Here is a 72,089-nt window from a genome sequence, read left to right as displayed (position 1 = left end):
GCCAAGACACTTTAGCCAAGACACATAAGCCAAGAAACATTAGCCAAGACACATTAGCCAAGACACCTTAGCCAAGACACATTTGCCAAGACACCTTAGCCAAGACACCTTAGCCAAGACACCTTAGCCAAGACACCTTAGCCAAGACACCTTAGCCAAGACACATTAACCAAGACACCTTAGTCAAGACACATTAGCCAAGACACATTAGCCGAGGCACATTAGCCAAGACACCTTAGCCAAGACACATTAGCCAAGACACATTAGCCAAGACACCTTAGCCAAGACACATTAGCCAAGACACATTAGCCAAGACACCTTAGCCAAGACACCTTAGCCAAGACACCTTAGCCAAGACACATTAGCCAAGACACTTTAGCCAAGACACATTAGCCAAGACACCTTAGCCAAGACACATTAGCCAAGACACCTTAGCCAAGACACATTAGCCAAGACACATTAGCCAAGACACATTAGCCAAGACACCTTAGCCAAGATACCTTAGCCAAGACACCTTAGCCAAGACACATTAGCCGAGACACTTTAGCCAAGACACATTAGACGAGACACATTAGCCAAGACACCTTAGCCAAGACACCTTAGCCAAGACACCTTAGCCGAGACACATTAGCCAAGACACCTTAGCCAAGACACCTTAGCCAAGACACATTAGCCAAGACACATTAGCCAAGACACATTAGCCAAGACACCTTAGCCAAGACACCTTAGCCAAGACTTCTTAGCCAAGACACATTAGCCAAGACACATTAGACGAGACACATTAGCCAAGACACCTTAGCCATGACACCTTAGCCAAGACACCTTATCCAAGACACATTAGCCAAGACACATTAGCCAAGACACATTAGCCAAGACACATTAGCCAAGACACATTATCCAAGACACATTAGCCAAGACACCTTTGCCAAGACACCTTAGCCGAGACACCCTAGCCAAGACACCTTAGCCAAGACACCTTAGCCAAGACACATTAGCCGAGACACATTAGCCAAGATACCTTAGCCAAGACACATTAGCCAAGACACATTAGCCAAGACACATTAGCCAAGACACATTACCCTAGACACATTACCCTAGACACCTTAGCCAAGACACCTTAGCCAAGACACCTTAGCCAAGACACATTAGCCAAGACACCTTAGCCAAGACACATTAGCCAAGACACATTAGCCAAGACACATTATCCAAGACACATTAGCCAAGACACCTTAGTCAAGACACATTAGCCAAGACACATTAGCCAAGACACATTAGCCATGACACCTTAGCCAAGACACCTTAGCCAAGACACATTAGCCAAGACACATAAGCCAAGACACATTAGCCAAGACACCTTAGCCAAGACACCTTAGCCAAGACACCTTAGCCAAGACACCTTAGCCAAGACACCTTAGCCAAGACACATTAGCCAAGACACATTAGCCAAGACACCTTAGCCAAGACACCTTAGCCAAGACACATTAGCCGAGACACATTAGCCAAGACACATTAGACGAGTCACATTAGCCAAGACACCTTAGCCAAGACACCTTAGCATAGACACATTAGCCAAGACACATTAGCCAAGACACCTTAGCCAAGACACCTTAGCCAAGACACCTTAGCCAAGACACCTTAGCCAAGACACCTTAGCCAAGACACATTAGCCAAGACACATCAGCCAAGACACATTAGCCAAGACACATTAGCCAAGACACCTGAACCAAGACACCTTAGCCAAGACACCTTAGCCAAGACACATTAGCCAAGACACATTAGCCATGACACATAAACCAAGACACCTTAGCCAAGACACCTTAGCCAAGACACCTTAGCCAAGACACATTAGCCAAGACACATTAGCCAAGACACATTAGCCAAGACACATTAGCCAAGACACATTATCCAAGACACATTAGCCAAGACACATTAGCCGAGACACATTAGCCAAGACACTTTAGCCAAGACACATAAGCCAAGAAACATTAGCCAAGACACATTAGCCAAGACACCTTAGCCAAGACACATTTGCCAAGACACCTTAGCCAAGACACCTTAGCCAAGACACCTTAGCCAAGACACCTTAGCCAAGACACCTTAGCCAAGACACCTTAGCCAAGACACATTAACCAAGACACCTTAGTCAAGACACATTAGCCAAGACACATTAGCCAAGACACCTTAGCCAAGACACATTAGCCAAGACACATTAGCCAAGACACATTAGCCAAGACACCTTAGCCAAGACACCTTAGCCAAGACACATTAGCCAAGACACATTAGCCAAGACACATTAGCCAAGACACCTTAGCCAAGACACCTTAGCCAAGACACATTAGCCGATACACATTAGCCAAGACACATTAGACGAGACACATTAGCCAAGACACCTTAGCCATGACACATTAGCCGAGACACATTAGCCAAGACACATTAGACGAGACACATTAGCCAAGACACAATAGCCAAGACACATTAGCCAAGACACATTATCCAAGACACATTAGCCAAGACACCTTAGCCAAGACACCTTAGCCGAGACACATTAGCCAAGACACCTTAGCCAAGACACATTAGCCAAGACACATTAGCCAAGACACATTAGCCAAGACACATTAGCCAAGACACCTTAGCCAAGACAACTTAGCCAAGACACATTAGCCAAGACACATTAGCCAAGACACATTAGCCAAGACACATTAGCCAAGACACATTAGCCAAGACACCTTAGCCAAGACACCTTAGCCAAGACACATTAGCCAAGACACATTAGCCGAGACACCTTAGCCAAGACACATTAGACGAGACACATTAGCCAAGACACCTTAGCCATGACACCTTAGCCAAGACACCTTATCCAAGACACATTAGCCAAGACACATTAGCCGAGACACATTAGCCAAGACACATTAGCCAAGACACATTATCCAAGACACATTAGCCAAGACACCTTAGCCAAGACCACTTAGCCGAGACACATTAGCCAAGACACCTTAGCCAAGACACATTAGCCAAGACACATTAGCCAAGACACATTAGCCAAGACACATTAGCCAAGACACCTTAGCCAAGACACCTTAGCCAAGACACCTTAGCCAAGACACATTAGCCAAGACACCCTAGCCAAGACACATTAGCCAAGACACCTTAGCCAAGACACATTAGCCGAGACACCTTAGCCAAGACACATTAGACGAGACACATTAGCCAAGACACCTTAGCCATGACACCTTAGCCAAGACACCTTAGCCAAGACACATTAGCTAAGACACCTTAGCCAAGACACATTAGTCAAGACACATTAGCCAAGACACATTATCCATGACACATTAGCCAAGACACCTTAGCCAAGACACATTAGCCAAGACACATTATCCAAGACACATTAGCCAAGACACCTTAGCCAAGACACCTTAGCCAAGACACATTAGCCAAGACACATTAGCCAAGACACATTAGCCAAGACACCTTAGCCAAGACACCTTAGCCAAGACACCTTAGCCAAGACACATTAGCCAAGACACCTTAGCCAAGACACATTAGCCAAGACACATTAGCCAAGACACATTAGCCAAGACACCTTAGCCAAGACACCTTAGCCAAGACACATTAGCCAAGACACATTAGCCAAGACACATTAGCCAAGACACCTTAGCCAAGACACATTAGCCAAGACACATTAGCCGAGACACATAAGCCAAGACACATTAGACGAGACACATTAGCCAAGACACCTTAGCCATGACACCTTAGCCATGACACATTAGCCAAGACACATTAGACGAGACACATTAGCCAAGACACATTAGCCAAGACACATTAGCCAAGACACATTATTCAAGACACATTAGCTAAGACACCTTAGCCAAGACACCTTAGCCGAGACACATTAGCCAAGACACCTTAGCCAAGACACATTAGCCAAGACACATTAGCCAAGACACATTAGCCAAGACACCTTAGCCAAGACACCTTAGCCAAGACACATTAGCCAAGACACATTATCCAAGACACATTAGCCAAGACACATTAGCCAAGACACATTAGCCGAGACACATTAGCCAAGACACATTAGCCAAGACACATTAGCCAAGACACTTTAGCCAAGACACATTAGCCAAGACACATTAGCCAAGACACATTAGCCAAGACACCTTAGCCAAGACACCTTAGCCAAGACACATTATCCAAGACACATTAGCCAAGACACATTAGCCAAGACACCTTAGCCAAGACACCTTAGCCATGACACCTTAGCCAAGACACATTAGCCGAGACTTATTAGCCAAGACACATTAGACGAGACACATTAGCCAAGACACCTTAGCCATGACACCTTAGCCAAGACACCTTAGCCAAGACACATTAGCCAAGACACCTTAGCCAAGACACATTAGCCAAGACACATTAGCCAAGACACATTAGCCAAGACACATTAGCCAAGACACCTTAGCCAAGACACCTTAGCCAAGACACATTAGCCAAGACACATTAGCCAAGACACATTAGCCAAGACACTTTAGCCAAGGCACATTAGCCAAGACACATTAGCCAAGACACCTTAGCCAAGACACATTAGCCAAGACACATTAGCCAAGACACCTTAGCCAAGACACTTTAGCCAAGACACATTAGCCAAGACACATTAGCCAAGACACCTTAGCCAAGACACCTTAGCCAAGACACATTTGCCAAGACACATTATCCAAGACACATTAGCCAAGACACCTTAGCCAAGACACCTTAGCCGAGACACATTAGCCAAGACACCTTAGCCAAGACACATTAGCCAAGACACTTTAGCCAAGACACATTAGCCAAGACACATTAGCCAAGACACATTAGCCAAGACACATTAGCCAAGACACTTTAGCCAAGGCACATTAGCCAAGACACATTAGCCAAGACACCTTAGCCAAGACACATTAGCCGAGACACATTAGCCAAGACACCTTAGCCAAGACACATTAGCCAAGACACCTTAGCAAAGACACATTAGCCAAGACACATTAGCCGAGACACATTAGCCAAGACACCTTAGCCAAGACACATTAGCCAAGACACCTTAGCCAAGACACCTTAGCCAAGACACATTAGCCAAGACACATTAGCCAAGACACCTTTGCCAAGACACCTTAGCCAAGACACCTTAGCCAAGACACATAAGCCGAGACACATTAGCCAAGACACATTAGACGAGACACATTAGCCAAGACACCTTAGCCATGACACCTTAGCCAAGACACCTTAGCCAAGACACATTAGCCAAGACACATAAGCCGAGACACATTAGCCAAGACACATTAGCCAAGACACATTATCCAAGACACATTAGCCAAGACACCTTTGCCAAGACACCTTAGCCGAGACACATTAGCCAAGACACCTTAGCCAAGACACATTAGCCAAGACACATAAGCCAAGACACATTAGCCAAGACACATTAGCCAAGACACCTTAGCCAAGATACATTAGCCAAGACACATTAGCCAAGACACATTAGCCAAGACACCTTAGCCAAGACACCTTAGCCAAGACACCTTAGCCAAGACACATTAGCCGAGACACATTAGCCAAGACACATTAGACGAGACACATTAGCCAAGACACCTTAGCCATGACACCTTAGCCAAGACACCTTAGCCAAGACACATTAGCCAAGACACCTTAGCCAAGACACATTAGCCAAGACACATTATCCAACACATTAGCCAAGACACCTTAGCCAAGACACCTTAGCCGAGACACATTAGCCAAGACACCTTAGCCAAGACGCATTAGCCAAGACACATTAGCCAAGACACCTTAGCCAAGACACCTTAGCCAAGACACATTAGCCGAGACACATTAGCCAAGACACATTAGACGAGACACATTAGCCAAGACACCTTAGCCATGACACCTTAGCCAAGACACCTTAGCCAAGACACCTTAGCCAAGACACCTTAGCCAAGACACATTAGCCAAGACACATTAGCCAAGACACCTTAGCCAAGACACCTTAGCCAAGACACCTTAGCCAAGACACATTAGCCAAGACACCTTAGCCAAGACACATTAGCCAAGACACATTAGCCGAGACACATTAGCCAAGACACCTTAGCCAAGACACATTAGCCGAGACACATTAGCCAAGACACATTAGCCAAGACACCTTAGCCAAGACACCTTAGCCAAGACACATTAGCCGAGACACATTAGCCAAGACACATTAGACGAGACACATAAGCCAAGACACCTTAGCCATGACACCTTAGCCATGACACATAAGCCAAGACACATTAGACGAGACACATTAGCCAAGACACATTAGCCAAGACACATTAGCCAAGACACATTATCCAAGACACATTAGCCAAGACACCTTAGCCAAGACACCTTAGCCGAAACACATTAGCCAAGACACCTTAGCCAAGACACATTAGCCAAGACACATTAGCCAAGACACATTAGCCAAGACACCTTAGCCAAGACACCTTAGCCAAGACACATTAGCCAAGACACATTATCCAAGACACATTAGCCAAGACACCTTAGCCAAGACACATTAGCCGAGACACATTAACCAAGACACCTTAGCCAAGACACATTAGCCAAGACACATTAGCCAAGACACATTAGCCAAGACACATTAGCCAAGACACATTAGCCAAGACACCTTAGCCAAGACACATTATCCAAGACACATTAGCCAAGACACATTAGCCAAGACACCTTAGCCAAGACACCTTAGCCAAGACACCTTAGCAAAGACACCTTAGCCAAGACACATTAGCCAAGACACATTAGCCAAGACACATTAGACGAGACACATTAGCCAAGACACCCTAGCCATGACACCTTAGCCAAGACACATTAGCCAAGACACATTAGCCAAGACACCTTAGCCAAGACACATTAGCCAAGACACACTAGCCAAGACACATTATCCAAGACACATTAGCCAAGACACCTTAGCCAAGACACCTTAGCCGAGACACATTAGCCAAGACACATTAGCCAAGACACATTAGCCAAGACACTTTAGCCAAGGCACATTAGCCAAGACACATTAGCCAAGACACCTTAGCCAAGACACATTAGCCAAGACACATTAGCCAAGACACCTTAGCCAAGACACATTAGCCAAGACACATTAGCCAAGACACATTAGCCAAGACACCTTAGCCAAGACACTTTAGCCAAGACACATTAGCCGAGACACATTATCCAAGACACATTAGCCAAGACACCTTAGCCAAGACACCTTAGCCGAGACACATTAGCCAAGACACCTTAGCCAAGACACATTACCCAAGACACTTTAGCCAAGACACATTAGCCAAGACACATTAGCCAAGACACATTAGCCAAGACACATTAGCCAAGACACTTTACCCAAGGCACATTAGCCAAGACACATTAGCCAAGATACCTTAGCCAAGACACATTAGCCGAGACACATTAGCCAAGACACCTTAGCCAAGACACATTAGCCAAGACACCTTAGCCAAGACACATTAGCCAAGACACATTAGCCGAGACACATTAGCGAAGACACCTTAGCCAAGACACATTAGCCAAGACACCTTAGCCAAGACACCTTAGCCAAGACACATTAGCCAAGACACATTAGCCAAGACACCTTTGCCAAGACACCTTAGCCAAGACACCTTAGCCAAGACACATAAGCCGAGACACATTAGCCAAGACACATTAGACGAGACACATTAGCCAAGACACCTTAGCCATGACACCTTAGCCAAGACACCTTAGCCAAGACACATTAGCCAAGACACATAAGCCGAGACACATTAGCCAAGACACATTAGCCAAGACACATTATCCAAGACACATTAGCCAAGACACCTTTGCCAAGACACCTTAGCCGAGACACATTAGCCAAGACACCTTAGCCAAGACACATTAGCCAAGACACATAAGCCAAGACACATTAGCCAAGACACATTAGCCAAGACACCTTAGCCAAGACACATTAGCCAAGACACATTAGCCAAGACACATTAGCCAAGACACCTTAGCCAAGACACCTTAGCCAAGACACCTTAGCCAAGACACATTAGCCGAAACACATTAGCCAAGACACATTAGACGAGACACATTAGCCAAGACACCTTAGCCATGACACCTTAGCCAAGACACCTTAGCCAAGACACATTAGTCAAGACACCTTAGCCAAGACACATTAGCCAAGACACATTAGCCAAGACACATTATCCAACACATTAGCCAAGACACCTTAGCCAAGACACCTTAGCCGAGACACATTAGCCAAGACACCTTAGCCAAGACACATTAGCCAAGACACATTAGCCAAGACACATTAGCCACGACACATTAGGCAAGACACATTAGCCAAGACACATTATCCAAGACACATTAGCCAAGACACCTTAGCCAAGACACCTTAGCCGAGACACATTAGCCAAGACACCTTAGCCAAGACACATTAGCCAAGACACCTTAGCCAAGACACATTAGCCAAGACACATTAGCCAAGACACATTAGCCAAGACACCTTAGCCAAGACACATAAACCAAGACACATTAGCCAAGACACATTAGCCAAGACACATTAGCCAAGACACCTTAGCCAAGACACATTAGCCAAGACACATTAGCCAAGACACATTAGCCAAGACACATTAGCCAAGACAACTTAGCCAAGACACCTTAGCCAAGACACATTAGCCAAGACACATTAGCCAAGACACATTATCCAAGACACATTAACCAAGACACATTAGCCGAGACACATTAGCCAAGACACCTTAGCCAAGACACATTAGCCAAGACACATTAGCCAAGACACATAAGCCAAGAAACATTAGCCAAGACACATTAGCCAAGACACCTTAGCCAAGACACATTTGCCAAGACACCTTAGCCAAGACACCTTAGCCAAGACACATTAGCCAAGACACCTTAGCCAAGACACATTAGCCAAGACACCTTAGCCAAGACACATTAGCCAAGACACCTTAGCCAAGACACCTTAGCCAAGACACCTTAGCCAAGACACATTAGCCAAGACACATTAGCCAAGACACATTAGCCAAGACACCTTAGCCAAGACACCTTAGCCAAGACACATTAGCCAAGACACATTAGCCAAGACACATTAGCCAAGACACCTTAGCCAAGACACTTTAGCCAAGACACATTAGTCGAGACTCATTAGCCAAGACACATTAGACGAGACACATTAGCCAAGACACCTTAGCCATGACACATTAGCCGAGACACATTAGCCAAGACACATTAGACGAGACACATTAGCCAAGACACATTAGCCAAGACACATTAGCCAAGACACATTATCCAAGACACATTTGCCAAGGCACCTTAGCCAAGACACCTTAGCCGAGACACATTAGCCAAGACACCTTAGCCAAGACACATTAGCCAAGACACATTAGCCAAGACACCTTAGCCAAGACACATTAGCCAAGACACCTTAGCCAAGACACCTTAGCCAAGACACATTAGCCAAGACACATTAGCCAAGACACATTAGCCAAGACACATTAGCCAAGACACCTTAGCCAAGACACCTTAGCCAAGACACCTTAGCCAAGACACATTAGCCAAGACACATTAGCCAAGACACATTAGACGAGACACATTAGCCAAGACACCTTAGCCATGACACCTTAGCCAAGATACCTTATCCAAGACACATTAGCCAAGACACATTAGCCAAGACACATGAGCCGAGACACATTAGCCAAGACACATTAGCCAAGACACATTATCCAAGACTTATTAGCCAAGACACCTTTGCCAAGACACCTTAGCCGAGACACATTAGCCAAGACACCTTAGCCAAGACACATTAGCCAAGACACATTAGCCAAGACACATTAGCCAAGACACCTTAGCCAATACACCTTAGCCAAGACACCTTAGCCAAGACACATTAGCCAAGACACCTTAGCCAAGACACATTAGCCAAGACACATTAGCTAAGACACATTAGCCGAGACACATTAGCCAAGACACATTAGACAAGACACATTAGCCAAGACACCTTAGCCATGACACCTTAGACAAGACACCTTAGCCAAGACACATTAGCCAAGACACATTAGTCAAGACACATTATCCAAGACACATTAGCCAAGACACCTTAGCCAAGACACATTAGTTAAGACACATTAGTCAAGACACCTTAGCCAAGACACATTAGCCAAGACACATTAGTCAAGACACATTAGCCAAGACACATTAGCCAAGACACCTTAGCCAAGACACCTTAGCCAAGACACATTAGCCAAGACACATTAGCCAAGACACCTTAGCCAAGACACCTTAGCCAAGACACATTAGCCAAGACACATTAGCCGAGACACATTAGCCAAGACACATTAGACAAGACACATTAGCCAAGACACCTTAGCCATGACACCTTAGACAAGACACATCAGCCAAGACACATTAGCCGAGACACATTAGCCAAGACACATTAGACAAGACACATTAGCCAAGACACCTTAGCCATGACACCTTAGCCAAGACACCTTAGCCAAGAAACATTAGCCAAGACACATTAGCCAAGACACATTAGCCGAGACACATTAGCCAAGACACATTAGCCAAGACACATTATCCAAGACACATTAGCCAAGACACCTTAGTCAAGACACCTTAGCCGAGACACATTAGCCAAGACACCTTAGCCAAGACACATTAGCCAAGACACTTTAGCCAAGACACATTAGCCAAGACACTTTAGCCAAGACACATAAGCCAAGAAACATTAGCCAAGACACATAAGCCAAGACACCTTAGCCAAGACACATTAGCCAAGACACCTTAGCCAAGACACCTTAGCCAAGACACCTTAGCCAAGACACATTAGCCAAGACACATTAGCCAAGACACCTTAGCCAAGACACCTTAGCCAAGACACATTAGCCAAGACACATTAGCCGAGACACATTAGCCAAGACACCTTAGCCAAGACACATTAGCCAAGACACCTTAGCCAAGACACCTCGGCCAAGACACATTAGCCAAGACACATTAGCCAAGACACATTAGCCAAGACACCTTAGCCAAGACACCTTAGCCAAGACACCTTAGCCAAGACACATTAGCCGAGACACATTAGCCAAGACACATTAGACGAGACACATTAGCCAAGACACCTTAGCCATGACACCTTAGCCAAGACACCTTAGCCAAGACACCTTAGCCAAGACACATTAGCCGAGACACATTAGCCAAGACACATTAGCCAAGACACATTAGCCAAGACACATTAGCCAAGACACATAAGCCAAGACACCTTAGCCGAGACACATTAGCCAAGACACCTTAGCCAAGACACATTAGCCAAGACACCTTAGACAAGACATCTTAGCCAAGACACCTTAGCCAAGACACCTTAGCCAAGACACATTAGCCGAGACACATTAGCCAAGACACATTAGACGAGACACATTAGCCAAGACACCTTAGCCATGACACCTTAGCCAAGACACCTTAGCCAAGACACCTTAGCCAAGACACATTAGCCAAGACACCTTAGCCACGACACATTAGCCAAGACACATTAGCCAAGACACATCATCCAAGACACATTAGCCAAGACACCTTAGCCAAGACACCTTAGCCAAGACACCTTAGCCGAGACACATTATCCAAGACACCTTAGCCAAGACACATTAGCCAAGACACATTAGCCAAGACACATTAGCCAAGACACCTTAGCCAAGACACCTTGGCCAAGACACCTTAGCCAAGACACATTAGCCAAGACACTTTAGTCAAGACACATAAGCCAAGAAACATTAGCCAAGACACATTAGCCAAGACACCTTAGTCAAGACACATTAGCCAAGACACATTAGCCAAGACACATTAGCCAAGACACATTAGCCAAGACACATAAGCCAAGACACCTTAGCCAAGACACATTAGCCAAGACACCTTAGCCAAGACACTTTAGCCAAGACACATAAGCCAAGAAACATTAGCCAAGACACATTAGCCAAGACACCTTAGCCAAGACACATTAGCCAAGACACCTTAGCCAAGACACCTCAGCCAAGACACATTAGCCAAGACACATTGGCCAAGACTCCTTAGCCAAGACACCTTAGCCAAGACACCTTAGCCAAGACACATTAGCCGAGACACATTAGCCAAGACACATTAGACGAGACACATTAGCCAAGACACCTTAGCCAAGACACATTAGCCAAGACACATTAGCCAAGACACCTTAGCCATGACACCTTAGCCAAGACACCTTAGCCAAGACACATTAGCCAAGACACATTAGCCAAGACACCTTAGCCAAGACACATTAGCCAAGACACCTTAGCCAAGACACCTTAGCCAAGACACCTTAGCCAAGACACATTAGCCAAGACACATTAGCCAAGACACTTTAGCCAAGGCACATTAGCCAAGACACATTAGCCAAGACATCTAAGCCAAGACACATTAGCCAAGACACATTAGCCAAGACACATTAGCCAAGACACATTAGCCAAGACACATTAGCCAAGACACCTTAGCCAAGACACCTTAGCCAAGACACATTAGCCAAGACACTTTAGTCAAGACACATAAGCCAAGAAACATTAGCCAAGACACATTAGCCAAGACACCTTAGTCAAGACACATTAGCCAAGACACATTAGCCAAGACACATTAGCCAAGACACATTAGCCAAGACACATAAGCCAAGACACCTTAGCCAAGACACATTAGCCAAGACACATTAGCCAAGACACTTTAGCCAAGACACATAAGCCAAGAAACATTAGCCAAGACACATTAGCCAAGACACCTTAGCCAAGACACATTAGCCAAGACACCTTAGCCAAGACACCTCAGCCAAGACACATTAGCCAAGACACATTGGCCAAGACACCTTAGCCAAGACACCTTAGCCAAGACACCTTAGCCAAGACACATTAGCCGAGACACATTAGCCAAGACACATTAGACGAGACACATTAGCCAAGACACCTTAGCCATGACACCTTAGCCAAGACACCTTAGCCAAGACACATTAGCCAAGACACATAAGCCGAGACACATTAGCCAAGACACATTAGCCAAGACACATTAGCCAAGACACATTAGCCAAGACACCTTAGCCAAGACACCTTAGCCAAGACACTTTAGCCAAGACACCTAAGCCAAGACACATAAGCCAAGAAACATTAGCCAAGACACATTAGCCAAGACACCTTAGCCAAAACACATTAGCCAAGACACATTAGCCAAGAATCCTTAGCCATGACACCTTAGCCAAGACACCTTAGCCAAGACACATTAGCCAAGACACATTAGCCAAGACACATTAGCCAAGACACCTTAGCCAAGACACCTTAGCCAAGACACATTAGCCAAGACACATTAGCCAAGACACATTAGCCGAAACACCTTAGCCAAGACACCTTAGCCAAGACACATTAGCCAAGACACATTAGCCAAGACACCTTAGTCAAGAAACCTTAGCCAAGACACATTAGCCAAGACACCTTAGCCAAGACACATTAGCCGAGACACATTAGCCAAGACACATTAGACGAGACACATTAGCCAAGACACATTAGCCAAGACACCTTAGCCAAGACACATTAGCCAAGACACCTTAGCCAAGACACATTAGCCGAGACACATTAGCCAAGACACATTAGACGAGACACATTAGCCAAGACACATTAGCCAAGACGCCTTAGCCGAGACACATTAGCCAAGACACATTAGCCAAGACACATTATCCAAGACACATTAGCCAAGACACCTTAGCCAAGACACCTTAGCCGAGACACATTAGCCAAGACACATTAGCCAAGACACATTAGCCAAGACACCTTAGCCAAGACACATTAGCCAAGACACATTAGCCGAGACACATTAGCCAAGACACATTAGCCAAGACACATTAGCCAAGACACCTTAGCCAAGACACCTAAGCCAAGACACATTAGCCGAGACACATTAGCCAAGACACATTAGCCAAGACACATTAGCCAAGACACCTTAGCCAAGACACATTAGCCAAGACACATTAGCCGAGACACATTAGCCAAGACACCTTAGCCAAGACACATTAGCCGAGACACATTAGCCAAGACACATTAGCCAAGACACCTTAGCCAAGACATATTAGCCAAGACACATTAGCCGAGACACATTAGCCAAGACACATTAGCCAAGACACATTAGACGAGACACATTAGCCAAGACACCTTAGCCATGACACCTTAGCCAAGACACCTTAGCCAAGACACATTAGCCATGACACATTAGCCGAGACACATTAGCCAAGACACATTATCCAAGACACATTACCCAAGACACATTAGCCAAGACACCTTTGCCAAGACACCTTAGCCGAGACACATTAACCAAGACACCTTAGCCAAGACACATTAGCCAAGACACATTAGCCAAGACACATTAGCCAAGACACCTTAGCCAAGACACCTTAGCCAAGACACCTTAGCCAAGACACATTAGCCGAGACACATTAGCCAAGACACATTAGACGAGACACATTAGCCAAGACACATTAGCCAAGACACCTTAGCCAAGACACCTAAGCCAAGACACATTAGCCAAGACGCCTTAGCCGAGACACATTAGCCAAGACACATTAGCCAAGACACATTATCCAAGACACATTAGCCAAGACACCTTAGCCAAGACACCTTAGCCGAGACACATTAGCCAAGACACATTAGCCAAGACACATTAGCCAAGACACCTTAGCCAAGACACTTTAGCCAAGGCACATTAGCCAAGACACATTAGCCAAGACACCTTAGCCAAGACACATTAGCCAAGACGCATTATCCAAGACATATTAGCCAAGACACATTAGCCAAGACACCTTAGCCAAGACACATTAGCCAAGACACATTAGCCGAGACACATTAGCCAAGACACCTTAGCCAAGACACATTAGCCAAGACACCTTAGCCAAGACACCTCAGCCAAGACACATTAGCCAAGACACATTAGCCAAGACACATTAGCCAAGACACCTTAGCCAAGACACCTTAGCCAAGACACCTTAGCCAAGACACATTAGCCGAGACACATTAGCCAAGACACATTAGACGAGACACATTAGCCAAGACACCTTAGCCATGACACCTTAGCCAAGACACCTTAGCCAAGACACATTAGCCAAGACACATTAGCCGAGACACATTAGCCAAGACACATTATCCAAGACACATTATCCAAGACACATTAGCCAAGACACCTTTGCCAAGACACCTTAGCCGAGACACATTAGCCAAGACACCTTAGCCAAGACACATTAGCCAAGACACATTAGCCAAGACACATTAGCCAAGACACCTTAGCCAAGACACCTTAGCCAAGACACATTAGCCAAGACACATTAGCCAAGACACCTTAGCCAAGACATCTTAGCCAAGACACCTTAGCCAAGACACCTTAGCCAAGACACATTAGCCGAGACACATTAGCCAAGACACATTAGACGAGACACATTAGCCAAGACACCTTAGCCATGACACCTTAGCCAAGACACCTTAGCCAAGACACCTTAGCCAAGACACCTTAGCCACGACACATTAGCCAAGAAACATTAGCCAAGACACATTATCCAAGACACATTAGCCAAGACACCTTAGCCAAGACACCTTAGCCAAGACACCTTAGCCGAGACACATTAGCCAAGACACCTTAGCCAAGACACATTAGCCAAGACACATTAGCCAAGACACATTAGCCAAGACACCTTAGCCAAGACACCTTGGCCAAGACACCTTAGCCAAGACACATTAGCCAAGACACATTAGCCAAGACACCTTAGCCAAGACCCATTAGCCAAGACACCTTAGCCAAGACACATTAGCCAAGACACATTAGCCAAGACACCTTAGCCAAGACACCTTAGCCAAGACACCTTAGCCAAGACACCTTAGCCAAGACACCTTAGCCAAGACACATTAGCCAAGACACATTAGCCAAGACACATTAGCCAAGACACTTTAGCCAAGGCACATTAGCCAAGACACATTAGCCAAGACATCTAAGCCAAGACACATTAGCCAAGACACATTAGCCAAGACACATTAGCCAAAACACCTTAGCCAAGACACCTTAGCCAAGACACATTAGCCAAGACACTTTAGTCAAGACACATAAGCCAAGAAACATTAGCCAAGACACATTAGCCAAGACACCTTAGTCAAGACACATTAGCCAAGACACATTAGCCAAGACACATTAGCCAAGACACATTAGCCAAGACACATTAGCCAAGACACATTAGCCAAGACACCTTAGCCAAGACACATTAGCCAAGACACCTTAGCCTCGACACATAAGCCAAGAAACATTAGCCAAGACACATTAGCCAAGACACATTAGCCAAGACACATTAGCCAAGACACCTTAGCCAAGACACCTCAGCCAAGACACATTAGCCAAGACACATTGGCCAAGACACATTAGCCAAGACACCTTAGCCAAGACACCTTAGCCAAGACACATTAGCCGAGACACATTAGCCAAGACACATTAGACGAGACACATTAGCCAAGACACCTTAGCCATGACACCTTAGCCAAGACACCTTAGCCAAGACACATTAGCCAAGACACATAAGCCGAGACACATTAGCCAAGACACATTAGCCAAGACACATTATCCAAGACACCTTAGTCAAGACACCTTAGCCATGACACCTTAGCCAAGACACTTTAGCCAAGACACTTAAGCCAAGACACATAAGCCAAGAAACATTAGCCAAGACACATTAGCCAAGACACCTTAGCCAAGACACATTAGCCAAGACACCTTAGCCAAGAATCCTTAGCCATGACACCTTAGCCAAAACACCTTAGCCAAGACACATTAGCCAAGACACATTAGCCAAGACACATTAGCCAAGACACCTTAGCCAAGACACCTTAGCCAAGACACATTAGCCAAGACACATTAGCCAAGACACATTAGCCAAGACACCTTAGCCAAGACACCTTAGCCAAGACACATTAGCCAAGACACCTTAGCCAAGACACCTTAGTCAAGAAACCTTAGCCAAGACACATTAGCCGAGACACATTAGCCGAGACACATTAGACGAGACACATTAGCCAAGACACCTTAGTCATGACACCTTAGCCAAGACACCTTAGCCAAGACACATTAGCCAAGACGCCTTAGCCGAGACACATTAGCCAAGACACCTTAGCCAAGACACCTTAGCCAAGACACATTAGCCAAGACACCTTAGCCAAGACACCTTAGCCGAGACACATTAGCCAAGACAGCTTAGCCAAGACACATTAGCCAAGACACCTTAGCCAAGACACATTAGCCAAGACACATTAGCCAAGACACATTAGCCAAGACACATTAGCCAAGACACTTTAGCCAAGGCACATTAGCCAAGACACATTAGCCAAGACACATTAGCCAAGACACATTAGACGAGACACATTAGCCAAGACACATTAGCCAAGACACATTAGCCAAGACACCTTAGCCAAGACACATTAGCCAAGACACATTAGACGAGACACCTTAGCCAAGACACCTTAGCCAAGACACATTAGCCAAGACACCTAAGCCAAGACACCTTAGCCAAGACACGTTAGCCGAGACACATTAGCCAAGACACATTAGCCAAGACACCTTAGCCAAGACACCTTAGCCAAGACACATTAGCCGAGACACATTAGCCAAGACACATTAGACGAGACACATTAGCCAAGACACCTTAGCCAAGACACCTTAGCCAAGACACCTTAGCCAAGACACATTAGCTAAGACACATTAGCCGAGACACATTAGCCAAGACACATTAGCCAAGACACATTATCCAAGACACATTAGCCAAGACACATTAGCCAAGACACCTTAGCCAAGACACCTTAGCCAAGACACCTTAGCCAAGACACATTAGCCAAGACACATTAGCCAAGACACCTTAGCCAAGACACATAAGCCGAGACACATAAGCCGAGACACATTAGCCAAGACACCTTAGCCAAGACACACTAGCCAAGACACCTTAGGCAAGACACCTTAGCCAAGACACATTAGCCAAGACACATTAGCCAAGACACCTTAGCCAAGACACCTTAGCCAAGACACCTTAGCCAAGACACATTAGCCGAGACACTTTAGCCAAGACACATTAGACGAGACACATTAGCCAAGACACCTTTGCCAAGACACCTTAGCCGAGACACATTAGCCAAGAAACCTTAGCCAAGACACATTAGCCAAGACACATTAGCCAAGACACATTAGCCAAGACACATTAGCCAAGACACCTTAGCCAAGACACCTTAGCCAAGACACCTTAGCCAAGACACATTAGCCAAGACACATTAGCCAAGACACATTAGCCAAGACACCTTAGCCAAGACACATAAGCCGAGACACATAAGCCGAGACACATTAGCCAAGACACCTTAGCCAAGACACACTAGCCAAGACACCTTAGGCAAGACACCTTAGCCAAGACACATTAGCCAAGACACATTAGCCAAGACACCTTAGCCAAGACACATTAGCCAAGACACATTAGCCGAGACACATTAGCCAAGACACATTAGCCAAGACACATTATCCAAGACACATTAGCCAAGACACCTTTGCCAAGACACCTTAGCCGAGACACATTAGCCAAGAAACCTTAGCCAAGACACATTAGCCAAGACACATTAGCCAAGACACATTAGCCAAGACACATTAGCCAAGACACCTTAGCCAAGACACCTTAGCCAAGACACCTTAGCCAAGACACATTAGCCAAGACACATTAGCCAAGACACATAAGCCAAGAAACATTAGCCAAGACACATTAGCCAAGACACCTTAGCCAAGACACATTTGCCAAGACACCTTAGCCAAGACACCTTAGCCAAGACACATTAGCCGAGACACATTAGCCAAGACACATTAGCCAAGACACATTAGCCAAGACACCTTAGCCAAGACACCTTAGCCAAGACACCTTAGCCAAGACACATTAGCCGAGACACATTAGCCAAGACACATTAGACGAGACACATAAGCCAAGACACCTTAGCCATGACACCTTAGCCAAGACACCTTAGCCAAGACACATTAGCCAAGACACATTAGCCGAGACACATTAGCCAAGACACATTAGCCAAGACACATTATCCAAGACACATTAGCCAAGACACCTTTGCCAAGACACCTTAGCCGAGACACATTAGCCAAGACACCTTAGCCAAGACACATTAGCCAAGACACATTAGCCAAGACACATTAGCCAAGACACATTAGCCAAGACACATTAGCCGAGACACCTTAGCCAAGACACATTAGCCAAGACACATTAGCCAAGACACATTAGCCAAGACACCTTAGCCAAGACACTTTAGCCAAGACACATTAGCCGAGACACATTAGCAAAAACACATTAGACGAGACACATTAGCCAAGACACATTAGCCATGACACCTTAGCCAAGACACCTTAGCCAAGACACATTAGCCAAGACACATTAGCCAAGACACCTTAGCCAAGACACCTTAGCCAAGACACCTTAGCCAAGACACATTAGCCGAGACACATTAGCCAAGACACATTAGACGAGACACATAAGCCAAGACACCTTAGCCATGACACCTTAGCCAAGACACCTTAGCCAAGACACATTAGCCAAGACACATTAGCCGAGACACATTAGCCAAGACACATTAGCCAAGACACCTTAGCCAAGACACATTAGCCAAGACACCTTTGCCAAGACTCCTTAGCCGAGACACATTAGCCAAGACACCTTAGAAAAGACACATTAGCCAAGACACATTAGCCAAGACACATTAGCCAAGACACATTAGCCAAGACACCTTAGCCAAGACACCTTAGCCAAGACACATTAGCCAAGACACATTAGCCAAGACACCTTAGCCAAGACACATTAGCCAAGACACCTTAGCCAAGACACCTTAGCCAAGACACCTTAGCCAAGACACATTAGCCGAGACACATTAGCCAAGACACATTAGACGAGACACATTAGCCAAGACACCTTAGCCATGACACCTTAGCCAAGACACCTTAGCCAAGACACATTAGCCAAGACACCTTAGCCACGACACATTAGCCAAGACACATTAGCCAAGACACATTATCCAAGACACATTAGCCAAGACACCTTAGCCAAGACACCTTAGCCGAGACACATTAGCCAAGACACCTTAGCCAAGACACATTAGCCAAGACACCTTAGCCAAGACACATTAGCCAAGACACATTAGCCAAGACACCTTAGCCAAGACATCTTAGCCAAGACACATTAGCCAAGACACATTAGCCAAGACACCTTAGCCAAGACACCTTAGCCAAGACACATTAGCCAAGACACTTTAGCCAAGACACATTAGCCAAGACACATTAGCCATGACACCTTAGCCAAGACACCTTAGCCAAGACACTTTAGCCAAGACACCTTAGCCAAGACACCTTAGCCAAGACACCTTAGCCAAGACACCTTAGCCAAGACACATTAGCCGAGACACATTAGCCAAGACACATTAGACGAGACACATGAGCCAAGACACCTTAGCCAAGACACCTTAGCCAAGACACCTTAGCCAAGACACATTAGCCAAGACACATTAGCCGAGACACATTAGCCAAGACACATTAGCCAAGACACATTATCCAAGACACATTAGCCAAGACACCTTTGCCAAGACACCTTAGCCAAGACACATTAGCCAAGACACCTTAGCCAAGACACATTAGCCAAGACACATTAGCCAAGACACATTAGCCAAGACACATTAGCCAAGACACCTTAGCCAAGACACCTTAGACGAGACACATTAGCCAAGACACATTAGCCAAGACACATTAGCCAAGACACCTTAGCCAAGACACCTTAGCCAAGACACCTTAGCCAAGACACATTAGCCGAGACACCTTAGCCAAGACACATTAGACGAGACACATTAGCCAAGACACCTTAGCCATGACACCTTAGCCAAGACACCTTGGCCATGACACATTAGCCAAGACACCTTAGCCAAGACACATCAGCCAAGACACATTAGCCGAGACACATTAGCCAAGACACATTAGCCAAGACACATTATCCAAGACACATTAGCCAAGACACCTTTGCCAAGACACCTTAGCCGAGACACATTAGCCAAGACACCTTAGCCAAGACACATTAGCCAAGACACATTAGCCAAGACACCTTAGCCAAGACTCCTTAGCCAAGACACATTAGCCAAGACACATTAGCCAAGACACATTAGCCAAGACACCTTAGCCAAGACACCTTAGCCAAGACACCTTAGCCAAGACACATTAGCCGAGACACATTAGCCAAGACACATTAGACGAGACACATTAGCCAAGACACCTTAGCCATGACACCTTAGCCAAGACACCTTAGCCAAGACACATTAGCCAAGACACATTAGCCAAGACACCTTAGCCAAGACACCTTAGCCAAGACACCTTAGCCAAGACACATTAGCCAAGACACCTTAGCCAAGACACCTTAGCCAAGACACATTAGCCAAGACACATTAGCCAAGACACCTTAGCCAAGACACCTTAGCCAAGACACATTAGCCAAGACACATAAGCCAAGAAACATTAGCCAAGACACATTAGCCAAGACACATTAGCCAAGACACATTTGCCAAGACACCTTAGCCAAGACACCTTAGCCAAGACACATTAGCCAAGACACCTTAGCCAAGACACATTAGCCAAGACACCTTAGCCAAGACACATTAGCCAAGACACATTAGCCGAGACACATTAGACGAGACACATTAGCCAAGACACCTTAGCCATGACACCTTAGCCAAGACACCTTAGCCAAGACACATTAGCCAAGACACCTTAGCCACGACACATTAGCCAAGACACATTAGCCAAGACACATTATCCAAGACACATTAGCCAAGACACCTTAGCCAAGACACCTTAGCCAAGACACATTAGCCGAGACACATTAGCCAAGACACATTAGACGAGACACATTAGCCAAGACACCTTAGCCATGACACCTTAGCCAAGACACCTTATCCAAGACACATTAGCCAAGACACATTAGCCAAGACACATTAGCCGAGACACCTTAGCCAAGACACATTAGCCAAGACACATTATCCAAGACACATTAGCCAAGACACCTTTGCCAAGACACCTTAGCCGAGACACATTAGCCAAGACACCTTAGCCAAGACACATTAGCCAAGACACATTAGCCAAGACACATTAGCCAAGACACCTTAGCCAAGACACCTTAGCCAAGACACATTAGCCAAGACACATAAGCCAAGAAACATTAGCCAAGACACATTAGCCAAGACACATTAGCCAAGACACATTTGCCAAGACACCTTAGCCAAGACACCTTAGCCAAGACACATTAGCCAAGACACCTTAGCCAAGACACATTAGCCAAGACACCTTAGCCAAGACACATTAGCTAAGACACATTAGCCAAGACACATTATCCAAGACACATTAGCCAAGACACCTTAGCCAAGACACCTTAGCCAAGACACATTAGCCAAGACACATTAGCCGAGACACATTAGCCAAGACACATTAGACGAGACACATTAGCCAAGACACCTTAGCCATGACACCTTAGCCAAGACACCTTAGCCAAGACACATTAGCCAAGACACCTTAGCCAAGACACATTAGCCGAGACACATTAGCCAAGACACATTAGCCAAGACACATTATCCAAGACACATTAGCCAAGACACCTTAGCCAAGACACCTTAGCCGAGACACATTAGCCAAGACACCTTAGCCAAGACACATTAGCCAAGACACTTTAGCCAAGACACATAAGCCAAGAATCATTAGCCAAGACACATTAGCCAAGACACCTTAGCCAAGACACATTAGCCAAGACACCTTAGCCAAGACACCTTAGCCAAGACACCTTAGCCAAGACACATTATCCAAGACACATTAGCTAAGACACATTAGCCAAGACACCTTAGCCAAGACACCTTAGCCAAGACACCTTAGCCAAGACACATTAGCCGAGACACATTAGCCAAGACACATTAGCCAATACGTCTTAGCCAAGACACCTTAGCCAAGACACATTAGCTAAGACACATTAGCCAAGACACATTAGCCAAGACACATTAGCCAAGACACCTTAGCCAAGACACATTAGCCGAGACACATTAACCAAGACACATTAGACGAGACACATTAGCCAAGACACATTAGCCAAGACACCTTAGCCAAGACACCTTAGCCAAGACAGCTTAGCCAAGACACCTTAGCCAAGACACATTAGCCAAGACACATTAGCTAAGACACATTAGCCAAGACACCTTAGCCAAGACACCTTAGCCAAGACACATTAGCCGAGACACATTAGCCAAGACACATAAGCCAATACACCTTAGCCAAGACACCTTAGCCAAGAAACATTAGCCAAGACACATTAGCCAAGACACATTAGCCAAGACACATTAGCCAAGACACCTTAGCCAAGGCACATTAGCCAAGACACCTTAGCCAAGACACCTTAGCCAAGACACCTTAGCCAAGACACATTAGCCGAGACACATTAGCCAAGACACATTAGACGAGACACATAAGCCAAGACACCTTAGCCATGACACCTTAGCCAAGACACCTTAGCCAAGACACATTAGCCAAGACACATTAGCCGAGACACATTAGCCAAGACACATTATCCAAGACACATTTGCCAAGACACTTTTGCCAAGCCACCTTAGCCGAGACACATTAGCCAAGACACCTTAGCCAAGACACATTAGCCAAGACACATTAGCCAAGACACATTAGCCAAGACACCTTAGCCAAGACACATTAGCCAAGAGACATAAGCCAACACACCTTAGCCAAGACACATTAGCCGAGACACATTAGCCAAGACACATTAGACGAGACACATTAGCCAAGACACATTAGCCGAGACACATTAGCCAAGACACATTAGACGAGACACATTAGCCAAGACACCTTAGCCATGACACCTTAGCCAAGACACCTTAGCCAAGACACATTAGCCAAGACACCTTAGCCACGACACATTAGCCAAGACACATTAGCCAAGACACATTATCCAAGACACATTAGCCAAGACACCTTAGCCAAGACACCTTAGCCAAGACACATTAGCCGAGACACATTAGCCAAGACACATTAGACGAGACACATTAGCCAAGACACCTTAGCCATGACACCTTAGCCAAGACACCTTATCCAATACACATTAGCCAAGACACATTAGCCAAGACACATTAGCCGAGACACATTAGCCAAGACACATTAGCCAAGACACATTATCCAAGACACATTAGCCAAGACACCTTTGCCAAGACACCTTAGCCGAGACACATTAGCCAAGACACCTTAGCCAAGACACATTAGCCAAGACACATTAGCCAAGACACATTAGCCAAGACACCTTAGCCAAGACACATTAGCCAAGACACATAAGCCAAGAAACATTAGCCAAGACACATTAGCCAAGACACATTAGCCAAGACACATTTGCCAAGACACCTTAGCCAAGACACCTTAGCCAAGACACATTAGCCAAGACACCTTAGCCAAGACACATTAGCCAAGACACCTTAGCCAAGACACATTAGCCAAGACACATTAGCCAAGACACATTATCCAAGACACATTAGCCGAGACACCTTAGCCAAGACACCTTAGCCAAGACACCTTAGCCAAGACACATTAGCCAAGACACATTAGCCGAGACACATTAGCCAAGACACATTAGACGAGACACATTAGCCAAGACACCTTAGCCATGACACCTTAGCCAAGACACCTTAGCCAAGACACATTAGCCAAGACACATTAGCCAAGACACATTAGCCGAGACACATTAGCCAAGACACATTAGCCAAGACACATTATCCAAGACACATTAGCCAAGACACCTTAGCCAAGACACCTTAGCCAAGACACCTTAGCCAAGACACCTTAGCCAAGACACCTTAGCCAAGACACATTAGCCAAGACACATTAGCCGAGACACATTAGCCAAGACACATTAGCCAATACGTCTTAGCCAAGACACCTTAGCCAAGACACATTAGCCAAGACACATTAGCCAAGACACATTAGCCAAGACACCTTAGCCAAGACACCTTAGCCAAGACACATTAGCCGAGACACATTAGCCAAGACACATTAGACGAGACACATTAGCCAAGACACATTAGCCAAGACACCTTAGCCAAGACACCTTAGCCAAGACACCTTAGCCAAGACACCTTAGCCAAGACACATTAGCCAAGACACATTAGCTAAGACACATTAGCCAAGACACCTTAGCCAAGACACCTTAGCCAAGACACCTTAGCCAAGACACATTAGCCGAGACACATTAGCCAAGACACATAAGCCAATACACCTTAGCCAAGACACCTTAGCCAAGACACATTAGCCAAGACACATTAGCCAAGACACATTAGCCAAGACACATTAGCCAAGACACCTTAGCCAAGGCACATTAGCCAAGACACCTTAGCCAAGACACCTTAGCCAAGACACCTTAGCCAAGACACATTAGCCGAGACACATTAGCCAAGACACATTAGACGAGACACATTAGCCAAGACACCTTAGCCATGACACCTTAGCCATGACACCTTAGCCAAGACACATTAGCCAAGACACATTAGCCGAGACACATTAGCCAAGACACATTAGCCAAGACACATTATCCAAGACACATTAGCCAAGATACCTTTGCCAAGACACATTAGCCGAGACACATTAGCCAAGCCACCTTAGCCAAGACACATTAGCCAAGACACATTAGCCAAGACACATTAGCCAAGACACATTAGCCAAGACACCTTAGCCAAGACACCTTAGCCAAGACACATTAGCCAAGATACATTAGCCAAGACACCTTAGCCAAGACATCTTAGCCAAGACACCTTAGCCAAGAAACCTTCGTCAAGACACATTTGCCGAGACACATTAGCCAAGACACATAAGACGAGACACATTAGCCAAGACACCTTAGCCATGACACCTTAGCCAAGACACCTTAGCCAAGACACATTAGCCAAGACACCTTAGCCACGACACATTAGCCAAGACACCTTAGCCAAGACACATTATCCAAGACACATTAGCCAAGACACCTTAGCCAAGACACCTTAGCCAAGACACATTAGCCAAGACACATTAGCCAAGACACATTAGCCAAGACACCTTAGCCAAGACACATTAGCCAAGACACATTAGCCAAGACACCTTACCCATGACACCTTAGCCAAGACACCTTAGCCAAGACACATTAGCCGAGACACATTAGCCAAGACACCTTAGCCAAGACCCATTAGCCAAGACACCTTAGCCAAAACACATTAGCCAAGACACCTTAGCCAAGACACATTAGCCAAGACACCTTAGCCAAGACACCTTAGCCAAGACACATTAGCCAAGACACATTAGCCAAGACACCTTTGCCAAGACACCTTAGCCAATACACATTAGCCAAGACACTTTAGCCAAGACACATAAGCCAAGAAACATTAGCCAAGACACATTAGCCAAGACACCTTAGCCAAGACACATTAGCCAAGACACATTAGCCAAGACACATTAGCCAAGACACATTAGCCAAGACACCTTAGCCAAGACACCTTAGCCAAGACACATTAGCCAAGACACTTTAGCCAAGACACATAAGCCAAGAAACATTAGCCAAGACACATTAGCCAAGACACCTTAGCCAAGACACCTTAGCCAAGACACCTTAGCCAAGACACCTCAGCCAAGACACATTAGCCAAGACACATTAGCCAAGACACCTTAGCCAAGACACCTTAGCCAAGACACCTTAGCCAAGACACATTAGCCGAGACACATTAGCCAAGACACATTAGACGAGACACATTAGCCAAGACACCTTAGCCATGACACCTTAGCCAAGACACCTTAGCCAAGACACATTAGCCAAGACACATTAGCCGAGACACATTAGCCAAGACACATTAGCCAAGACACATTATCCAGGACACATTAGCCAAGACACCTTAGCCAAGACACCTTAGCCAAGACACTTTAGCCAAGACACTTAAGCCAAGACACATTAGCCAAGACACATTAGCCAAGACACATTAGCCAAGACACCTTAGCCAAGACACATTAGCCAAGACACCTTAGCCAAGAATCCTTAGCCATGACACCTTAGCCAAGACACCTTAGCCAAGACACATTAGCCAAGACACATTAGCCAAGACACATTAGCCAAGACACCTTAGCCAAGACACCTTAGCCAAGACACATTAGCCAAGACACATAAGCCAAGACACATTAGCCAAGACACCTTAGCCAAGACACCTTAGCCAAGACACATTAGCCAAGACACATTAGCCAAGACACCTTAGCCAAGACACCTTAGCCAAGACACATTAGCCGAGACACATTAGCCAAGACACATTAGACGAGACACATTAGCCAAGACACCTTAGCCATGACACCTTAGCCAAGACACCTTAGCCAAGACACATTAGCCAAGACACATTAGACGAGACACATTAGCCAAGACACCTTAGCCAAGACACATTAGCCAAGACACATTAGCCAAGACACCTTAGCCAAGACCCATTAGCCAAGACACCTTAGCCAAGACACATTAGCCAAGACACATTAGCCAAGACACCTTAGCCAAGACACATTAGCCAAGACACCTTAGCCAAGACACCTTAGCCAAGACACCTTAGCCAAGACACATTAGCCAAGACACATTAGCCAAGACACTTTAGCCAAGGCACATTAGCCAAGACACATTAGCCAAGACATCTAAGCCAAGACATATTAGCCAAGACACATTAGCCAAGACACATTAGCCAAGACACATTAGCCAAGACACATTAGCCAAGACACCTTAGCCAAGACACATTAGCCAAGACACTTTAGTCAAGACACATAAGCCAAGAAACATTAGCCAAGACACATTAGCCAAGACACCTTAGTCAAGACACATTAGCCAAGACACATTAGCCAAGACACATTAGCCAAGACACATTAGCCAAGACACATAAGCCAAGACACCTTAGCCAAGACACATTAGCCAAGACACATTAGCCAAGACACTTTAGCCAAGACACATAAGCCAAGAAACATTAGCCAAGACACATTAGCCAAGACACCTTAGCCAAGACACATTAGCCAAGACACCTTAGCCAAGACACCTCAGCCAAGACACATTAGCCAAGACACATTGGCCAAGACACCTTAGCCAACACACCTTAGCCAAGACACCTTAGCCAAGACACATTAGCCGAGACACATTAGCCAAGACACATTAGACGAGACACATTAGCCAAGACACATTAGCCATGACACCTTAGCCAAGACACCTTAGCCAAGACACATTAGCCAAGACACATAAGCCGAGACACATTAGCCAAGACACATTAGCCAAGACACATTAGCCAAGACACATTAGCCAAGACACCTTAGCCAAGACACCTTAGCCAAGACACTTTAGCCAAGACACCTAAGCCAAGACACATAAGCCAAGAAACATTAGCCAAGACACATTAGCCAAGACACCTTAGCCAAAACACATTAGCCAAGACACATTAGCCAAGAATCCTTAGCCATGACACCTTAGCCAAGACACCTTAGCCAAGACACATTAGCCAAGACACATTAGCCAAGACACATTAGCCAAGACACCTTAGCCAAGACACCTTAGCCAAGACACATTAGCCAAGACACATTAGCCAAGACACATTAGCCGAAACACCTTAGCCAAGACACCTTAGCCAAGACACATTAGCCAAGACACATTAGCCAAGACACCTTAGTCAAGAAACCTTAGCCAAGACACATTAGCCAAGACACCTTAGCCAAGACACATTAGCCGAGACACATTAGCCAAGACACATTAGACGAGACACATTAGCCAAGACACATTAGCCAAGACACCTTAGCCAAGACACATTAGCCAAGACACCTTAGCCAAGACACATTAGCCGAGACACATTAGCCAAGACACATTAGACGAGACACATTAGCCAAGACACATTAGCCAAGACGCCTTAGCCGAGACACATTAGCCAAGACACATTAGCCAAGACACATTATCCAAGACACATTAGCCAAGACACCTTAGCCAAGACACCTTAGCCGAGACACATTAGCCAAGACACATTAGCCAAGACACATTAGCCAAGACACCTTAGCCAAGACACATTAGCCAAGACACATTAGCCGAGACACATTAGCCAAGACACATTAGCCAAGACACATTAGCCAAGACACCTTAGCCAAGACACCTAAGCCAAGACACATTAGCCGAGACACATTAGCCAAGACACATTAGCCAAGACACATTAGCCAAGACACCTTAGCCAAGACACATTAGCCAAGACACATTAGCCGAGACACATTAGCCAAGAAACCTTAGCCAAGACACATTAGCCGAGACACATTAGCCAAGACACATTAGCCAAGACACCTTAGCCAAGACACATTAGCCAAGACACATTAGCCGAGACACATTAGCCAAGACACATTAGCCAAGACACATTAGACGAGACACATTAGCCAAGACACCTTAGCCATGACACCTTAGCCAAGACACCTTAGCCAAGACACATTAGCCATGACACATTAGCCGAGACACATTAGCCAAGACACATTATCCAAGACACATTACCCAAGACACATTAGCCAAGACACCTTTGCCAAGACACCTTAGCCGAGACACATTAACCAAGACACCTTAGCCAAGACACATTAGCCAAGACACATTAGCCAAGACACCTTAGCCAAGACACCTTAGCCAAGACACCTTAGCCAAGACACATTAGCCGAGACACATTAGCCAAGACACATTAGACGAGACACATTAGCCAAGACACATTAGCCAAGACACCTTAGCCAAGACACCTAAGCCAAGACACATTAGCCAAGACGCCTTAGCCGAGACACATTAGCCAAGACACATTAGCCAAGACACATTATCCAAGACACATTAGCCAAGACACCTTAGCCAAGACACCTTAGCCGAGACACATTAGCCAAGACACATTAGCCAAGACACATTAGCCAAGACACCTTAGCCAAGACACTTTAGCCAAGGCACATTAGCCAAGACACATTAGCCAAGACACCTTAGCCAAGACACATTAGCCAAGACGCATTATCCAAGACATATTAGCCAAGACACATTAGCCAAGACACCTTAGCCAAGACACATTAGCCAAGACACATTAGCCGAGACACATTAGCCAAGACACCTTAGCCAAGACACATTAGCCAAGACACCTTAGCCAAGACACCTCAGCCAAGACACATTAGCCAAGACACATTAGCCAAGACACATTAGCCAAGACACCTTAGCCAAGACACCTTAGCCAAGACACCTTAGCCAAGACACATTAGCCGAGACACATTAGCCAAGACACATTAGACGAGACACATTAGCCAAGACACCTTAGCCATGACACCTTAGCCAAGACACCTTAGCCAAGACACATTAGCCAAGACACATTAGCCGAGACACATTAGCCAAGACACATTATCCAAGACACATTATCCAAGACACATTAGCCAAGACACCTTTGCCAAGACACCTTAGCCGAGACACATTAGCCAAGACACCTTAGCCAAGACACATTAGCCAAGACACATTAGCCAAGACACATTAGCCAAGACACCTTAGCCAAGACACCTTAGCCAAGACACATTAGCCAAGACACATTAGCCAAGACACCTTAGCCAAGACATCTTAGCCAAGACACCTTAGCCAAGACACCTTAGCCAAGACACATTAGCCGAGACACATTAGCCAAGACACATTAGACGAGACACATTAGCCAAGACACCTTAGCCATGACACCTTAGCCAAGACACCTTAGCCAAGACACCTTAGCCAAGACACCTTAGCCACGACACATTAGCCAAGAAACATTAGCCAAGACACATTATCCAAGACACATTAGCCAAGACACCTTAGCCAAGACACCTTAGCCAAGACACCTTAGCCGAGACACATTAGCCAAGACACCTTAGCCAAGACACATTAGCCAAGACACATTAGCCAAGACACATTAGCCAAGACACCTTAGCCAAGACACCTTGGCCAAGACACCTTAGCCAAGACACATTAGCCAAGACACATTAGCCAAGACACCTTAGCCAAGACCCATTAGCCAAGACACCTTAGCCAAGACACATTAGCCAAGACACATTAGCCAAGACACCTTAGCCAAGACACCTTAGCCAAGACACCTTAGCCAAGACACCTTAGCCAAGACACCTTAGCCAAGACACATTAGCCAAGACACATTAGCCAAGACACATTAGCCAAGACACTTTAGCCAAGGCACATTAGCCAAGACACATTAGCCAAGACATCTAAGCCAAGACACATTAGCCAAGACACATTAGCCAAGACACATTAGCCAAAACACATTAGCCAAGACACCTTAGCCAAGACACCTTAGCCAAGACACATTAGCCAAGACACTTTAGTCAAGACACATAAGCCAAGAAACATTAGCCAAGACACATTAGCCAAGACACCTTAGTCAAGACACATTAGCCAAGACACATTAGCCAAGACACATTAGCCAAGACACATTAGCCAAGACACATTAGCCAAGACACATTAGCCAAGACACCTTAGCCAAGACACATTAGCCAAGACACCTTAGCCTCGACACATAAGCCAAGAAACATTAGCCAAGACACATTAGCCAAGACACATTAGCCAAGACACATTAGCCAAGACACCTTAGCCAAGACACCTCAGCCAAGACACATTAGCCAAGACACATTGGCCAAGACACATTAGCCAAGACACCTTAGCCAAGACACCTTAGCCAAGACACATTAGCCGAGACACATTAGCCAAGACACATTAGACGAGACACATTAGCCAAGACACCTTAGCCATGACACCTTAGCCAAGACACCTTAGCCAAGACACATTAGCCAAGACACATAAGCCGAGACACATTAGCCAAGACACATTAGCCAAGACACATTATCCAAGACACCTTAGTCAAGACACCTTAGCCATGACACCTTAGCCAAGACACTTCAGCCAAGACACTTTAGCCAAGACACATAAGCCAAGAAACATTAGCCAAGACACATTAGCCAAGACACCTTAGCCAAGACACATTAGCCAAGACACCTTAGCCAAGAATCCTTAGCCATGACACCTTAGCCAAGACACCTTAGCCAAGACACATTAGCCAAGACACATTAGCCAAGACACATTAGCCAAGACACCTTAGCCAAGACACCTTAGCCAAGACACATTAGCCAAGACACATTAGCCAAGACACATTAGCCAAGACACCTTAGCCAAGACACCTTAGCCAAGACACATTAGCCAAGACACCTTAGCCAAGACACCTTAGTCAAGAAACCTTAGCCAAGACACATTAGCCGAGACACATTAGCCGAGACACATTAGACGAGACACATTAGCCAAGACACCTTAGTCATGACACCTTAGCCAAGACACCTTAGCCAAGACACATTAGCCAAGACGCCTTAGCCGAGACACATTAGCCAAGACACCTTAGCCAAGACACCTTAGCCAAGACACATTAGCCAAGACACCTTAGCCAAGACACCTTAGCCGAGACACATTAGCCAAGACAGCTTAGCCAAGACACATTAGCCAAGACACCTTAGCCAAGACACATTAGCCAAGACACATTAGCCAAGACACATTAGCCAAGACACCTTAGCCAAGACACTTTAGCCAAGGCACATTAGCCAAGACACATTAGCCAAGACACATTAGCCAAGACACATTAGACGAGACACATTAGCCAAGACACATTAGCCAAGACACATTAGCCAAGACACCTTAGCCAAGACACATTAGCCAAGACACATTAGACGAGACACCTTAGCCAAGACACCTTAGCCAAGACACATTAGCCAAGACACCTAAGCCAAGACACCTTAGCCAAGACACGTTAGCCGAGACACATTAGCCAAGACACATTAGCCAAGACACCTTAGCCAAGACACCTTAGCCAAGACACCTTAGCCAAGACACATTAGCCGAGACACATTAGCCAAGACACATTAGACGAGACACATTAGCCAAGACACCTTAGCCAAGACACCTTAGCCAAGACACCTTAGCCAAGACACATTAGCCAAGACACATTAGCCGAGACACATTAGCCAAGACACATTAGCCAAGACACATTATCCAAGACACATTAGCCAAGACACATTAGCCAAGACACCTTAGCCAAGACACCTTAGCCAAGACACCTTAGCCAAGACACATTAGCCAAGACACATTAGCCAAGACACCTTAGCCAAGACACATTAGCCGAGACACATTAGCCGAGACACTTTAGCCAAGACACATTAGACGAGACACATTAGCCAAGACACCTTAGCCATGACACCTTAGCCAAGCCACCTTAGCCAAGACACATTAGCCAAGACACATTAGCCGAGACACATTAGCCAAGACACATTAGCCAAGACACATTATCCAAGACACATTAGCCAAGACACCTTTGCCAAGACACCTTAGCCGAGACACATTAGCCAAGAAACCTTAGCCAAGACACATTAGCCAAGACACATTAGCCAAGACACATTAGCCAAGACACATTAGCCAAGACACCTTAGCCAAGACACCTTAGCCAAGACACCTTAGCCAAGACACATTAGCCAAGACACATTAGCCAAGACACATTAGCCAAGACACCTTAGCCAAGACACCTTAGCCAAGACACCTTAGCCAAGACACATTAGCCGAGACACATTAGCCAAGACACATTAGACGAGACACATAAGCCAAGACACCTTAGCCATGACACCTTAGCCAAGACACCTTAGCCAAGACACATTAGCCAAGACACATTAGCCGAGACACATTAGCCAAGACACATTAGCCAAGACACATTATCCAAGACACATTAGCCAAGACACCTTTGCCAAGACACCTTAGCCGAGACACATTAGCCAAGACACCTTAGCCAAGACACATTAGCCAAGACACATTAGCCAAGACACATTAGCCAAGACACATTAGCCAAGACACATTAGCCGAGACACCTTAGCCAAGACACATTAGCCAAGACACATTAGCCAAGACACATTAGCCAAGACACCTTAGCCAAGACACTTTAGCCAAGACACATTAGCCGAGACACATTAGCAAAAACACATTAGACGAGACACATTAGCCAAGACACATTAGCCATGACACCTTAGCCAAGACACCTTAGCCAAGACACATTAGCCAAGACACATTAGCCAAGACACCTTAGCCAAGACACCTTAGCCAAGACACCTTAGCCAAGACACATTAGCCGAGACACATAAGCCAAGACACATTAGACGAGACACATAAGCCAAGACACCTTAGCCATGACACCTTAGCCAAGACACCTTAGCCAAGACACATTAGCCAAGACACATTAGCCGAGACACATTAGCCAAGACACATTAGACGAGACACATTAGCCAAGACACCTTAGCCATGACACCTTAGCCAAGACACCTTAGCCAAGACACATTAGCCATGACACATTAGCCGAGACACATTAGCCAAGACACATTATCCAAGACACATTACCCAAGACACATTAGCCAAGACACCTTTGCCAAGACACCTTAGCCGAGACACATTAACCAAGACACCTTAGCCAAGACACATTAGCCAAGACACATTAGCCAAGACACATTAGCCAAGACACCTTAGCCAAGACACCTTAGCCAAGACACCTTAGCCAAGACACATTAGCCGAGACACATTAGCCAAGACACATTAGACGAGACACATTAGCCAAGACACATTAGCCAAGACACCTTAGCCAAGACACCTAAGCCAAGACACATTAGCCAAGACGCCTTAGCCGAGACACATTAGCCAAGACACATTAGCCAAGACACATTATCCAAGACACATTAGCCAAGACACCTTAGCCAAGACACCTTAGCCGAGACACATTAGCCAAGACACATTAGCCAAGACACATTAGCCAAGACACCTTAGCCAAGACACTTTAGCCAAGGCACATTAGCCAAGACACATTAGCCAAGACACCTTAGCCAAGACACATTAGCCAAGACGCATTATCCAAGACATATTAGCCAAGACACATTAGCCAAGACACCTTAGCCAAGACACATTAGCCAAGACACATTAGCCGAGACACATTAGCCAAGACACCTTAGCCAAGACACATTAGCCAAGACACCTTAGCCAAGACACCTCAGCCAAGACACATTAGCCAAGACACATTAGCCAAGACACATTAGCCAAGACACCTTAGCCAAGACACCTTAGCCAAGACACCTTAGCCAAGACACATTAGCCGAGACACATTAGCCAAGACACATTAGACGAGACACATTAGCCAAGACACCTTAGCCATGACACCTTAGCCAAGACACCTTAGCCAAGACACATTAGCCAAGACACATTAGCCGAGACACATTAGCCAAGACACATTATCCAAGACACATTATCCAAGACACATTAGCCAAGACACCTTTGCCAAGACACCTTAGCCGAGACACATTAGCCAAGACACCTTAGCCAAGACACATTAGCCAAGACACATTAGCCAAGACACATTAGCCAAGACACCTTAGCCAAGACACCTTAGCCAAGACACATTAGCCAAGACACATTAGCCAAGACACCTTAGCCAAGACATCTTAGCCAAGACACCTTAGCCAAGACACCTTAGCCAAGACACATTAGCCGAGACACATTAGCCAAGACACATTAGACGAGACACATTAGCCAAGACACCTTAGCCATGACACCTTAGCCAAGACACCTTAGCCAAGACACCTTAGCCAAGACACCTTAGCCAAGACACCTTAGCCACGACACATTAGCCAAGAAACATTAGCCAAGACACATTATCCAAGACACATTAGCCAAGACACCTTAGCCAAGACACCTTAGCCAAGACACCTTAGCCGAGACACATTAGCCAAGACACCTTAGCCAAGACACATTAGCCAAGACACATTAGCCAAGACACATTAGCCAAGACACCTTAGCCAAGACACCTTGGCCAAGACACCTTAGCCAAGACACATTAGCCAAGACACATTAGCCAAGACACCTTAGCCAAGACCCATTAGCCAAGACACCTTAGCCAAGACACATTAGCCAAGACACATTAGCCAAGACACCTTAGCCAAGACACCTTAGCCAAGACACCTTAGCCAAGACACCTTAGCCAAGACACCTTAGCCAAGACACATTAGCCAAGACACATTAGCCAAGACACATTAGCCAAGACACATTAGCCAAGACACCTTAGCCAAGACACCTCAGCCAAGACACATTAGCCAAGACACATTGGCCAAGACACATTAGCCAAGACACCTTAGCCAAGACACCTTAGCCAAGACACATTAGCCGAGACACATTAGCCAAGACACATTAGACGAGACACATTAGCCAAGACACCTTAGCCATGACACCTTAGCCAAGACACCTTAGCCAAGACACATTAGCCAAGACACATAAGCCGAGACACATTAGCCAAGACACATTAGCCAAGACACATTATCCAAGACACCTTAGTCAAGACACCTTAGCCATGACACCTTAGCCAAGACACTTTAGCCAAGACACTTAAGCCAAGACACATAAGCCAAGAAACATTAGCCAAGACACATTAGCCAAGACACCTTAGCCAAGACACATTAGCCAAGACACCTTAGCCAAGAATCCTTAGCCATGACACCTTAGCCAAGACACCTTAGCCAAGACACATTAGCCAAGACACATTAGCCAAGACACATTAGCCAAGACACCTTAGCCAAGACACCTTAGCCAAGACACATTAGCCAAGACACATTAGCCAAGACACATTAGCCAAGACACATTAGCCAAGACACATTATCCAAGACACATTAGCCAAGACACCTTAGCCAAGACACCTTAGCCGAGACACATTAGCCAAGACACCTTAGCCAAGACACATTAGCCAAGACACCTTAGCCAAGACACATTAGCCAAGACACATTAGCCAAGACACCTTAGCCAAGACATCTTAGCCAAGACACATTAGCCAAGACACATTAGCCAAGACACCTTAGCCAAGACACCTTAGCCAAGACACATTAGCCAAGACACTTTAGCCAAGACACCTTAGCCAAGACACCTTAGCCAAGACACCTTAGCCAAGACACCTTAGCCAAGACACATTAGCCGAGACACATTAGCCAAGACACATTAGACGAGACACATGAGCCAAGACACCTTAGCCAAGACACCTTAGCCAAGACACCTTAGCCAAGACACATTAGCCAAGACACATTAGCCGAGACACATTAGCCAAGACACATTAGCCAAGACACATTATCCAAGACACATTAGCCAAGACACCTTTGCCAAGACACCTTAGCCAAGACACATTAGCCAAGACACCTTAGCCAAGACACATTAGCCAAGACACATTAGCCAAGACACATTAGCCAAGACACATTAGCCAAGACACCTTAGACGAGACACATTAGCCAAGACACATTAGCCAAGACACATTAGCCAAGACACCTTAGCCAAGACACCTTAGCCAAGACACCTTAGCCAAGACACATTAGTCGAGACACCTTAGCCAAGACACATTAGACGAGACACATTAGCCAAGACACCTTAGCCATGACACCTTAGCCAAGACACCTTGGCCATGACACATTAGCCAAGACACCTTAGCCAAGACACATCAGCCAAGACACATTAGCCGAGACACATTAGCCAAGACACATTAGCCAAGACACATTATCCAAGACACATTAGCCAAGACACCTTTGCCAAGACACCTTAGCCGAGACACATTAGCCAAGACACCTTAGCCAAGACACATTAGCCAAGACACATTAGCCAAGACACCTTAGCCAAGACTCCTTAGCCAAGACACATTAGCCAAGACACATTAGCCAAGACACATTAGCCAAGACACCTTAGCCAAGACACCTTAGCCAAGACACCTTAGCCAAGACACATTAGCCGAGACACATTAGCCAAGACACATTAGACGAGACACATTAGCCAAGACACCTTAGCCATGACACCTTAGCCAAGACACCTTAGCCAAGACACATTAGCCAAGACACATTAGCCAAGACACCTTAGCCAAGACACCTTAGCCAAGACACCTTAGCCAAGACACATTAGCCAAGACACCTTAGCCAAGACACCTTAGCCAAGACACATTAGCCAAGACACATTAGCCAAGACACATTAGCCAAGACACCTTAGCCAAGACACCTTAGCCAAGACACCTTAGCCAAGACACATTAGCCGAGACACATTAGCCGAGACACATTAGCCAAGACACATTAGACGAGACACATAAGCCAAGACACCTTAGCCATGACACCTTAGCCAAGACACATTAGCCAAGACACATTAGCCAAGACACATTAGCCGAGACACATTAGCCAAGACACATTATCCAAGACACCTTAGCCAAGACACCTTAGCCAAGACACCTTAGCCGAGACACATTACCCAAGACACCTTAGCCAAGACACATTAGCCAAGACACCTTAGCCAAGACACATTATCCAAGACACATTAGCCAAGACACCTTAGCCAAGACACCTTAGCCAAGACACCTTAGCCAAGACACATTAGCCGAGACACATTAGCCAAGACACATTAGCCAAGACACATTAGCCAAGACAACTTAGCCAAGACACCTTAGCCATGACACCTTAGCCAAGACACCTTAGCCAAGACACCTTAGCCAAGACACCTTAGCCAAGACACCTTAGCCAAGACACATTAGCCGAGACACATTAGCCAAGACACATTAGACGAGACACATAAGCCAAGACACCTTAGCCATGACACCTTAGCCAAGACACCTTAGCCAAGACACATTAGCCAAGACACATTAGCCGAGACACATTAGCCAAGACACATTATCCAAGACACATTAGCCAAGACACCTTTGCCAAGACACCTTAGCCGAGACACATTAGCCAAGACACCTTAGCCAAGACACATTAGCCAAGACACATTAGCCAAGACACATTAGCCAAGACACCTTAGCCAAGACACATTAGCCAAGACACTTTAGCCAAGACACATAAGCCAAGACACATTAGCCGAGACACATTAGCCAAGACACATTAGACGAGACACATTAGCCAAGACACATTAGCCGAGACACATTAGCCAAGACACATTAGACGAGACACATTAGCCAAGACACCTTAGCCATGACACCTTAGCCAAGACACCTTAGCCAAGACACATTAGCCAAGACACCTTAGCCACGACACATTAGCCAAGACACATTAGCCAAGACACATTATCCAAGACACATTAGCCAAGACACCTTAGCCAAGACACCTTAGCCAAGACACATTAGCCGAGACACATTAGCCAAGACACATTAGACGAGACACATTAGCCAAGACACTTTAGCCATGACACCTTAGCCAAGACACCTTATCCAAGACACATTAGCCAAGACACATTAGCCAAGACACATTAGCCGAGACACCTTAGCCAAGACACATTAGCCAAGACACATTATCCAAGACACATTAGCCAAGACACCTTTGCCAAGACACCTTAGCCGAGACACATTAGCCAAGACACCTTAGCCAAGACACATTAGCCAAGACACATTAGCCAAGACACATTAGCCAAGACACCTTAGCCAAGACACATTAGCCAAGACACATAAGCCAAGAAACATTAGCCAAGACACATTAGCCAAGACACATTAGCCAAGACACATTTGCCAAGACACCTTAGCCAAGACACCTTAGCCAAGACACATTAGCCAAGACACCTTAGCCAAGACACATTAGCCAAGACACCTTAGCCAAGACACATTAGCTAAGACACATTAGCCAAGACACATTATCCAAGACACATTAGCCAAGACACCTTAGCCAAGACACCTTAGCCAAGACACCTTAGCCAAGACACATTAGCCAAGACACATTAGCCGAGACACATTAGCCAAGACACATTAGACGAGACACATTAGCCAAGACACCTTAGCCATGACACCTTAGCCAAGACACCTTAGCCAAGACACATTAGCCAAGACACCTTAGCCAAGACACATTAGCCGAGACACATTAGCCAAGACACATTAGCCAAGACACATTATCCAAGACACATTAGCCAAGACACCTTAGCCAAGACACCTTAGCCGAGACACATTAGCCAAGACACCTTAGCCAAGACACATTAGCCAAGACACTTTAGCCAAGACACATAAGCCAAGAATCATTAGCCAAGACACATTAGCCAAGACACCTTAGCCAAGACACATTAGCCAAGACACCTTAGCCAAGACACCTTAGCCAAGACACCTTAGCCAAGACACCTTAGCCAAGACACATTATCCAAGACACATTAGCTAAGACACATTAGCCAAGACACCTTAGCCAAGACACCTTAGCCAAGACACCTTAGCCAAGACACATTAGCCGAGACACATTAGCCAAGACACATTAGCCAATACGTCTTAGCCAAGACACCTTAGCCAAGACACATTAGCTAAGACACATTAGCCAAGACACATTAGCCAAGACACATTAGCCAAAACACCTTAGCCAAGACACATTAGCCGAGACACATTAGCCAAGACACATTAGACGAGACACATTAGCCAAGACACATTAGCCAAGACACCTTAGCCAAGACACCTTAGCCAAGACAGCTTAGCCAAGACACCTTAGCCAAGACACATTAGCCAAGACACATTAGCTAAGACACATTAGCCAAGACACCTTAGCCAAGACACCTTAGCCAAGACACATTAGCCGAGACACATTAGCCAAGACACATAAGCCAAGACACCTTAGCCAAGACACCTTAGCCAAGAAACATTAGCCAAGACACATTAGCCAAGACACATTAGCCAAGACACATTAGCCAAGACACCTTAGCCAAGGCACATTAGCCAAGACACCTTAGCCAAGACACCTTAGCCAAGACACCTTAGCCAAGACACATTAGCCGAGACACATTAGCCAAGACACATTAGACGAGACACATAAGCCAAGACACCTTAGCCATGACACCTTAGCCAAGACACCTTAGCCAAGACACATTAGCCAAGACACATTAGCCGAGACACATTAGCCAAGACACATTAGCCAAGACACATTTGCCAAGACACTTTTGCCAAGCCACCTTAGCCGAGACACATTAGCCAAGACACCTTAGCCAAGACACATTAGCCAAGACACATTAGCCAAGACACATTAGCCAAGACACCTTAGCCAAGACACATTAGCCAAGACACATAAGCCAACACACCTTAGCCAAGACACATTAGCCGAGACACATTAGCCAAGACACATTAGACGAGACACATTAGCCAAGACACATTAGCCGAGACACATTAGCCAAGACACATTAGACGAGACACATTAGCCAAGACACCTTAGCCATGACACCTTAGCCAAGACACCTTAGCCAAGACACATTAGCCAAGACACCTTAGCCACGACACATTAGCCAAGACACATTAGCCAAGACACATTATCCAAGACACATTAGCCAAGACACCTTAGCCAAGACACCTTAGCCAAGACACATTAGCCGAGACACATTAGCCAAGACACATTAGACGAGACACATTAGCCAAGACACCTTAGCCATGACACCTTAGCCAAGACACCTTATCCAAGACACATTAGCCAAGACACATTAGCCAAGACACATTAGCCGAGACACATTAGCCAAGACACATTAGCCAAGACACATTATCCAAGACACATTAGCCAAGACACCTTTGCCAAGACACCTTAGCCGAGACACATTAGCCAAGACACCTTAGCCAAGACACATTAGCCAAGACACATTAGCCAAGACACATTAGCCAAGACACCTTAGCCAAGACACATTAGCCAAGACACATAAGCCAAGAAACATTAGCCAAGACACATTAGCCAAGACACATTAGCCAAGACACATTTGCCAAGACACCTTAGCCAAGACACCTTAGCCAAGACACATTAGCCAAGACACCTTAGCCAAGACACATTAGCCAAGACACCTTAGCCAAGACACATTAGCCAAGACACATTAGCCAAGACACATTATCCAAGACACATTAGCCGAGACACCTTAGCCAAGACACCTTAGCCAAGACACCTTAGCCAAGACACATTAGCCAAGACACATTAGCCGAGACACATTAGCCAAGACACATTAGACGAGACACATTAGCCAAGACACCTTAGCCATGACACCTTAGCCAAGACACCTTAGCCAAGACACATTAGCCAAGACACATTAGCCAAGACACATTAGCCGAGACACATTAGCCAAGACACATTAGCCAAGACACATTATCCAAGACACATTAGCCAAGACACCTTAGCCAAGACACCTTAGCCGAGACACATTAGCCAAGACACCTTAGCCAAGACACATTAGCCAAGACACTTTAGCCAAGACACATAAGCCAAGAATCATTAGCCAAGACACATTAGCCAAGACACCTTAGCCAAGACACATTAGCCAAGACACCTTAGCCAAGACACCTTAGCCAAGACACCTTAGCCAAGACACCTTAGCCAAGACACCTTAGCCAAGACACCTTAGCCGAGACACCTTAGCCAAGACACCTTAGCCAAGACACCTTAGCCAAGACACATTAGCCGAGACACATTAGCCAAGACACATTAGCCAATACGTCTTAGCCAAGACACCTTAGCCAAGACACATTAGCCAAGACACATTAGCCAAGACACATTAGCCAAGACACCTTAGCCAAGACACCTTAGCCAAGACACATTAGCCGAGACACATTAGCCAAGACACATTAGACGAGACACATTAGCCAAGACACATTAGCCAAGACACCTTAGCCAAGACACCTTAGCCAAGACACCTTAGCCAAGACACCTTAGCCAAGACACATTAGCCAAGACACATTAGCTAAGACACATTAGCCAAGACACCTTAGCCAAGACACCTTAGCCAAGACACCTTAGCCAAGACACATTAGCCGAGACACATTAGCCAAGACACATAAGCCAATACACCTTAGCCAAGACACCTTAGCCAAGACACATTAGCCAAGACACATTAGCCAAGACACAGTAGCCAAGACACATTAGCCAAGACACCTTAGCCAAGGCACATTAGCCAAGACACCTTAGCCAAGACACCTTAGCCAAGACACCTTAGCCAAGACACATTAGCCGAGACACATTAGCCAAGACACATTAGACGAGACACATTAGCCAAGACACCTTAGCCATGACACCTTAGCCATGACACCTTAGCCAAGACACATTAGCCAAGACACATTAGCCGAGACACATTAGCCAAGACACATTAGCCAAGACACATTATCCAAGACACATTAGCCAAGATACCTTTGCCAAGACACATTAGCCGAGACACATTAGCCAAGCCACCTTAGCCAAGACACATTAGCCAAGACACATTAGCCAAGACACATTAGCCAAGACACATTAGCCAAGACACCTTAGCCAAGACACCTTAGCCAAGACACATTAGCCAAGATACATTAGCCAAGACACCTTAGCCAAGACATCTTAGCCAAGACACCTTAGCCAAGAAACCTTCGTCAAGACACATTTGCCGAGACACATTAGCCAAGACACATAAGACGAGACACATTAGCCAAGACACCTTAGCCATGACACCTTAGCCAAGACACCTTAGCCAAGACACATTAGCCAAGACACCTTAGCCACGACACATTAGCCAAGACACCTTAGCCAAGACACATTATCCAAGACACATTAGCCAAGACACCTTAGCCAAGACACCTTAGCCAAGACACATTAGCCAAGACACATTAGCCAAGACACATTAGCCAAGACACCTTAGCCAAGACACATTAGCCAAGACACATTAGCCAAGACACCTTACCCATGACACCTTAGCCAAGACACCTTAGCCAAGACACATTAGCCGAGACACATTAGCCAAGACACCTTAGCCAAGACCCATTAGCCAAGACACCTTAGCCAAAACACATTAGCCAAGACACCTTAGCCAAGACACATTAGCCAAGACACCTTAGCCAAGACACCTTAGCCAAGACACATTAGCCAAGACACATTAGCCAAGACACCTTTGCCAAGACACCTTAGCCAATACACATTAGCCAAGACACTTTAGCCAAGACACATAAGCCAAGAAACATTAGCCAAGACACATTAGCCAAGACACCTTAGCCAAGACACATTAGCCAAGACACATTAGCCAAGACACATTAGCCAAGACACATTAGCCAAGACACCTTAGCCAAGACACCTTAGCCAAGACACATTAGCCAAGACACTTTAGCCAAGACACATAAGCCAAGAAACATTAGCCAAGACACATTAGCCAAGACACCTTAGCCAAGACACCTTAGCCAAGACACCTTAGCCAAGACACCTCAGCCAAGACACATTAGCCAAGACACATTAGCCAAGACACCTTAGCCAAGACACCTTAGCCAAGACACCTTAGCCAAGACACATTAGCCGAGACACATTAGCCAAGACACATTAGACGAGACACATTAGCCAAGACACCTTAGCCATGACACCTTAGCCAAGACACCTTAGCCAAGACACATTAGCCAAGACACATTAGCCGAGACACATTAGCCAAGACACATTAGCCAAGACACATTATCCAGGACACATTAGCCAAGACACCTTAGCCAAGACACCTTAGCCAAGACACTTTAGCCAAGACACTTAAGCCAAGACACATTAGCCAAGACACATTAGCCAAGACACATTAGCCAAGACACCTTAGCCAAGACACATTAGCCAAGACACCTTAGCCAAGAATCCTTAGCCATGACACCTTAGCCAAGACACCTTAGCCAAGACACATTAGCCAAGACACATTAGCCAAGACACATTAGCCAAGACACCTTAGCCAAGACACCTTAGCCAAGACACATTAGCCAAGACACATAAGCCAAGACACATTAGCCAAGACACCTTAGCCAAGACACCTTAGCCAAGACACATTAGCCAAGACACATTAGCCAAGACACCTTAGCCAAGACACCTTAGCCAAGACACATTAGCCGAGACACATTAGCCAAGACACATTAGACGAGACACATTAGCCAAGACACCTTAGCCATGACACCTTAGCCAAGACACCTTAGCCAAGACACATTAGCCAAGACGCCTTAGCCGAGACACATTAGCCAAGACACATTAGCCAAGACACATTATTCAAGACACATTAGCCAAGACACCTTAGCCAAGACACCTTAGCCGAGACACATTAGCCAAGACACCTTAGCCAAGACACATTAGCCAAGACACCTTAGCCAAGACACATTAGCCAAGACACATTAGCCAAGACACATTAGCCAAGACACATTAGCCAAGACACTTTAGCCAAGGCACATTAGCCAAGACACATTAGCCAACACACCTTAGCCAAGACACATTAGCCGAGACACATTAGCCAAGACACATTAGCCAAGACACATTAGCCAAGACACCTTAGCCAAGACACATTAGCCAAGACACATTAGACGAGACACATTAGCCAAGACACCTTAGCCAAGACACATTAGCCAAGACACCTTAGCCAAGACACCTTAGCCAAGACACATTAGCCGAGACACATTAGCCAAGACACATTAGCCAAGACACCTTAGCCAAGACACATTAGCCAAGACACCTTAGCCAAGACACCTTAGCCAAGACACCTTAGCCAAGACACATTAGCCGAGACACATTAGCCAAGACACATTAGCCAAGACACATTAGCCAAGACACCTTAGCCAAGACACCTTAGCCAAGACACCTTAGCCAAGACACATTAGCCAAGACACATTAGCCGAGACACATTAGCCAAGACACATTAGCCAAGACACATTATCCAAGACACATTAGCCAAGACACCTTTGCCAAGACACCTTAGCCGAGACACATTAGCCAAGACACCTTAGCCAAGACACCTTAGCCAAGACACATTAGCCAAGACACCTTAGCCAAAACACCTTAGCCAAGACACATTAGCCGAGACACATTAGCCAAGACACATTAGCCAAGACAAATTGGCCAAGACACCTTAGCCATGACACCTTAGCCAAGACACCTTAGCCAAGACACATTAGCCAAGACACATTAGCCGAGACACCTTAGCCAAGACACATTAGCTGAGACACATTAGCCAAGACACATTAGCCAAGACACCTTAGCCAAGACACATTAGCCAAGACACCTTAGCCAAGACACCTTAGCCAAGACACCTTAGCCAAGACACCTTAGCCAAGACACATTAGCCAAGACAACTTAGCCAAGACACCTTAGCCAAGACACATTAGCAAAGACACATTCGCCAAGACACATTAGCCGAAACACATTAGCCAAGACACATTAGCCAAGACACATTAGCCAAGACACCTTAGCCGAGACACATTAGCCAAGACACATTAGCCAAGACACATTATCCAAGACACATTAGCCAAGACACCTTTGCCAAGACACCTTAGCCGAGACACATTAGCCAAGACACATTAGCCAAGACACATTAGCCAAGACACATTAGCCAAGACACATTAGCCAAGACACCTTAGCCAAGACACCTTAGCCAAGACACATTAGCCAAGACACATTAGCCAAGACACATTAGCCAAGACACCTTAGCCAAGACACCTTAGCCAAGACACCTTAGCCAAGACACATTAGCCGAGACACATAAGCCAAGACAAATTAGACGAGACACATTAGCCAAGACACCTTAGCCATGACACCTTAGCCAAGACACCTTAGCCAAGACACATTAGCCAAGACACCTTAGCCAAGACACATTAGCCAAGACACCTTAGCCAAGACACCTTAGCCAAGACACATTAGCCAAGACACCTTAGCCGAGACACATTAGCCAAGACACCTTAGCCAAGACACATTAGAAAAGACACTTTAGCCAAGACACATTAGCCAAGACACCTTAGCCAAGACACCTTAGCCAAGACACCTTAGCCAAGACACCTTAGCCAAGACACATTAGCCAAGACACCTTAGCCAAGACACCTTAGCCAAGACACATTAGCCAAGACACATTAGCCAAGACACATTAGCCAAGACACATTAGCCAAGACACCTTAGCCAAGACACATTAGCCAAGACACATTAGCCGAGACACCTTAGCCAAGACACATTAGCCAAGACACATTATCCAAGACACATTAGCCAAGACACCTTTGCCAAGACACCTTAGCCGAGACACATTAGCCAAGACACCTTAGCCAAGACACATTAGCCAAGACACATTAGCCAAGACACATTAGCCAAGACACATTAGCCAAGACACCTTAGCCAAGACACCTTAGCCAAGACACATTAGCCAAGACACATTAGCCAAGACACATTAGCCAAGACACCTAAGCCAAGACACATTAGCCAAAACACCTTAGCCAAGACACCTTAGCCAAGACACATTAGCCGAGACACATTAGCCAAGACACATTAGCCAAGACACCTTAGCCAAGACACATTAGCCAAGACACATTAGCCAAGACACATTAGCCAAGACACCTTAGCCATGACACCTTAGCCAAGACACCTTAGCCAAGACACATTAGCCAAGACACATTAGCCAAGACACCTTAGCCAAGACACATTAGCCGAGACACATTAGCCAAGACACCTTAGCCAAGACACCTTAGCCAAGACACCTTAGCCAAGACACCTTAGCCAAGACACATTAGCCAAGACAAATTAGACGAGACACATTAGCCAAGATACCTTAGCCATGACACCTTAGCCAAGACACCTTAGCCAAGACACATTAGCCGAGACACCTTAGCCAAGACACATTAGCCAAGACACATTATCCAAGACACATTATCCAAGACACATTAGCCAAGACACCTTAGCCAAGACACCTTAGCCGAGACACATTAGCCAAGACACATTAGCCAAGACACATTAGCCAAGACACCTTAGCCAAGACACCTTAGCCAAGACACATTAGCCAAGACACATTAGCCAAGACACCTTAGCCAAGACACCTTAGCCAAGACACCTTAGCCAAGACACATTAGCCAAGACACATTAGCCAAGACACATTAGACGAGACACATTAGCCAAGACACCTTAGCCAAGACACCTTAGCCAAGACACCTTAGCCAAGACACATTAGCCAAGACACATTAGCCAAGACACCTTAGCCAAGACAGCTTAGCCGAGACACATTAGCCAAGACACCTTAGCAAAGATACATTAGCCAAGACACCTTAGCCAAGACACATTAGCCAAGACACATTAGCCAAGACACCTTAGCCAAGACACCTTAGCCAAGACACCTTAGCCAAGACACATTAGCCAAGACACATTAGCCAAGACACCTTAGCCAAGACCCATTAGCCAAGACACCTTAGCCAAGACACCTTAGCCAAGACACATTAGCCAAGACACCTTAGCCGAGACACATTAGCCAAGACACCTTAGCCAAGACACCTTAGCCAAGACACCTTAGCCAAGACACATTAGCCAAGACACATTAGCCAAGACACTTTAGCCAAGGCACATTAGCCAAGACACATAAGCCAAGACTCCTTAGCCAAGACACATTAGCCAAGACACCTTAGCCAAGACACCTTAGCCAAGACACATTAGCCATGACACATTAGCCAAGACACATAAGTTAAGACACATTAGCCAAGAACACTTAGCCAAGACACCTTAGCCAAGACACCTTAGCCAAGACACCTTAGCCGAGACACCTTAGCCGAGACACCTTAGCCAAGACACATTAGCCAAGACACCTTAGCCAAGACACCTTAGCCAAGACACCTTAGCCAAGACACCTTAGCCAAGACACCTTAGCCAACACACCTTAGCCAAGACACATAAGCCAAGACACATTAGCCAAGACACATTAGCCAAGACACCTTAGCCAAGACACCTTAGCCAAGACACCTTAGCCGAGACACATTAGCCAAGACACCTTAGCCAAGACACATTAGCCAAGACACATTAGCCGAGACACATTAGCCGAGACACATTAGCCAAGACACATTAGCCAAGACACATTAGCCAAGACACATTAGCCAAGACACCTAAGCCAAGACACATTAGCCAAAACACCTTAGCCAAGACACCTTAGCCAAGACACATTAGCCGAGACACATGAGCCAAGACACATTAGCCAAGACACCTTAGCCAAGACACATTAGCCAAGACACATTAGCCAAGACAAATTAGCCAAGACACCTTAGCCATGACACCTTAGCCAAGACACCTTAGCCAAGACACATTAGCCAAGACACATTAGCCGAGACACCTTAGCCAAGACACATTAGCTGAGACACATTAGCCAAGACACATTAGCCAAGACACCTTAGCCAAGACACATTAGCCAAGACACCTTAGCCAAGACACCTTAGCCAAGACACCTTAGCCAAGACACCTTAGCCAAGACACCTTAGCCAAGACACCTTAGCCAAGACACATTAGCCAAGACAACTTAGCCAAGACACCTTAGCCAAGACACATTAGCAAAGACACATTCGCCAAGACACATTAGCCGAAACACATTAGCCAAGACACATTAGCCAAGACACATTAGCCAAGACACCTTAGCCAAGACACATGAGCCAAGACACATTAGCTGAGACACATTAGCCAAGACACCTTCGCCAAGACACATTAGCCAAGACACCTTAGCCAAGACACATTAGCCAAGACACATTAGCCAAGACACATTAGCCGAGACACATTAGCCGAGACACATTAGCCAAGACACATTAGCCAAGACACATTAGCCAAGACACCTTAGCCAAGACACCTTAGCCAAGACACCTTAGCCAAGACACCTTAGCCAAGACACATTAGCCAAGACCCATTAGCCAAGACACCTTAGCCAAGACACCTTACCGTGGAAATAGACGTAGAGAGACTTTTCTCGCGCGACATTTCTCAAAAGTAGCTCAATTCTGCAAACAAAGCAAATCGCTCGGCGAGACATTTCTGTGCCTACTTCGTTGGAGTATTTCTATGTGTTTCTATGGAAATGACGTTTTGATGCTGTTTTTTATATATGGACTTTTCATCGCATTTCATCGAATATTGACGAGAAATGTCGCGCGAGAAATGTCGCTCTACGTCTATTTCCACGGTTAGCCAAGACACCTTAGCCAAGACACATTAGCCAAGACACCTTAGCCAAGACACATTAGCCAAGACACATTAGCCAAGACACATAAGCCAAGACACCTTAGCCAAGACAGCTTAGCCAAGACACCTTAGCCAAGACACCTTAGCCAAAACACATTAGCCAAGACACCTTAGCCAAGACACCTTAGCCAAGACACCTTAGCCAAGACACATTATCCAAGAAACCTTAGCCAAGACACCTTAGCCAAGACACATTAGCCAAGACACCTTAGCCAAGACACATTAGCCAAGACACCTTAGCCAAGACACATTAGCCAAGACACATTAGCCAAGACACATTAGCAAAGACACATTAGCCAAGACACCTTAGCCAAGACACCTTAGCTAAGACACATTAGCCAAGACACATTAGCCAAGACACATTAGCCAAGACACATTAGCCAAGACACATTAGCCAAGACACCTTAGCCAAGACACATTAGCCAAGACACCTTAGCCAAGACACATTAGCCAAGACACCTTAGCCAAGACACATTAACCAAGACACCTTAGCCAAGACACATTAGCCAAGACACATTAGCCAAGACACATTAGCCAAGACACATTAGCAAAGACACATTAGCCAAGACACCTTAGCCAAGACACCTTAGCTAAGACACATTAGCCGAGACACCTTAGCCAAGACACATTAGCCAAGACACCTTAGCCAAGACACATTAGCCAAGACACCTTAGCCAAGACACATTAGCCAAGACACATTAGCCAAGACACATTAGCCAAGACACATTAGCCAAGACACATTAGCCAAGACACCTTAGCCAAGACACCTTAGCCAAGACACATTAGCCAAGACACATTAGCCAAGACACATTAGCAAAGACACATTAGCCAAGACACCTTAGCCAAGACACCTTAGCTAAGACACATTAGCCAAGACACATTAGCCAAGACACCTTAGCCAAGACACATTAGCCAAGACACATTAGCCAAGACACCTTAGCCAAGACACATTAGCCAAGACACCTTAGCCAAGACACATTAGCCAAGACACCTTAGCCAAGACACATTAGCCAAGACACATTAGCCAAGACACATTAGCCAAGACACCTTAGCCAAGACACATTAGCCAAGACACATTAGCCAAGACACCTTAGCCATGACACCTTAGCCAAGACACCTTAGCCAAGACACATTAGCTAAGACACATTAGCCGAGACACATTAGCCAAGACACCTTAGCCAAGACACCTTAGCCAAGACACATTAGCCAAGACACATTAGCCAAGACACCTTAACCAAGACACCTTAGCCAAGACACCTTAGCCAAGACACCTTAGCCAAGACACCTTAGCCAAGACACATTAGCCAAGACACATTAGCCAAGACACATTAGCCAAGACACATTAGCCAAGACACCTTAGCCAAGACACATTAGCCAAGACACATTAGCCAAGACACATTAGCCAAGACACCTAAGCCAAGACACATTAGCCAAAACACCTTAGCCAAGACACCTTAGCCAAGACACATTAGCCGAGACACAGTAGCCAAGACACATTAGCCAAGACACCTTAGCCAAGACACATTAGCCAAGACACATTAGCCAAGACACATTAGCCAAGACACCTTAGCCATGACACCTTAGCCAAGACACCTTAGCCAAGACACATTAGCCAAGACACATTAGCCAAGACACTTTAGCCAAGACACCTTAGCCGAGACACGTTAGCCAAGACACCTCAGCCAAGACACCTTAGCCAAGACACATTAGCCGAGACACATTAGCCAAGACAAATTAGACGAGACACATTATCCAAGACACCTTAGCCATGACACCTTAGCCAAGACACCTTAGCCAAGACACATTAGCCAAGACACCTTAGCCAAGACAAATTAGCCAAGACACATTATCCAAGACACATTATCCAAGACACATTAGCCAAGACACCTAAGCCAAGACACCTTAGCCGAGACACATTAGCCAAGACACCTTAGCCAAGACACCTTAGCCAAGACACCTTAGCCAAGACACATTAGCCAAGACACATTAGCCAAGACACCTTAGCCATGACACATTAGCCGAGACACATTAGCCAACACACATTAGCCAAGACACATTAGCCAAGACACCTTAGCCAAGACACATTAGCCAAGACACCTTAGCCAAGACACCTTAGCCAAGACACCTTAGCCAAGACACATTAGCCAAGACACATTAGCCAAGACACATTAGCCAAGACAGCTTAGCCGAGACACATTAGCCAAGACACCTTAGCAAAGATACATTAGCCAAGACACCTTAGCCAAGACACATTAGCCAAGACACATTAGCCAAGACACCTTAGCCAAGACACCTTAGCCAAGACACCTTAGCCAAGACACATTAGCCAAGACACATTAGCCAAGACACCTTAGCCAAGACCCATTAGCCAAGACACCTTAGCCAAGACACCTTAGCTAAGACACATTAGCCAAGACACATTAGCCAAGACACATTAGCCAAGACACATTAGCCAAGACACATTAGCCAAGACACCTTAGCCAAGACACATTAGCCAAGACACCTTAGCCAAGACACATTAGCCAAGACACCTTAGCCAAGACACATTAACCAAGACACCTTAGCCAAGACACATTAGCCAAGACACCTTAGCCAAGACACATTAGCCAAGACACATTAGCCAAGACACATTAGCAAAGACACATTAGCCAAGACACCTTAGCCAAGACACCTTAGCTAAGACACATTAGCCAAGACACATTAGCCAAGACACATTAGCCAAGACACATTAGCCAAGACACATTAGCCAAGACACCTTAGCCAAGACACATTAGCCAAGACACCTTAGCCAAGACACATTAGCCAAGACACCTTAGCCAAGACACATTAGCCAAGACACCTTAGCCAAGACACATTAGCCAAGACACATTAGCCAAGACACATTAGCCAAGACACATTAGCAAAGACACATTAGCCAAGACACCTTAGCCAAGACACCTTAGCTAAGACACATTAGCCAAGACACATTAGCCGAGACACCTTAGCCAAGACACCTTAGCCAAGACACCTTAGCCAAGACACATTAGCCAAGACACCTTAGCCAAGACACATTAGCCAAGACACATTAGCCAAGACACATTAGCCAAGACACATTAGCCAAGACACATTAGCCAAGACACATTAGCCAAGACACCTTAGCCAAGACACATTAGCCAAGACACATTAGCCAAGACACCTTAGCCATGACACCTTAGCCAAGACACCTTAGCCAAGACACATTAGCTAAGACACATTAGCCGAGACACATTAGCCAAGACACCTTAGCCAAGACACCTTAGCCAAGACACATTAGCCAAGACACATTAGCCAAGACACCTTAACCAAGACACCTTAGCCAAGACACCTTAGCCAAGACACCTTAGCCAAGACACCTTAGCCAAGACACATTAGCCAAGACACATTAGCCAAGACACATTAGCCAAGACACATTAGCCAAGACACCTTAGCCAAGACACATTAGCCAAGACACATTAGCCAAGACACATTAGCCAAGACACCTAAGCCAAGACACATTAGCCAAAACACCTTAGCCAAGACACCTTAGCCAAGACACATTAGCCGAGACACAGTAGCCAAGACACATTAGCCAAGACACCTTAGCCAAGACACATTAGCCAAGACACATTAGCCAAGACACATTAGCCAAGACACCTTAGCCATGACACCTTAGCCAAGACACCTTAGCCAAGACACATTAGCCAAGACACATTAGCCAAGACACTTTAGCCAAGACACCTTAGCCGAGACACGTTAGCCAAGACACCTCAGCCAAGACACCTTAGCCAAGACACATTAGCCGAGACACATTAGCCAAGACAAATTAGACGAGACACATTATCCAAGACACCTTAGCCATGACACCTTAGCCAAGACACCTTAGCCAAGACACATTAGCCAAGACACCTTAGCCAAGACAAATTAGCCAAGACACATTATCCAAGACACATTATCCAAGACACATTAGCCAAGACACCTAAGCCAAGACACCTTAGCCGAGACACATTAGCCAAGACACCTTAGCCAAGACACCTTAGCCAAGACACCTTAGCCAAGACACATTAGCCAAGACACATTAGCCAAGACACCTTAGCCATGACACATTAGCCGAGACACATTAGCCAACACACATTAGCCAAGACACATTAGCCAAGACACCTTAGCCAAGACACATTAGCCAAGACACCTTAGCCAAGACACCTTAGCCAAGACACCTTAGCCAAGACACATTAGCCAAGACACATTAGCCAAGACACATTAGCCAAGACAGCTTAGCCGAGACACATTAGCCAAGACACCTTAGCAAAGATACATTAGCCAAGACACCTTAGCCAAGACACATTAGCCAAGACACATTAGCCAAGACACCTTAGCCAAGACACCTTAGCCAAGACACCTTAGCCAAGACACATTAGCCAAGACACATTAGCCAAGACACCTTAGCCAAGACCCATTAGCCAAGACACCTTAGCCAAGACACCTTAGCCAAGACACATTAGCCACGACACCTTAGCCAAGACACATTAGCCAAGACACCTTAGCCAAGACACCTTAGCCAAGACACCTTAGCCAAGACACATTAGCCAAGACACATTAGCCAAGACACTTTAGCCAAGCACATTAGCCAAGACACATAAGCCAAAACTCCTTAGCCAAGACACATTAGCCAAGACACCTTAGCCAAGACACCTTAGCCAAGACACATTAGCCATGACACATTAGCCAAGACACCTTAGCCAAGACACATAAGTTAAGACACATTAGCCAAGAACACTTAGCCAAGACACCTTAGCCAAGACACCTTAGCCAAGACACCTTAGCCAAGACACCTTAGCCGAGACACATTAGCCGAGACACCTTAGCCAAGACACATTAGCCAAGACACATTAGCCAAGACACATTAGCCAAGACACCTTAGCCATGACACCTTAGCCAAGACACCTTAGCCAAGACACATTAGCCAAGACACCTTACCCAAGACACCTTAGCCAAGACACATTAGCTGAGACACATTAGCCAAGACACATTAGCCAAGACACATTAGCCAAGACACATTAGCCAAGACACCTTAGCCAAGACACATTAGCCAAGACACCTTAGCCAAGACACCTTAGCCAAGACACCTTAGCCAAGACACATTAGCCAAGACACTTTAGCCAAGACACATTAGCCAAGACACCTTAGCCAAGACACATTAGCCAAGACACTTTAGCCAAGACACATTAGCTGAGACACATTAGCCGAGACACATTAGCCAAGACACATTAGCCAAGACACATTAGCAAAGACACCTTAGCCAAGACACATTAGCCAAGACACCTTAGCCAAGACACCTTAGCCAAGACACCTTAGCCAAGACACCTTAGCCAAGACACATTAGCCAAGACACCTTAGCCAAGACACATTAGCCAAGACACATTAGCCAAGACAACTTAGCCAAGACACCTTAGCCAAGACACATTAGCAAAGACACATTCGCCAAGACACATTAGCCGAAACACATTAGCCAAGACACATTAGCCAAGATACATTAGCCAAGACACCTTAGCCAAGACACATGAGCCAAGACACATTAGCCAAGACACATTAGCCAAGACACCTTCGCCAAGACACATTAGCCAAGACACCTTAGCCAAGACACATTAGCCAAGACACATTAGCCAAGACACATTAGCCGAGACACATTAGCCAAGACACATTAGCCAAGACACATTAGCCAAGACACCTTAGCCAAGACACCTTAGCCAAGACACCTTAGCCAAGACACCTTAGCCAAGACACATAAGCCAAGACACATTAGCCAAGACACCTTAGCCAAGACACCTTAGCCAAGACACCTTAGCCAAGACACCTTAGCCAAGACACTGTAGCCAAGACACCTTAGCCAAGACACATTAGCCAAGACACCTTAGCCAAGACACATTAGCCAAGACACTGTAGCCAAGACACATTAGCCAAGACACATTAGCCAAGACACCTTAGCCAAGACAGCTTAGCCAAGACACCTTAGCCAAGACACCTTAGCCAAGACACCTTAGCCAAGACACATTAGCCAAGACACCTTAGCCAAGACACATTAGCCAAGACACATTAGCCAAGACACATTAGCCAAGACACCTTAGCCAAGACAGCTTAGCCAAGACACCTTAGCCAAGACACCTTAGCCAAGACACGTTAGCCAAGAAACCTTAGCCATGACACCTTAGCCAAGACACATTAGCCAAGACACATTAGCCAAGAAACCTTAGCCATGACACCTTAGCCAAGACACATTAGCCAAGACACATTAGCCAAGACACCTTAGCCAAGACACATTAGCCAAGACACTGTAGCCAAGACACATTAGCCAAGACACATTAGCCAAGACACCTTAGCCAAGACAGCTTAGCCAAGACACCTTAGCCAAGACACCTTAGCCAAGACACATTAGCCAAGACACCTTAGCCAAGACACCTTAGCCAAGACACCTTAGCCAAGACACATTAGCCAAGAAACCTTAGCCATGACACCTTAGCCAAGACACATTAGCCAAGACACCTTAGCCAAGACACATTAGCCAAGACACTGTAGCCAAGACACATTAGCCAAGACACATTAGCCAAGACACATTAGCAAAGACACATTAGCCAATACACCTTAGCCAAGACACCTTAGCTAAGACACATTAGCCAAGACACATTAGCCAAGACACCTTAGCCAAGGCACCTTAGCCAAGACACATTAGCCAAGACCCATTAGCCAAGACACATTATCCAGGACACCTTAGCCAAGACACATTAGCCAATACACCTTAGCCAAGACACATTAGCCAAGACACCTTAGCCAAGACACCTTAGCCAAGACACATAAGCCAAGACACATTAGCCAAGACACCTTAGCCAAGACACCTTAGCCAAGACACCTTAGCCAAGACACCTTAGCCAAGACACCTTAGCCAAGACACATTAGCCAAGACACCTTAGCCAAGACACATTAGCCAAGACACATTAGCCAGGACACCTTAGCCAAGACAGCTTAGCCAAGACACCTTAGCCAAGACACCTTAGCCAAGACACATTAGCCAAGAAACCTTAGCCATGACACCTTAGCCAAGACACATTAGCCAAGACACATTAGCCAAGAAACCTTAGCCATGACACCTTAGCCAAGACACATTAGCCAAGACACATTAGCCAAGACACCTTAGCCAAGACACATTAGCCAAGACACTGTAGCCAAGACACATTAGCCAAGACACATTAGCCAAGACACCTTAGCCAAGACAGCTTAGCCAAGACACCTTAGCCAAGACACCTTAGCCAAGACACATTAGCCAAGACACCTTAGCCAAGACACCTTAGCCAAGACACCTTAGCCAAGACACATTAGCCAAGAAACCTTAGCCATGACACCTTAGCCAAGACACATTAGCCAAGACACATTAGCCAAGACACCTTAGCCAAGACACATTAGCCAAGACACTGTAGCCAAGACACATTAGCCAAGACACATTAGCCAAGACACATTAGCAAAGACACATTAGCCAAGACACCTTAGCCAAGACACCTTAGCTAAGACACATTAGCCAAGACACATTATCCAGGACACCTCAGCCAAGACACATTAGCCAATACACCTTAGCCAAGACACATTAGCCAAGACACATTAGCCAAGACACATTAGCGAGGACACCTTAGCCAAGACACATTAGCCAAGACACATTAGCCAAGACACCTTAGCCAAGACACCTTAGCCAAGACACCTTAGCCAAGACACCTTAGCCAAGCCACATTAGCCAAGACACATTAGCCAAGACACATTAGCCGAGCCACCTTCGCCAAGACACCTTAGCCAAGACACATTAGCCAAGACACATTAGCCGAGACACATTAGCCAAGACACATAAGCCAAGACACCTTAGCCAAGACACATTAGCCAAGACACCTTAGCCAAGACACCTTAGCCAAGACACATTAGCCAAGACACATTAGCCAAGACACCTTAGCCAAGACACATTAGCCAAGACACATTAGCCAAGACACATTAGCCAAGACACCTTAGCCAAGACACCTTAGCCAAGACACCTTAGCCAAGACACCTTAGCCAAGACACCTTAGCCAAGCCACATTAGCCAAGACACATTAGCCAAGACACATTAGCCGAGCCACCTTAGCCAAGACACCTTAGCCAAGACACATTAGCCAAGACACATTAGCCGAGACACATTAGCCAAGACACATTAGCCAAGACACCTTAGCCAAGACACATTAGCCAAGACACCTTAGCCAAGACACCTTAGCCAAGACACATTAGCCAAGACACCTTAGCCAAGACAAATTAGCCAAGACACATTAGCCAAGACACATTAGCCAAGACACATTAACCAAGACACCTTAGCCAAGACACCTTAGCCAAGACACATTAGCAAAGACACATTAGCCGAGACACATTAGCCAAGACACATTAGCCAAGACACCTTAGCCAAGACACATTAGCCAAGACACATTAGCCAAGACACTTTAGCCAAGACACCTTAGCCAAGACACCTTAGCCAAGACACATTAGCCAAGACACATTAGCCAAGACACCTTAGCTAAGACACCTTAGCCAAGACACCTTAGCCAAGACACATAAGCCAAGACACATTAGCCAAGACACCTTAGCCAAGACACATTAGCCAAGACACCTTAGCCAAGACACCTTAGCCAAGACACATTAGCCAAGACACATTAGCCAAGACACATTAGGTAAGACACATTAGCCAAGACACCTTAGCCAAGACACCTTAGCCAAGACACATTAGCCAAGACACCTTAGCCAAGACACATTAGCCAAGACACCTTAGCCAAGACACATTAGCCAAGACACCTTAGCCAAGACACATTAGCCAAGACACATTAGCCAAGACACATTAGCCAAGACACCTTAGCCAAGACACATTAGCCAAGACACATTAACCAAGACACCTTAGCCATGACACATTAGCCAAGACACTTAAGCCAAGACACCTTAGCCAAGACACATTATCCAGGACACCTAAGCCAAGATACCTTAGCCAAGACACCTTAGCCAAGACACCTTATCCAAGACACATTAGCCAAGACACTTTAGCCAAGACACCTTAGCCAAGACACCTTAGCCAAGACACATTAGCCAAGACACATTAGCCAAGACACATTAGCCACGACGCATTAGCCAAGACACATTAGCCAAGACACCTTAGCCAAGACACCTTAGCCAAGACACATTAGCTTAGACACATTAGCCAAGACACCTTAGCCAAGACACCTTAGCCAAGACACATTAGCCATGACACTGTAGCCAAGACACCTTAGCCAAGACACCTTAGCCAAGACACATTAGCCAAGACACATTAGCCAAGACACATTAGCCAAGACACATTAGCCGCGACACATTAGCCAAGACACCTTAGCCAAGACACATTAGCCAAGACACATTAGCCGAGACACATTAGCCAAGACAAATTAGACGAGACACATTATCCAAGACACCTTAGCCATGACACCTTAGCCAAGACACCTTAGCCAAGACACATTAGCCAAGACAGCTTAGCCAAGACACCTTAGCCAAGACACATTATCCAAGACACATTATCCAAAACACCTTAGCCAAGACACCTTAGCCAAGACACATTAGCCAAGACACATTAGCCAAGACACATTAGCCGAGACACATTAGCCAAGACACCTTAGCCAAGACACCTTAGCCAAGACACATAAGCCGAGACACATTAGCCAAGACACCTTAGCCAAGACACCTTAGCCAAGACACATAAGCCAAGACACCTTAGCCAAGACACCTTAGCCAAGACACATAAGCCAAGACACATTAGCCAAGACACATTAGCCGAGACACATTAGCCAAGACACCTTAGCCAAGACACCTTAGCCAAGACATTTTAGTCAAGACACCTTAGCCAAGACACCTTAGCCAAGACACCTTAGCCAAGACACATTAGCCAAGACACCTTAGCCAAGACACCTTAGCCAAGACACATTATCCAAGACACCTTAGCCAAGACACCTTAGCCAAGACACATAAGCCAAGACACATTAGCCAAGACACATTAGCCGAGACACATTAGCCAAGACACCTTAGCCAAGACACCTTAGCCAAGACACATAAGCCAAGACACCTTAGCCAAGACACCTTAGCCAAGACACATAAGCCAAGACACATTAGCCAAGACACATTAGCCGAGACACATTAGCCAAGACACCTTAGCCAAGACATTTTAGTCAAGACACCTTAGCCAAGACAGCTTAGCCAAGACACATTAGCCAAGACACCTTAGCCAAGACACATTATCCAGGACACCTTAGCCAAGACACATTAGCCAATACACCTTAGCCAAGACACCTTAGCCAAGACACATTAGCCAAGACACTTAAGCCAAGACACATTAGCCAAGACACATTAGCCAAGACACATTAGCCGAGACACATTAGCCAAGACACTTTAGCCAAGACACCTTAGCCAAGACACATAAGCCAAGACACATTAGCCAAGACACATTAGCCGAGACACATTAGCCAAGACACCTTAGCCAAGACACCTTAGCCAAGACACATAAGCCAAGACACCTTAGCCAAGACACCTTAGCCAAGACACATAAGCCAAGACACATTAGCCAAGACACATTAGCCAAGACACCTTAGCCAAGACACCTTAGCCAAGACATTTTAGTCAAGACACCTTAGCCAAGACAGCTTAGCCAAGACACATTAGCCAAGACACATTAGCCAAGACACATTATCCAGGACACCTTAGCCAAGACACATTAGCCAATACACCTTAGCCAAGACACCTTAGCCAAGACACATTAGCCAAGACACTTAAGCCAAGACACATTAGCCAAGACACATTAGCCAAGACACATTAGCCGAGACACATTAGCCAAGACACTTTAGCCAAGACACCTTAGCCAAGACACCTTAGCCAAGACACCTTAGCCAAGACACCTTAGCCAAGACACATAAGCCAAGACACATTAGCCAAGACACATTAGCCGAGACACATTAGCGAAGACACCTTAGCCAAGACACCTTTGCCAAGACATTTTAGTCAAGACACCTTAGCCAAGACACATTAGCCAAGACACATTAGCCAAGACACATTAGCCAAGACACATTATCCAGGACACCTTAGCCAAGACACATTAGCCAATGCACCTTAGCCAAGACACCTTAGCCAAGACACATTAGCCAAGACACTTAAGCCAAGACACATTAGCCAAGACACATTAGCCAAGACACCTTAGCCAAGACACATTAGCCAAAACACCTTAGCCAAGACACCTTAGCCAAGACACCTTAGCCAAGACACCTTAGCCAAGACACCTTAGCCAAGACACCTTAGCCAGGACACATTAGCCAAGACACATTAGTCAAGACACCTTAGCCAAGACACCTTAGCCAAGACACCTTAGCCAAGACACCTTAGCCAAGACACCTTAGCCAAGACACCTTAGCCAAGACACCTTAGCCAAGACACATTAGTCAAGACACCTTAGCCAAGACACCTTAGCCAAGACACATTAGCCAAGACACATTAGCCAAGACACCTTAGCCAAGACACATTAGCCAAGACACCTTAGCCAAGACACATTAGCCAAGACACATTAGCCAAGACACCTTAGCCAAGACACATTAGCCAAGACACCTTAGCCAAGACACCTTAGCTAAGACACATTAGCCAAGACACATTAGCCAAGACACCTTAGCCAAGACACCTTAACCAAGACACATTAGCCAAGACACTTTAGCCAAGACACCTTAGCCAAGACACCTTAGCCAAGACACCTTAGCCAAGACACATAAGCCAAGACACCTTAGCCAAGACACATTAGCCAAGACACCTTAGCCAAGACAAATTAGCCAAGACACATTAGCCAAGACACATTAGCCAAGACACATTAACCAAGACACCTTAGCCAAGACACCTTAGCCAAGACACATTAGCAAAGACACATTAGCCGAGACACATTAGCCAAGACACATTAGCCAAGACACCTTAGCCAAGACACATTAGCCAAGACACATTAGCCAAGACACTTTAGCCAAGACACCTTAGCCAAGACACCTTAGCCAAGACACATTAGCCAAGACACATTAGCCAAGACACCTTAGCCAAGACACCTTAGCCAAGACACCTTAGCCAAGACACATAAGCCAAGACACATTAGCCAAGACACCTTAGCCAAGACACATTAGCCAAGACACCTTAGCCAAGACACCTTAGCCAAGACACATTAGCCAAGACACATTAGCCAAGACACATTAGGTAAGACACATTAGCCAAGACACCTTAGCCAAGACACCTTAGCCAAGACACATTAGCCAAGACACCTTAGCCAAGACACATTAGCCAAGACACCTTAGCCAAGACACATTAGCCAAGACACCTTAGCCAAGACACATTAGCCAAGACACATAAGCCAAGACACATTAGCCAAGACACCTTAGCCAAGACACATTAGCCAAGACACATTAACCAAGACACCTTAGCCATGACACATTAGCCAAGACACTTAAGCCAAGACACCTTAGCCAAGACACATTATCCAGGATACCTAAGCCAAGATACCTTAGCCAAGACACCTTAGCCAAGACACCTTATCCAAGACACATTAGCCAAGACACTTTAGCCAAGACACCTTAGCCAAGACACCTTAGCCAAGACACATTAGCCAAGACACATTAGCCAAGACACATTAGCCACGACGCATTAGCCAAGACACATTAGCCAAGACACCTTAGCCAAGACACCTTAGCCAAGACACATTAGCTTAGACACATTAGCCAAGACACCTTAGCCAAGACACCTTAGCCAAGACACCTTAGCCATGACACTGTAGCCAAGACACCTTAGCCAAGACACCTTAGCCAAGACACATTAGCCAAGACACATTAGCCAAGACACATTAGCCAAGACACATTAGCCGCGACACATTAGCCAAGACACCTTAGCCAAGACACATTAGCCAAGACACATTAGCCGAGACACATTAGCCAAGACAAATTAGACGAGACACATTATCCAAGACACCTTAGCCATGACACCTTAGCCAAGACACCTTAGCCAAGACACATTAGCCAAGACACCTTAGCCAAGACACATTAGCCAAGACACATTATCCAAGACACCTTAGCCAAGACACCTTAGCCAAGACACCTTATCCAAGACACATAAGCCAAGACACATTAGCCAAGACACATTAGCCGAGACACATTAGCCAAGACACCTTAGCCAAGACACCTTAGCCAAGACACATAAGCCGAGACACATTAGCCAAGACACCTTAGCCAAGACACCTTAGCCAAGACACATAAGCCAAGACACCTTAGCCAAGACACCTTAGCCAAGACACATAAGCCAAGACACATTAGCCAAGACACATTAGCCGAGACACATTAGCCAAGACACCTTAGCCAAGACACCTTAGCCAAGACATTTGAGTCAAGACACCTTAGCCAAGACACCTTAGCCAAGACACCTTAGCCAAGACACATTAGCCAAGACACCTTAGCCAAGACACCTTAGCCAAGACACATTATCCAAGACACCTTAGCCAAGACACATTAGCCAAGACACATAAGCCAAGACACATTAGCCAAGACACATTAGCCGAGACACATTAGCCAAGACACCTTAGCCAAGACACCTTAGCCAAGACACATAAGCCAAGACACCTTAGCCAAGACACCTTAGCCAAGACACATAAGCCAAGACACATTAGCCAAGACACATTAGCCGAGACACATTAGCCAAGACACCTTAGCCAAGACACCTTAGCCAAGACATTTTAGTCAAGACACCTTAGCCAAGACAGCTTAGCCAAGACACATTAGCCAAGACACCTTAGCCAAGACACATTATCCAGGACACCTTAGCCAAGACACATAAGCCAAGACACCTTAGCCAAGACACCTTAGCCAAGACACTTTAGCCAAGACACATTAGCCAAGACACATTAGCCAAGACACATTAGCCGAGACACATTAGCCAAGACACCTTAGCCAAGACAGCTTAGCCAAGACACATTAGCCAAGACACCTTAGCCAAGACACCTTAGCCAAGACACCTTAGTCAAGACACTTTAGCCAAGACACATTAGCCAAGACACATTAGCCAAGACACATTAGCCGAGACACATTAGCCAAGATACCTTAGCCAAGACACCTTAGTTAAGACACATTAGCCAAGACACCTTAGCCAAGACACCTTAGCCAAGACACATTAGCCAAGACACATTATCCAGGACACCTTAGCCAAGACACATTAGCCAATACACCTTAGCCAAGACACCTTAGCCAAGACACATTAGCCAAGACACTTAAGCCAAGACACATTAGCCAAGACACATTAGCCAAGACACATTAGCCAAGACACATTAGCCAAGACACCTTAGCCAAGACACATTAGCCAAGAAACCTTAGCCAAGACACCTTAGCCAAGACACCTTAGCCAAGACACCTTAGCCAAGACACCTTGGCCAAGACACCTTAGCCAGGACACATTAGCCAAGACACATTAGTCAAGACACCTTAGCCAAGACACCTTAGCCAAGACACCTTAGCCAAGACACCTTAGCCAAGACACCTTAGCCAAGACACCTTAGCCAAGACACATTAGCCAAGACACCTTAGCCAAGACACCTTAGCCAAGACACATTAGCCAAGACACCTTAGCCAAGACACATTAGCCAAGACACCTTAGCCAAGACACATTAGCCAAGACACATTAGCCAAGACACATTAGCCAAGACACCTTAGCCAAGACACATTAGCCAAGACACATTAACCAAGACACCTTAGCCATGACACATTAGCCAAGACACCTTAGCCAAGACACCTTAGCCAAGACACCTTAGCCAAGACACATTAGCCAAGACACATTAGCCAAGACACCTTAGCCAAGACACCTTAGCCAAGACACATTAGCCAAGACACCTTAGCCAAGACACCTTAGCCAAGACACATTAACCAAGACACATTAGCCAAGACACATTAGCCAAGACACCTTAGCCAAGACACCTTAGCCAAGACACCTTAGCTAAGACACATTAGCCAAGACACATTAGCCAAGACACCTTAGCCAAGACACCTTAGCCAAGACACATTAGCCAAGACACTTTAGCCAAGACACCTTAGCCAAGACACCTTAGCCAAGACACCTTAGCCAAGACACATAAGCCAAGACACCTTAGCCAAGACACCTTAGCCAAGACACCTTAGCCAAGACACCTTAGCCAAGACACATTAGCCAAGACACATTAGCAAAGACACCTTAGCCAAGACACATTATCCAAAACACCTTAGCCAAAACACCTTAGCCAAGACACTTTAGCCAAGACACATTAGCCAAGACACATTAGCCAAGACACATTAGTCGAGACACATTAGCCAAGACACCTTAGCCAATACACCTTAGCCAAGGCACATTATCCAAGACACCTTAGCCAAGACACATTATCCAAGACACCTTAGCCAAGACACCTTAGCCAAGACACTTTAGCCAAGACACATTAGCCAAGACACATTAGCCGAGACACATTAGCCAAGACACCTAAGCCAAGACACATTAGCCAAGACACCTTAGCCAAGACACCTTAGCCAAGACACTTTAGCGGAATAGATCCTCATGTATAAACTGACGTGGCAAGTACGAGGAAACTGCCGAAGTAGGAAATAAAATTCACTAGATCTTTACGAGCCAACACGATCGGACGTATACCTTATCGTAAAAGTGCAACATCCGAACTACAGTGAAAGATCCCCCAAACTGGTGACCCCGACGTGATTTTGAATTGTGCATTTTCTAAATAGTTTCTTTTTGGTTTTTTTTCGGACGCCGGAAAATATAAAATGCATACTTCTCCCGCCGAGTGCAAGGAAGAGAAACAGGAGATCGCGGCATCGAGTCCGCGAATTAACTATCCAGCGTTTGATGCGGAAGATGTGGAAACGTGGTTCGTTTGTCTGGAGGCTGCATTTTGCGTGAACGCGGTGAAACTGGACAAGCAGATGTTTAACGCGGTCATTGTGGCACTGGGCTCTCAAGCCAAACACTTTCATTCCGCCATCGCGAAGTGCAACCTATCGGTTTCAAGTGACAAATACCCCATAATTAAGAAAGCGGTGATGGAGCATTACCGATTATCAGAGAACCAGCGATTGACTAACTTGCTATCCGGGGTATCACTTGGCGACCAAAAACCGAGTCATCTCTTGTCACAAATGCGCCGAATGGGCGGAGATGGCTGTTCCGATGCGGTTCTGTGCAACATTTGGCTACGAGCATTGACACCGACGGTTAGGTCAATCATTGCAGCGGTCCCTTCCGTCACTTTAGATGAGCAGGCAAAAATTGCTGACAAGATCATGGAGGTGCCCAATAGCGAAATCTCAGCAGTTCGCACGGAAAATGTTCCTTCGCAATCGTCCCAGATTGCAGCATTAGAGTGCAAGGTAGAAGCGCTAACCCAACGTTTGGAAGAAGTTTTCGCAGTGCATCGACCCGGATCATATGATCGACAACCGAGACAGCGTTCGAGAGCGAGAGAGTCGTGGGGTAAATTCTCGTCACCACAAGCGCGTCCAAAATCACCACGCCGATGGATATGCTGGTTCCATTATCGCTATGGCAACAAAGCTGAGAGGTGCGAGAAAGTTCATCCGAGCGACTCCAGTACTCAGTGCATTTTTTTCGACGAGCAGAAGCCGCTGCAGCGAAAAAAGTAGTACATTTTTTACTCCCACCCAGGGTCATTCCTGCACCTAGGGTCACTCCAGCATCCACTCACTCAACATACTCTGAAACACTCAGATTCTCTCCTGAAGAAACACGCAAGCACTCAACACACTCTGAAACAATCAGATTCTCTCCTGAAGAAGCACCCGAGCACTCAACACATCCTGAAACACTCAGATCCACTACACCAACACACTACAACACCAGATTCACTACCGAAGAACCCATCGCCACAGAAGAGCACACAACCAGAGCGATACGCAATGGCATAACCGATAATAACACTAATACCACTTCAAAACAAATATGCCGCATACACATTACCGATAACGTGTCGCAACACCGATTTTTAATCGACACTGGTGCGGAAATATCCGTTATACCACCAAACACAAAAGAAAGGTTAAACCCTTCGCCCTCACGGAAACTATACGCTGCCAATAGTACACAAATCGGCACATATGGCCAGAAAACACTTAACGTGGATTTAGGCTTGCAGCGGAAGTTTACATGGTCGTTCGTTCTAGCTGACGTCAGTTCACCTATAATCGGCGCAGATTTCCTCAAACACTATGATCTACTAGTTGATTCTAAGAGGAAAAGATTAATAGATAACACTGAGAAGCTGTATATACAGAACACAAACGAACAAAGCAAAACGACGATTTCCACAATTTGCGTGCCAAAAACATTTGTCAGTATCGTGGAACGATACAAAGACATTACAACACTTAAAACTAAGCACCAACCCACGAAAACAGTTGAACACCAAATCCTTACCTCCGGTCCTCCTCTATTTTGTCAACCACGAAGATTACCTTTGGATAAACTACAAGAAGCCAAATCTGAATTTCGGTACATGGTAGAACAAGGAATATGCCAACCATCCAAAAGCAGCTGGGCTAGCCCGCTGCACATGGTTAAAAAGCCAAACGGCGAATTGAGACCCTGCGGAGACTACAGAGGCTTGAATGCCGTAACTGAACCAGATCGTTATCCGATTCCACACATACAAGATGTAAGCAGCATCCTACACGGCACTCACGTTTTTTCGTGTATTGATCTGCAGCGCGCTTACCATCAAATACCCGTGGCAAAGCAGGACATCCCAAAAACAGCAATAACTACTCCCTTTGGCTTGTACGAATTCAACTACATGACGTTCGGGTTACGGAACGCTGGACAAACATTGCAGCGGCATCTACATGCAATATTTGGCGACCTCCCATTTGTGTTCCCATACATAGATGATCTTTGTATCGCATCAGCCAATGTAGAACAACACAAACAACACCTGGAAACTGTGTTCAAAAAATTAAGAGAAAACGGGTTAGCTATAAACGCAGAAAAATGCCAAATAGGAAAATCATCTGTGGTTTTCCTGGGTCATCTGATAACACCGCAGGGCATAAAACCGAACCCAGCCAAAGTACAAGCAATATTAGATTTTCCGAGACCGAAGGTTGCTAAACAGCTGAAAACATTTTTGGGAACTACAAACTTTTACCGACGTTTTATACCAAAAGCAGCAAGCAATCAGAGTAAACTGCAATCCATGATCACCGGAAACGTGCGCAATGACAACACCCCCCTTATATGGGATGAAACAACAAATGAGGCTTTCGAAAACTGTAAGAAAGAGTTAGGCAATGCAACATTACTTGCACACCCGTCTTCGACCGCAAAGCTTAGTTTATATGTTGACGCGTCAAACGTGGCTGTTGGAGGAGCACTTCATCAAACGACAGACAAAGGGCTTCAACCTCTTGCATTTTTCTCGAAAAAACTAGGCTCCAGTATGTTAAAAGCTAGCACATATGATCGAGAACTCTATGCTATGTACGAAGCGGTTCGATATTTCCGTGATTTCCTCGAGGGCCGAACATTCTGCATTTATACGGATCACAAACCATTAGTAACGGCATTTAACCAGCGACCTGAACGAGCTAATCCTACGCAGCAACGTCGGTTAGCTTTCATTAGCGAATATACAACAAACATACGCCACATCCCCGGAAATGACAACAACGTTGCAGATATGCTGAGTCGCATCGAAACAATATCGTCTCCTCCGATCGACTACGATAAGATGGCAGAACTACAAAGGTTGGACGAAGATTTAAAAGCTTTTATGCACAAACCTCCTGCAACCAGCACAATCGTTTTAAAGGAGCGGGAGTTACCATCAAAAAAGGGCACACTTTACTGCGACGTCTCGACAAAAGAAATCCGACCACTTGTCCCCAGAGTGCTTCGTAATCTGGTAATTGAAAAGCTTCACGGCACATCGCATCCTGGTATTCGAGGCACAACACATTTGGTGGCGCAACGATACGTTTGGCCAGCATTGAGGAAGGACTGTAAAGAATTTGTCACGAACTGCTTACAATGTCAAAAGAGCAATATAACGAGGCATAACGTCACCAAAGCGGAACACATTGTAGTACCCGAACAAAGATTCCAACACGTCCACATGGACCTTATAGGACCGTTACCACCCTCGGAAGGAAACGTGTATTGCTTAACACTCATAGATAAGTTCACCCGCTGGCCGGAAGTAATTCCAATACAGAATATGACGGCAGAAACTGTTGCACGGGCGTTCGTCACACATTGGATTGCGAGATTTGGTGTACCGAATAAGATCACTACTGATCGCGGAAGACAATTCGAAAGCGATCTTTTCAGAAAGCTTTCCGAAATGCTGGGAATCGACCATCTTAAAACTACTCCGTACCACCCACAGGCAAACGGCCACATCGAACGCGTGCACCGACAACTAAAGGCATCGCTTATGTGTCACGATCGAGCCAGATGGACCGAAACATTACCGTTTGTTTTGTTAGGGATGCGATCAACACTGAAAGAAGATTTAGGAGCAACCGTTGCCGAATTAACCTATGGTACGAGCTTAAGATTGCCAGGAGAGTTTTTTGACCACAATACAACAGTTCCCAACGCGAAACCTGATTTCGTGAATAATCTAAAAGCAATAATGAGTAAACTAAAACCCGAGCAAACATCAGATCATAGGAAAGAGAAAGAAGGCTTTATACAAAGCAGTTTACCAGTATGTACTCATGTATTCGTGCGTGTAGACAGGATCAGACCAGCGTTGACACCACCGTACGACGGTCCATATAAAGTTTTGAGAAGAAGTAAAAAAACTTATACACTCGAAGTGAAAGGGAAAAGCACAACTATATCGATAGACCGGTTGAAGCCCGCGTATACAAATGCGTCGAGCGAAAAGAGCGCATCAGAAGTAATCACACAGAATCAGCAAGATACAGTGATAGACAGGAAACCGATACACCAAACGCGTTACGGAAGAAATATTTACCGGCCAAGGAATTTTTAAAAGAAAGGGGGATGTGATGTAGCGGAATAGATCCTCATGTATAAACTGACGTGGCAAGTACGAGGAAACTGCCGAAGTAGGAAATAAAATTCACTAGATCTTTACGAGCCAACACGATCGGACGTATACCTTATCGTAAAAGTGCAACATCCGAACTACAGTGAAAGATCCCCCAAAACACCTTAGCCAAGACACCTTAGCCAAGACACCTTAGCCGAGACACCTTAGCCACGACACATTAGCCAAGACACCTTAGCCAAGACACATTAGCCAAGACACATAAGCCGAGACACATAAGCCGAGACACCTTAGCCAAGACATCTTAGCCAAGATGCCTTAGCCAAGACACCTTAGCCAAGACACCTTAGCCAAGACACCTTAGCCAAGACACCTTAGCCAAGACCCCTTTGCCAAGACACATTAGCAAAGACACATTAGCCGAGACACCTTAGCCAAGACACCTTAGCAAAGACACCTTAGCCAAGACACATTAGCCAAGACACCTTTGTTCGCGATCGATCCCTACGTTGTGAATTTTTGTTTTCTTTCGGAACGGTGAAAAATTAATCTGGAGCGCGGTTTCTCGCTTGACCGTTCGGCGTACGTATTTTATTACAAGTGCAGTGATTTTTCGCAATGGTTCTTAGCCCTAACGGTCCTTACACTAACACAACTAACCTCTGCGTTCGTAACGCTACCCCGGTGAAAACAATAATGCATTAATCGGGATAATAAATTTCAACTGTCAAATGAGTGTAACGCATACGAAACGTAAACAACCTTAGCCAAGACACATTGCCCAAGACACATTAGCCGAGACACATTAACCAAGACACCTTAGCCAAGACACATTAGCCAAGACACCTTAGCCAAGACACATTAGCCAAGACACATTAGCCAAGACACCTTAGCAAAGACACATTAGCCAAAACACATTAGCAAAGACACCTTAGCCAAGACACATTATCCAAGACACCTTAGCCAAGACACCTTAGCCAAGACACTTTAGCCAAGACACATTAGCCAAGACACATTAGCCAAGACACATTAGCCGAGACACATTAGCCAAGACACCTTAGCCAAGACAGCTTAGCCAAGACACATTAGCCAAGACACCTTAGCTAAGACACCTTAGCCAAGACACCTTAGCCAAGACACTTTAGCCAAGACACATTAGCCAAGACACATTAGCCAAGACACATTAGCCGAGACACATTAGCCAAGATACCTTAGCCAAGACACCTTAGTTAAGACACATTAGCCAAGACACCTTAGCCAAGACACCTTAGCCAAGACACCTTAGCCAAGACACCTTAGCCAAGACACATAAGCCAAGACACCTTAGCCAAGACACCTTAGCCAAGACACATAAGCCAAGACACATTAGCCAAGACACATTAGCCGAGACACATTAGCCAAGACACCTTAGCTAAGACACCTTAGCCAAGACATTTTAGTCAAGACACCTTAGCCAAGACAGCTTAGCCAAGACACATTAGCCAAGACACCTTAGCCAAAACACATTATCCAGGACACCTTAGCCAAGACACATTAGCCAATACACCTTAGCCAAGACACCTTAGCCAAGACACATTAGCCAAGACACTTAAGCCAAGACACATTAGCCAAGACACATTAGCCAAGACACATTAGCCAAGACACCTTAGCCAAGACACCTTAGCCAAGACACATTAGCCAAGACACTGTAGCCAAGACACCTTAGCCAAGACACCTTAGCCAAGACACATTAGCCAAGACACATTAGCCAAGACACATTAGCCAAGACACATTAGCCTCGACACATTAGCCAAGACACCTTAGCCAAGAC

The 72,089-nt window shown here is 45.7% G+C and overlaps 4 long non-coding RNA genes across 4 annotated transcripts in view; all 4 read right to left on the bottom strand.

The window, feature by feature from the left end:
• Positions 1 to 4,698, bottom strand: part of LOC125774599 (uncharacterized) — a 10,234-nt gene extending 5,536 nt beyond the window's left edge. The window contains exon 1 of the long non-coding RNA XR_007421081.1: positions 4,659 to 4,698. This is a non-coding gene — a long non-coding RNA (uncharacterized LOC125774599). The remainder of the gene's footprint in view (positions 1 to 4,658) is intronic.
• Positions 4,699 to 33,970: 29,272 nt separating this feature from the next.
• Positions 33,971 to 60,747, bottom strand: LOC125774596 (uncharacterized). Its single transcript, XR_007421077.1, has 4 exons — positions 60,592 to 60,747; positions 55,146 to 55,593; positions 53,103 to 53,886; positions 33,971 to 34,124 (listed from the first exon to the last, which is right to left on the bottom strand). It is a non-coding gene; the product is annotated as an uncharacterized LOC125774596 (long non-coding RNA).
• LOC125774601 (uncharacterized) lies at positions 39,719 to 44,607 on the bottom strand. The gene is made up of 3 exons (XR_007421083.1): positions 44,387 to 44,607; positions 41,769 to 41,796; positions 39,719 to 39,752 (listed from the first exon to the last, which is right to left on the bottom strand). It is a non-coding gene; the product is annotated as an uncharacterized LOC125774601 (long non-coding RNA).
• On the bottom strand, positions 45,237 to 52,177 carry LOC125774600 (uncharacterized). Its single transcript, XR_007421082.1, has 3 exons — positions 52,137 to 52,177; positions 46,879 to 47,452; positions 45,237 to 45,548 (listed from the first exon to the last, which is right to left on the bottom strand). It is a non-coding gene; the product is annotated as an uncharacterized LOC125774600 (long non-coding RNA).
• Positions 60,748 to 72,089: the final 11,342 nt, after the last annotated feature.

Source organism: Anopheles funestus, unplaced genomic scaffold, assembly GCF_943734845.2.
Source record: "Anopheles funestus unplaced genomic scaffold, idAnoFuneDA-416_04 scaffold_41_ctg1, whole genome shotgun sequence".
Taxonomy (NCBI): Eukaryota; Metazoa; Arthropoda; class Insecta; order Diptera; family Culicidae; genus Anopheles; species Anopheles funestus.
Note: the sequence above shows the minus strand (reverse complement) of the source record. Positions and strands in the feature narration are given on the sequence as shown.